The sequence below is a fragment of the Coffea arabica genome, chromosome 4c (assembly GCF_036785885.1).
Source record: "Coffea arabica cultivar ET-39 chromosome 4c, Coffea Arabica ET-39 HiFi, whole genome shotgun sequence".
Lineage (NCBI taxonomy): Eukaryota > Viridiplantae > Streptophyta > Magnoliopsida > Gentianales > Rubiaceae > Coffea > Coffea arabica.
The window spans coordinates 44,081,007-44,153,095 of NC_092316.1; the positions used below are offsets into that span (position 1 = coordinate 44,081,007).

Sequence of the window (72,089 nt, forward strand, 5' to 3'; positions counted from 1 at the left end):
CTTACTATTGAGTTTTGGATGAGACTTGCCCCCCTTCTTGTTCTCTTGCTTCTCATTTTGTCGAGACAGTTAAGCACGAGAAACTTAGGCCTTGTTTGGATTGCATTTTTCTAGATTTTGTGTAGCAAAATGGTTATAGCGATTTGATATATGTGAGGTAAAAAGATGATTGAGAAATGTGTTCATGGAAAATGCAGGAAAAATTGCTGTCCAAACAAGGTCTTAAATAGGAGGATCATCAGTTGCATTAGCTGGGATGCTCAATTCCATATCATGAGTTCGAGTGGCTAACTTTTCAAAAGTGCTTAGAGGAATGCCTTGTAAAATGTAGTTTAAATTCCAATGCATTCCTTGGATGCACATTTCTATTGTAGAAGTTTCAGAAAGTCTGTTTTTACAGTTGAGACTCAGACTTCTCCACCTATCAATAGAGTTGACGACATGCTCATTCTTCCATTGGCGGGTATGAGTCAATTCTAACACACTAACAATTCTCTAAGTGCTATAGAAGCAACTGAGAAACTCCTACTTGAATTGCTCGCAACTATCAATCGATTCAGGTTCAAATTAGTGTACCAATCAAAGACATTATCTTTTAATGATCGGACAGATTTTTTGACTAAGAGGTCACCATATGCTCCAATATTATTGTAAGTTTCGATGAAATGGGCTACATGTTGTTTTGAATTGCCTTTTTCATTGAATTGTTAAAACTTAGGTGGCTGATATCTAGCAAGTATTACAAGATTGTCAATCCTTGTAGTATAAGGTTTGGAATAAGTGAACCTAGACCTCTAGCTATTCTCTTTCTTGACTTTGATCACATTTTCAACAAACTCCTTTAGTTATTCCATCGGATTTGTTCCCTCAGCGGTGACGTATATTTCTATCATTTTTTTTTTTTTTGCCTTTGGATGACCAAATCTCATGTTCTTGTTGTTCCTTGGAGTTCATGTAGTTTTCTTTAGGAGTGCAATCTTTTTGGTTGAGAAGTCGAGCGATAAGCATATTTTGGTCATTGATGTGTTTCATCATTGTTTCCAATTTCTTGGAAAGATGCCGATCCAATACTTGATAAATCATATTCATGTTTAGAAAGTTTGGATCCAGATCTAAATTCAAACATGGCAAGGATATTCTCGATTGAGGCAGGTAGTGTGGGAGAAGAGTCATCAGTGATATTGAGCAAAGATGGGAGTTGACGTAGATGGAACCTCCACACTTAGGTGGAAACTCTTGTCATGCTTCTTGTCATAGGTCCAACAGCTCGAGTGTTTGTAGCAACATGTGCAGCCTCATTAGCCTTCGAACGACCAACCGTGGATTTGTTGTTCTTCGGAACCATTCATTGATATAAGCAATTGAAGAACATGAATTTTTAAGAAAACATACGAGTTACAATTTCTGAAATTTTCTCCAATTTGTAGAGAGTTTCCTTCGATTCTTCTAATTAAACATTAATCCAAGAGTTTCAAAACTTTTTATTGGATCTATCATTGATTCTTTCAAATCTTGATATAAAAAATTTGAAGAACTTGATGAACTCGAACGCTTAAAAATTCAAGTTTTGATATGAGTAAGACTTGAAGAACATGAAGATGCAGAGCCTTCACAACCTTGGAGGTTTAAGAAAATATGAGAGTATGAAATATGTGATGTGTGAGTTTTGGTGGAGAGGCCCCCTTATTTATAACAGTTGAATAGGGTAGAAACTAAAAACATGTATGCCGCTTTGCTTGTCTTGCAAGACATGCAGTCATATCAAAACTGTACCACTTTAAATATTATCTCTTCATTTAATATTTATTAATCAAGAGATAATATCAATAAATATTCCCTTGATTGGTCAGATTTTAGGAATATATGATGTGGCACCATTTAATTGGACGAATCATCATAGTATATAAGACATATACATGGATTAAATAACTCTAAATATTATCTCTAATAAAGAAATAATTATTTAAATATTTATCCATAATTTTGTCAAATCATGAAAACATATGACATGGTATAATTTGATTTGTAGAGATACCTCAGTATTTTTAATTACTTGGAACACCTCAATTTGACATATGGAGAGACATGGTTGGATGCCGAATAATCAAATTTTCAAGTGTGCATGACATGTGACAATATCCAATTGGATAAAAATAAGTCATAGAAATAATTTATAAACCACTGGTAATTTTTACAATTAATTAAAATTTCAATGTCTACATATACTTTTAGGCTTTAGCCACATGCCGGACTTTACAGAAGCCCTAGATGTGTGTCAAGAACCGTTGATCTCCATAGTAGATGAATGTTAGTCTTCTAGTTTAAGTAAAGCTGGTCGGAATGATTTTTCTGTGCGGTTTCCAAAAGCATGAGTTCAGCAGTTTCTTTCAATTGCCATTATTGTGTAAAAAGTTGAATGCATGGTGATATTCCAAGTCAACAATGTTTATATGCACAAATGATCTTTTCTGTGCAATTAAGTCACCTAATTGCCACAGTTGGCACATGCATACATCTTCCAAGTACAACTCAGCAGCCGTTCACAACAAAGCTTTTGAGTAATTAATAAACCAAATAGTAATGCTTTTGAGACTTTATCATGGATTAAGGTTTCTACAATTGTTCAATGTAGACATTAAAACTATAAATGTCAACACTAAAGTAATGAATCTAGACGCTACTGTCACTACCAGAATTGTTGGACAAAAATTTCAAGAAGTGAGAAAATTTATTGTGTTTTTGCATGTTGATGCGTTAGTATTTACATTTATTGTTTTGTTATCTATACTTGTTATGTTAATATTTACATTACACTCTGCAATTATCATTGACAGTTGTAACGGTCTTTCATCCCTTTATCATATGCCTTTGCTGACTGCACACGTCTTACTTTTTTTTAACGGTCGAAATAATTGGAAACCCCCAACAAAATTAGATTAACACTCGAAGGTAATCGACGTCAATGTGCGAAGCACCATCTTGACCGCACACATCTTACTAAAAAGCAGAAAAAGGTACCACCTAACAATTTCCAACAATGATGGAAAGTTTTGACCATCTATTGCATAAAGAAAACGAAGTATTCAAAAAATTGAAGGTCTTTTGATTAATTTCCTCTCCTTTTAGACCACAATTAACCATTTTCTTGAAAAGGAAAACTTCTTTTTTAATCCTTTTTTTTAATCATTTGGCAAAATTTGATGAGAGCTCCTTGGTTGTTGTTTCCATAGACCATGGTATGCTGGACTCTTTTTGTTCATAGTTTGATTGGCAGTTGACACGCGCAGTAGTTTATTGTGCAAATTAACGTTGAAATTCAATCTACTGATCCTTAGGGTCAAGAACAACTTAGTCAAAATCTAGACAAATGTCCCGCAAAAAACTAAAAGGAAAAATACAATTCTGGTCCCCAATGTTGGGTGTAAACCAAACTAACCCATCAAGTTTTTGAAATATGAAAAAAGACTAGACAGAAAAAGTTTGAGAATTCTAAGCAATTGAAATTCCAGTTAAGTTTTCTCATTTGTTAGTTGAACGCTCTCCAGAATACATAGTATACTTTTTAAAAAAAAAAACTTATTCTCTGTTCACACCCAATGTATATCTAATTCTCACTTTACACCTTAAACTTTAATTTTTAGATATAATATATTCTAAACTCTCAAATCCATCCCACTTGATCGAGCACGATAGTTAACACCATCAACTTTTACGACAAGAAACATTAACAATTTAGAATGATCATGATGACATAATGAAAAATTAGGGGTCAATCAGAACCAAATAAAAGTTCAAAGTGGTAAATGGCAATTGACCCTTTCCTGTTTCCTAGTTCATAAGGAGTAGTTTGACACTCTAGCAAAAACATTAATCTTTTAATTTCACGTTTTAACCATTTTCTTAATCCTTTAAGGACTTTCTTTAACTAGGAACTGATTTTTTTTCTTCTGGGAATATCATTCAAAAAGTCCTTCACATTTTGCAAAATAACTTTTTTCATCCCTCACTTTTAAAAATATAATTTTACATCCCTTACAAATTCACATTGATCAAATTTTGTCCCTACCTAAATTTTCGACTAATTTTTGGTCGGAATCCACCATATGCCTTGCACGTGATCATTTTTAAAAACAAAATTGTCGAATCAAATTTTACATAATTCGATTCATAGTCCCTTATATTTCACAAAATGAATTTTTTCATCCCTCACATTTCACAAAATGAATTTTTTCGTCCCTCATTAACCATGTATGCGAATAATTTTTTTTAAATTCATGTATATATCTATTTGATTTCATTTGAACAATATGAATAGTATGTAATATATAATCACCTGATATATTACATGCTATTCGTACTGTTTAGGTGCAATCAAATAGATATATACATGGATTTAAAAAATTTATTAGTTTTTCACTCATTCATTTCCTTTTACTCGAAAATTGAAAACAAAGAAGAAATTTAATCTTAAACATTATCGAGTGTTTATATCGAATTAAATTTGGACAAAACAAAATAAACAAAGTAAACAAAGAAAAAGAATGATAAAAAGAAATAAGTGATTGATACTTTCAAATTTTAAAATAATCACTAGACAACTAATTTACCTATTGGTCTTAAAGTGGCGAATAGAAATTTTAGATTTAAACTATAATTTATTAGCACAACTATAGAATTCGAATTAGAACCCATTAATTAGATGGCCTTATTATACAACTCAATAAATAAATTATTACCAAAAGAGAAAGGTCACAAATATTGAATAAGTTCACATGGTGAAATCATATAGATATATATATGGATTTAAAATAAAATTGTTAGTTTTAAACCCTTGTATATATCTATTGAATAGCATATGTATAACTATGATTAGCCATTTTAGGTGAAATCAAATAAAAATATATTACATGCTATTCGTACTGTTCAGATGAAATCAAATAAATATTTACATGAGTTTAAAGAAAAAAAAACTATTCATACATATGATCAATGAGGATGAAAAAATCCATTTTGAAAAATGTAAGAGATGAAAAAATTCATTTTGTGAAATGTGAGGGACTATGAATCGAATTATGTAAAATTTGATTTGACAAATTTGCCCTTAAAAAATGATCGCATGCAAGGTACGTGGTAGATTCCGACAAAAAACTAGTCGAAAATCTAAGTAGGGACTAAATTTGATCAATACGAATTTGTAAGAGATAAAATTACACTTTTAAAAATGAGGGATGAAAAAAGTTACCTTGTAAAATGTGAGGGACGTTTTGAATGATTTTCCCTTTTCTTCTCACATTGTATTTCTGCACATTCAGCTATAGAAACTAATGCATCCGTAGATAAAATAATGTCATCGTAATTAACTATTATGTTCTCCTTTTGTTTTGTGGGAAAATATTTCTGATGTGCGACAAATCTAATCGCACTAAATATGTAGCGTCTTTTGTTGCTTCACATGAAAATTGAAGAAATTCATGTCATTTTTTGCCTGATCTGACTATTCTTTCATATTTAGTTATCTAATTATCCTTTTCTTTGTACGCTCCGACTCTGTTTGTCCAGATCATGGAAAAAATAATGACCATTCCTAAGGGTTTGGAAACTATTCATGCAAGAAAATGTTTATTATGCATTAGAAACGTGATATCCTATAAAGCCCTAGATTTTTAGGAGTTCAAAATTTAATATGTAAAAACTATTTCACACAGAAACTTGGAACCAAGAGCCCCTCCCCTCCACTCCCCCCCCCCCCCCCCCCCCCGGCTCCAAAATCCAAAGACAAATTCCATATCTAGCTTCTATGTTTATGTTCAACAAATACACTTCATTTCCCTTTAATCCATTGTAAATAGTAAGAATATTCCATTCCAAAATCTTAATACATTTACAAACGTCCATAAACCCATGACTCACATGTAAAATAAATTTAATATGTGAAACAAATATGAAAAGAGATATTTTAGATCCCCCACACCAGCCCCCTAATTACAAAACGAACAAAGACAAAATTCCATATTATCATCTGTATTTATGCTCAATACATACCCCTTAATTATTTCCTCTTAATACATTGTAAGTTGTAGATCCTGAGAATATTCCATAACAAAATATCTTAGTGCATTTATTAAACTTCCATAAACCTTAGACTCACATGTAATATAAATCTTAATATAAAGGGACTCCCTTCAACGGTATATGCAAGCAAACTTTGATTAACAAATTCTAAATTGTCAATATAATTTTCTCATTACTCAAGCCAGCTATCCCTTTCTTTTCTCTCCTACATTGCATCAAGAAGTGCTTTTCACGCTGCTTCACCACCTTCTGGTGCGTTTTTTCGCTCTTTTTAAGACCATTTCATCAGGTACTCGCACGTTAATCACCCTAACATACATACATTTGTTGCCTTCAGAAACAAGTGTTATATAGTTTAAAACTATGAGCTGTTTTTCACATGAAAAGAAAACTGTGCATGTATTGAATTGTATTATGTACTAATGCATTTGTCATCATTAATCCTTGTCTTCCATCTTACTCAAACGCCTTTTGAACCAACCAGTCACGTTGTTTCTGAAATCCTAAGCTAGCTTTCTTTCTTTTTTAGTTTTTGACCGTAAATGGCATTAGATTTTTGGCTAATGTGTGGTTAGTGCACTTAATTTCACATGAGAAGTGCCCCTCTCACTGTGCTCTTTTGATGTGATTGCTTCTTCATCACATGTTTCATACTCAGCAAAAACAGTCACTTTTGTGACTTGTTAACTTATTTCACGACATGGGATTTAATCAAAAATCAATCTGGTCCAACGGGTTCCTTATGTTTTTCCTTTTTATCTGACTTTAAAAAAAAATATTGGTTGTTAAAAATGTCTGTAACGATGGATTATTTGATTTTGTTCCCCCATTTTAAGTCAACTATACTGTGGTGGAGTATATATTTTGCAACAAAGTGATTAAAAGAATTTTGTTTTCTTTTCCTTTTCTTTATTTTATCTATTTTCTTTCAGGTGCTGCAGTTGGATTTGGATACTGGTTTTACAAATAGGACTATTTAATTGGTTTTTAACAGTTTGGGGGGAAAAAGTTGATATTTTCCCTTGTTTGTTACTGAAAGGTAATGTTTGGAAACGTGTTAAAAAGTTCCAATTCAGCTTTTAAATCTGACTTTTATCACTTTGCTTTATTTGTGAGAGTCCCTCGTGCTAACACATCCAAGGTTGATTATACTTCCAGTATATAAAGAGGTCTTGGCCATTTTGGCCATCATACTAACTGTGGTCTCCCTCTAGCTTTCGAGATTATTGACACCATTATTGACACTCAATTCGTTAGATAATCTCTTCAGGTAATTAATTTGTGTTGAAACCTATTTTATGCAGTAGAACAATATGAATTAGCATAATTTTTGAAGTCCATCTTTGTAGCCAAACTTGTGATTTCTCTTCTCCGACATGGAAATACTTGTATTTAGCTGCGCCTTTTCATGGTTTTTTTTTTTTTTTTTTGTTTTGTAATCCTTCAAATTATTTTAGTTTCTGAATTGTTTATCCTGCATAATTTGTTATACATATGCTTTGATTTGTGTGTGTTAATGCCCTTTTTTACTGCAAGCTAATGCCAAATTATATTTATCATAGTTGATACACGATTGATGGATTAGACATCAAATCTGCAACTTGCACCAGGTGTAAAAAGAAGAGGTCAGCTAATATTTGAGTGGAAAAATGTTGAGTTCGTAACATTCTTAAGAAACTTCAGTTTGTTGTTTGCAGTTGCATTTGTCTCAGAGAATTAGTCACTCTTGCTGCCATAAGCCTCTGCTTTTATTGACTTCCAATTACTGGTTTTATGTACTTTTTCCTCTTTTTCTTTCTTGTTGATTTCTTTAGTCCAAATCTACAACCAACCAACTGTATAAGATGTTTATAGTATTTAAGAATTTTCTATGTCGAATCAAGACACTAAAACATTGAGGGAAGATGATAAGTTGCAATGGGAGCATAAAAAGATTCTCTTTGCACTGTGATTCTTTTAGGCTTCAGCAAGGCTGCAACTTTATTCGGATTTAATGTGTTCTCAATTATATGCAAATGAAGAGATTGTCTCTCCTGGATAGTTTAGCTGGAGCTTTTATTTGTCTATACATGTGTCAAAGGAAAAGTTTTAGATTCTGCTTTTTCCTACTGTATATCTTCATTCAGGTACTAGAAAGCCTAACCTCGGACAAAACTATTAATCCTGGTTCTATGTAACAGGAACAATGGTGAAGATTTGTTGTATTGGAGCTGGATATGTTGGAGGTCCTACAATGGCAGTCATTGCCCTCAAGTGCCCCTCAATTGAAGTAGCTGTTGTTGATATCTCAGTTTCCCGGATCACAGCCTGGAACAGTGATCAGTTACCCATATATGAGCCTGGCCTTGAAGAAGTAGTAAAGCAGTGCCGAGGGAAGAATCTCTTTTTCAGTAATGATGTTGAAAAGCATGTATCAGAAGCAGATATAGTCTTCGTTTCAGTTAACACCCCAACCAAAACTCGAGGCCTTGGTGCTGGCAAAGCTGCAGATCTTACATATTGGGAAAGTGCAGCTCGCATGATAGCTGATGTATCAAAATCTGACAAGATTGTTGTTGAGAAGTCTACAGTTCCAGTGAAAACAGCCGAGGCAATTGAGAAAATATTAACTCACAACAGCAAGGGTATCAATTATCAGATTCTCTCCAACCCAGAATTCCTTGCTGAGGGTACTGCAATTCAGGATCTTTTTAATCCTGACCGTGTTCTTATTGGAGGACGAGAAACACCTCAGGGGCAGAAGGCAATTCAAGCACTTAAAGATGTCTATGCTCAGTGGGTGCCTGAAGAAAGAATCCTTTGCACCAATCTCTGGTCAGCAGAGCTCTCAAAGCTTGCTGCCAATGCTTTCTTGGCCCAAAGGATCTCATCTGTCAATGCGATGTCAGCCCTCTGTGAAGCAACTGGAGCAGATGTTTCACAAGTGTCCCATGCTATTGGAAAGGACACCAGAATTGGGCCTAAATTTTTAAATGCCAGTGTTGGTTTTGGTGGTTCTTGCTTTCAGAAGGATATCCTGAACTTAGTTTACATTTGTGAATGCAATGGCCTCTCAGAAGTTGCTAGCTATTGGAAACAAGTGATCAAGGTAAATGACTACCAAAAAAACCGCTTTGTTACTAGGGCTGTGTCCTCCATGTTTAATACTGTTGCAGGCAAGAAGATAGCCATTCTTGGATTTGCCTTCAAGAAAGATACAGGTGATACAAGGGAGACTCCAGCTATTGATGTGTGCAAAGGGCTGCTTACAGACAAAGCTCACTTGAGCATATACGATCCGCAGGTCAATGAAGAGCAGATCCAGAGGGATCTGTCACTGAACAAGTTTGACTGGGATCACCCAGTTCACCTCCAACCACTCAGCCCTACCACGGTAAAGCAAGTCAGTGTTGCTTGGGATGCTTATGAGGCAATAAAGGATGCTCACGGTCTCTGCATTCTGACTGAGTGGGATGAATTCAAAACTCTTGATTACAAAAAGATCTATGACAACATGCAGAAGCCTGCATTTGTTTTTGATGGTAGGAATGTTGTGAATGTGGAGAAGCTGAGAGAGATTGGATTTATTGTCTACTCCATTGGCAAACCATTAGATCCATGGCTCAAGGATCTGCCTGCCGTGGCATAAGGAAGTGTTTCTCATTATAGATCAAGGGCTAGAATTTTGAAAATTATGAGAGGGACCAATTCTTTAAATTCTTTTTTCCTTTTGTGTCTAGTATCTTTCTTGCCAATTACTTTGGCCTCACATTGTTCTGTTGTTTAACTTCGTATTTTTGTGAGCTTATGACAGTTTTATATGATAATAAAAGATGGATTTTCTCTAAAGTCTAAGTAGTACATCAGATTCATGTATATTTTTCCTTGGACATTGGTAGCTTTCACTATTAACATATTCAGATAAGATGCATGAACCAGGAACAGGATTTCATTTTGTTTGTCATCCTTTTTCCTTTCTAACCCTTTTTATCTTGTTATTCTTCCTCAAATACTTCCTATTCCAACCCTTTCAGGGACCTAATGTGCTGCACATTTTAGACCTTATGTGCACCAGTTTTTTCACCACAACAGCTATACTTACCTATTTTCAGCTGTAGAATACACTCCTTTCCTTGATTGCTACACTTAAAGGCATAGATCTTGCTTTCCTGCCTAATGACTCTTTCTATTCCTTCGGTCTGGGTCGCCAGGAAATCAAGAGAATATCTTCCAAGAGACTTTAGGGCCGACTAAATCGAAATATTTCTCCAATCAGGGAAGGCATAGCAACTCAAAGGCTGGAGTAGGAACTAGCAAGCAATCAGCACACAGGGCTCAGCAGATGGTGGAAAAATGGTAGAATCATGGCGTAAAAGTTGGGGAGTTGGGTACTTTATTTGGGATAATTGCAGAAACCTCCCCTGAGATTTCTGACATTTGCACTGACCTCCCCTCTAGGTTTAGAAATTGCATTCACCTCCCCTAAACAGTAACAATTTGTTGCAGAAACCTCCCTGACAGCTTTTGTAGATGTGAGATAAGAAATTTCTTCCAATTGTGCCCTCTTCTTGCTTGACAATTATTATTTGCTTGACAATTGCTTAACTAATTATCTAATTAGTTAATAGTTAAACTAATTAACTATTAACTAATTATCTGATTAATTATTAACTAATTATCTAATTAATTAATTAACTAATTTCTATTTATCTAATTAGCTGCTTAACTAATTAACTAAAGCTGTTGTCTGTCCGAAACTAACAAACTATTTGCATGTTAAACTAATTAACTAATTAACTGCTTAACTAATCAACTAATTAACTAACTAACTAATTAACAGACTATTTGCATGTTAAACAATATGTAGTACGCATTACCTATTTAAAGTATCGGCTCTTTATGGGTATTTTACTTTCAAACATTTAATTTATGATAAAAACATCAATGTTTGTAAGTAAAATTCAAAAAGTGTTATAGTAATATTCTTAAAAAAGGGAGGGGCATAGGGCCATAAATTAAATGTTTGAAAGTAAGAACATTGATATTTTTCGTAACACTTTTTGAATTTTACTTACAAACATTGATATTTTCATCATAAATTAAATGTTTGAAAGTAAAATACCTATAAAGAGCCGATACTTTAAATAGGTAATGCGCACTGCATATAGTTTAACATGCAAATAGTTTGTTAATTAGTTAGTTAATTAGTTAAGTAGTTAATTAGTTTAACATGCAAATAGTTTGTTAGTTTCGGACAGACAATAGCTTTAGTTAATTAGTTAATTAGATAAATAAAAATTAGTTAATTAGATAATTAATTAATTAGATAATTAGTTAGTTAATTAGTTTAACATGCAAATAGTTTGTTAGTTTCGGATAGACAATAGCTTTAGTAATTAGTTAATTAGATAAACAGAAATTAGTTAATTAGTTAATTAATTAATTAGCTAATTAGTTAGTTAAGTAGTTAAGTAGTTAATTAGTTTAACATGCAAATAGTTCGTTAGTTTCAGACAGACAACAGCTTTAGTTAATTAGTTAATTAGTTTAATATGCAAATAGTTTGTTAGTTTCGGATAGACAACAACTTTAGTTAATTAGTTAATTAGATAATTAGATAATTAGTTAATTAGATAAACAAAAAGTAGTTAATTAATTAATTGGATAATTAGTTAGTTAATTAGTTAATTAGTTTAACATGCAAATAGTTTGTTAGTTTAGGATAGACAACAACTTTAGTTAATTAGTTAATTAGATAAACAAAAATTAGTTAATTAGTTAATTAATTAATTAGATAATTAGGTAGTTAATTAGTTAAGCAGCTAATTAGTTAATTAGTTTAACATGCAAATAGTTTATTAGTTTCGGACAGACAACAGCTTTAGTTAATTAGATAAATAGAGATTAGTTAATTAGATAAACAAAAAATAGTTAATTAATTAATTAATTAATTAGATAATTAGTTAATTAGTTAATAGTTAATTAGATAATTAGTTAATAGTTAATTAGTTTAATTATGCAGAAATAGTTTGATTAGTTAATAACTATTAACAATTAGATAATTAGTTAATTAGTTAATAGTTAATTAGATAATTAGTTATTAATTAATTAGATTATTAGTTATTTAGTTAATTAGTTAAACTATGCAGAAATAGTTAATTTAGTGTAATTTTTATTAACAAATGTTTTGTTGGGTTTGATGAAAGTACTCATCACATTTATTTGGTAAAATTAAATCATGTCAGGGATACTTTAGTAAATTGATCCACTTTTGCCTATTAAATTGCCTCCAACTTTTGATAGGGGAGGTCAGTGCTATTTCAATATTGATAGGGGGGTCAATGCTATTACTATAAAAGTCAGGGGAGGTTTCTGCAATTATCCCTACTTTATTTTGAAGAAAGTTTTGTCAAAGGTTGGAAAATTAGAGAAAGTAATCATTGCACAAATCCAATTTGCATCACAGAAATGTGTTGAGGTGACTTCTACATATTAGCAAAAACTTTGAAACTGCTCCAAGATTGATTAAGTTTTTCTGTTTGGTGAGAACTAGTTTGATTAGAGATTAACAGACATCATCAATGAAGTTTATCAACACTTTTAAGTTTCAACATGCAAAATCACATTTTGTTCATGATCAATTGGTAAATGGCAGATGACATTGCCTAGCAATTAATGTAATTAATCAACAACTGGTCAAAGATTAAATTCACTTTCCAAAAAGTTTACTTGTTATTTTGAAAAAAAGAAGAAAACAAGTGCTTTGACATTTTCACCGGCCAATAAGATACTGATTGTATTTGAATACTAGTTGCTTTTGGTTTTAATGGTTGTAATTGCTTATGGTCTGTTACAAGGTCAATTGGATAGGAAACAAGTAGGGGCGGCAATTTCTAGTCCAGTATTAAATTATCTTTTTTATTGAAAATTCTAATTCTTGAAAGTTTGGACTTCATTTTATAATTTGAAATCTTTATTGTGCATCTAATGTATGAAAACTCATCAATAACAAGATTTAAGGGATAAGATATGTGATTAACGAGTTAAGATTCTTTCAATTTATTTAAGTTAATGAGTGAATCTTGTAAAATAATAGTACAAGTCATCTTATAAACTGTGTAGAATGTTTAATGGATTATAAACTGATTCATATTACAAACTGTGTAGAGTGTTTAATGGATTACATTTGTCGAATTTAATCAACTGGTTAATGAACAAGTCATCATATGATATGACATGGGGTTAATTACAAAAACTCTCCCTAAGGCAAATCTATTTTTGCACTTTACCCTCTAACATTTATTTTTTTTCATTTTACCTCTTAAATCATTAGTTAATTTTAACATTGTGTAATGGTAATGTCGAAAAGATATTTGTATCCTTAATAGTTAAATGCAATAATTCCCCTAGTTTATCTTGCACTTGATCCTCTAATATCACTTTTTTTTCAATTTTTCTGTTTGCCACTAAAATCATTAGTCAACTCCAATATTTCAAAACACCAAGGATAAATAATGTCTAAAAAATCAATATCTCTAACATAGTAATGAAAAAAATAGTATTTTTATAAATATGGTCCTAATTAAATTTCATCCCATAATTATACATTTTTTAGATTGAGAGAAATATCTTGCTATTTTCATGTAATAATGGAAAAAATAACAAAATTTGTTATTGAAAAATTAATATGTGAAATTATTATTGAAAGTCTAAAAATGCTAGAATATTGTCAATTTCTCTTTATGAATGTGCATATGATTGCAGTTTTCTTTTAATAGCCAGATATTTTCTTTATATAGGAGTATAAATTTTTCTAGTAACACTTAAAAAAGAGAGAAACATGGTTGATTTTGGTTTCAAAGTTTTTGGTTTATACACTCACCGTTTGATTCATGACGTGTGCAAACATTAAATTTCAGTTTTTGCATAATTGTCATTCACCCAACGCTGATAGTATATACACTGTCAATGCAGGAAAAATTTATTCTTTTTTAATATAATCATGCTATTAAAAATTGTTTGGATTGCTAAATTTTTCTAAAATATTTTTTTTGTTGCATCATAAACACATTTCTCAATCATTTTTTTTATTTTTTTCAGCCACCTTTTTATTTTACAAACATCAAATTGCAAAAATGTATTACAATATTATTTTAAAAGAATTTCCAAAGAATCTTCAACCCAAACAAACCAATCTATAGACCTTTAATAATATTTTTATAGTTTATTTTTTTCACCAATAATTTTTGTGTTTCCCCTTTGTCATGTAAAATGAGCAAGATATTTTCGTCTATCTAAAACCTTGTAATTATATAGATAAAACTTAACAAGACCTAAATCTATAAATATACAATAATTTTCATTTTTAAGTTAACAAAACTGATATTTTTAAATATTATTTGTCTTGAGTGGTTTTAGAGATAAACAAACAAATAAAGAGAAAAATAATATTAGGGAGTAAAGTACAAACTTGTTATATCTTAAAAAGATCTAACCTCTCTATAAATGTCTTTTAAACATTTCTGTTACAAAAGATTAAAATTGACTAACGGTTTAGGGAAGAAAACAAGAAAAAAATAACATTAAAAAATAAAGTGCAAAAAGAAATTTTAATGATTAACCTTATGACATGACAGCCTGACAAATTAGATCCGAGTTGAGATTTTTTAACACGATAATGGCAGGCCCAGACCTATTGGCCCAGACCTATTGGCACCAGTGTTATCAAGTCAATCATTAACCCCTTGTCACCCTGTGTACAAAATCATGACATGCCAAAAAGCCAAAAAAATAGGGTAAAAATGCGAGATACAAATGTGCAATGTTTGTCCTCCCTCGCAGCAAGTGGTTCAAGTGTCCCACATAGATCAGTGTTTGCTTTAACATCCACTTCGAGCTGTCACATCATTCTCATATGTAATTGAGGGAGCCACATTCCGAATATATAAAAATGATTTCAAAGAAAACCAGAAGCAAAATTTTAAAATTTGGTCCTCTATGTGGAACAAGCAAGAATCGCGACTCTACTAAAATCCGATATACAAGGGTTCTTTTGCTGAAGGAACATACAAAACTGAGAATGACAAAAAAGAAGCCATCTTGCATTTAAAAACAAGGATGTTGCTGCGGTATGTTTAGATGTCAAAACAGAGGTGTGGAAAGTTAAGGGAAAAGACATTCAAGCATTTTGGGCCACAAACGCTAGGGGAAGTGTGTTGGCCGGGCACGTGGAAAGGGCTTTTGTGACGTGCAACCGGAAGATGTATTGGGCATTGAAGGGGACTCCAACCGCGCATGTGAAATGTGGAGGGGGCGAAATTAAGCAACCGGGAAAGTGAGGGTTTATACGCGAAAGTATGGCAGGGAAAAAAAGGCGCGAAGCTTACTGGATAAGCTAAACAGTGTAGGCGTATTAGAAAGGAAGAAGCGCCAAAACTGGAGCAGGAGGAATAGCAGAAGATAGGGATTTGTTATGGAGCCGGCGGCAGAAATAGATGCTTCGGATATGCAGTGGGACGGTGAAGGAGAAAGCGAAAATGTAGTATCGCTAATGCATGAGAGTGGAACACCTTCAAATTTTAAAAGTTGCAGCAGTGAAAGGAAGGCCATTCGTCGGACGGCGGAAACAATGGTAGTATCGCTGATGCATGAGAGTGGAACACCTTTGAATTATAAAAGTTGCAGCAGTGAAAGGAAGGCCATTCGTCGGACGGCGGAAACAATGGTAAGCCACTCAACTCATTCCGTGAAGAATATGGTGGATTGGATCTCGGATGAGCAGCGGCAGGCTGTCAGAGAGTTTGGATTCGGGTCAATTTTGAATGTGAAGGGAGTAGAGGTTGACGAAGAAATGGTGAAGTGGCTGGTGGATAACTTTGATGTAGATCGGAGGACACTAAACGTTCATGGGTACTGTCTACAGGTGACAGCCGAGGATGTGGAATGTGTACTTGGTTTGAGCAGCCGTGGGAAAGATACTGAAAGCGAAAAGCGAAGGCAAGAGATGGATACAGAGTTGGAAAGAGAATTGAATATCAGAATAAATAGCGGTGAAATTGTAGTGGAGGAATTGAGGCACAGTATATGTAGTTTGCATAACGAAGGCTTAGAATTCAAAGTGAAGTTCGTACTGTTTGTTGTTGGTAGGTTGTTAGCACCAAGTTTGGACGACATAGTGAGCCGGGCTCTGGTGGCTGTAGTGGCTACAGAGAAGAATATGGAAAATTTGAACTGGTCGAAATTCATACTTGACAATTTGGTGAAGAGCTTTTGTGATAGAGACGGCAACGGAATAGCGGGATGCGCACTTTTCTTGATGGTATAAGAAAGACGCACCATTTTGTATTAGAGATAGGAATTGCTGGAATAATGAAATTAAACTTTGATAGAAAAGACCCGTAAATGATGGTAGGCGTTTTTGTCCGTGCAGATTTACTATTTGGAACGATTCTATATCGAGGGTGAGGACGAGTTTCGCAAGTTCCAGCCGAGAGGGCCGAGGCTAAGATTTTGGGGAAGGTACGAGATTAATGAAAGCATGCGAATATTGAGGAGGAATCACATATTTGAGGGGGAACAGGTAATGTAAAATCCTTTCGTGTGAATTGTTGTTGAAATTGCAATCAGCATTTTGTGACATTACTAGTAGTACAAAACTAAAGGCTTGTAGTGACAGGACAATGTGCAGTTTTACAATAACATAAGCTGTAGAGAAGACATTGATAGAAGACTGATTGAAATTGAATGTGGCAATAAAGATGTGAAGGATAGTATTGGTAGAATGGAAGCAATGATTGAATGTCGTTTTGAAAGGCTGAAGAGCATGTATGAAAGTGGAAGGGTGTGCAAAACAAACCGGGCACTTGGTGTGGAGGGTGAGTAGAAGGACGATTGGCGCGGTAATATTAAAAGAGGGAGTGAGTTACATAAATTTAGTCCTATAACGCCAGATGTTAAGTCCAAAAGCAGGAGTAAACATGATAGAGTCACTACGAATAGTACTGTAATGGGTGAAAAGAGTGCATCGAAAATTACAAAGTGAAGGAGTAGAAAGAGACTAAGGATGGACAATACGGAGAAGCCTGTGGGGGAAGACAAACAAAATAGAAAGCAAGGTAAAAGAATAAAGGTATGCATCGGTTTGTGCCAAGGTATTTCTAGCATTAGAAAAGTAAAGTATAAATTGTAGTTTTATGTACAGATGGATAGCAGTGTGATGAACAAGTGTCAAACGAAAATGGTTGCTTTATTTGCAAATGTGAGTATTCCAACGTTCCAGAATTACTAAAGTATGGAAAATTATAGACAATGAAAAATGACATATTGTTGTGGTAGCAGGAAACGAGGTTGGCATCTATCGGCGAAAAATTGAGTGAGGGACGAGCAAAAATACTGAAGTTCTTGTTTGACACTCAGCTGTCGTAAGGGTATGTACTGGATCATGGATTTGTTAAATCAACAGTTCTATTTTGTTGTATCCTTTATTTGCAATTGCAATGGGAAAGGGGACAGAAAAGTATTTGCAATTATAAGGTTGACTAAATATGTAGTATGATTATCCCCATAGGGGAGAGGGCATAGGAACAAAAATCTTGGAAGCAGTTAAAATTGATTTACAAGTGAGCATAAAACTTGCAATTTGTGTGCTGTCAATCATGCCAACTTATATAAAAAGCAAGGGTAGGTAACATGCTTGCATATAGAATAAAAGTTGAGTATTCCAAAAGTTTGAGAATGAAACTACAATGATAACTCAATGACCCTTATGGTGAGTACATAACCGCCTTAGGCTAACTCAATGACCGTAAGGACCGATTGAGTCATTGAAACCGTGATTGCTGGTTGTATTAGTCAGGAAGAGCGAACCTACTTTGGCCGTTTTAACTCGAGTCATTGAAAATGATGATATCAAGTTTGTAGATTATGAAACCGTAATACACATAGGAAAAAGATTAATGTACCATGTTGTAATGACAGGGAAGTACTGGTATCAATTAAGGGGCAGACAGCAAGTCGGGATGCAATGGGGTCCTTGCTTCCTGAAAAACCCATGGCATGTAATGTGAGTAAATCGAGGGATTGAAATTGGGTGGTGTTGTGTGGATTGTTTCATGGAGGACGAAGTGATGTGACTTGAGTTTGGTGCAGATAATCAATTGCTATTGTGCTATGAAAACAGCAAGGCAGCAAAGGCGTGCTGTAGATCAGTCAATGCGATGGTGATTCATGCCAACTTGGTTTCAGGTACAAGTGTTCGGCCAAAGTTGGGGGGTGTGAGTATGCACATTCATATTAAAATGTCATATTTTACTGTCGTGTTGTAACAAGAGATTTTAGAGTTCAACAAATCAGCAGACGAGCTGTACTGTACATATCTACAGGAATGTAAAGTATGAGGTAATATAAAAAAGTGTGAAAAGGTACGAGAAGCTGCCCTGTTATGTAGCATAATGGAATAGATACAGATTCCCATGATGATGACTAACTAACCGCTGCTATGCTTCAGATATTCGTGCCAATGTGGCACGATGAGCATTAGTATATGTGTGTGGTGGACATGGGAAGCGAAAAAGTATTAATTTATGATTCAATGAGAGGAGACGAGCAAACAGATATGAATAGGCGCAGCTCCGTGGAGACAATGGTAAACTAAGTTGGTTTGTCAAACATTTCATGAACACGACCATCACCTTTACAATTGGTGGCAGTAAACTTAAAATTGCATATGTTTTTCTTGTATGGCCCTCAGATTGAAAGGTTGGAAGCAGCGCTGACTTATGGTTTGGAGGGGCAGTATTCGTCATGCCTTTGGCTGTACAAAATAAAAGCTGCAGCCACATGTCCACAGCAACGGAATGCGCAAGCTGCATGTGCATAGGTTTGGAAGTTTTTTCCATAGTTCAGCAACGGTTGTCTAAATATGTGGTTATGGTTTGTAATGCAGATGGGATTGTGAGTTATTCATGCTGAAGTACATGGATATGTTATCAAGTGAAATTGGAAGATGAAAATGGAATCAGGTAAGGAAAAAGGAATGGCGTCGTGTGCTATAACAGTAAGTGTGTTTGCTTGCATTGGTTGCGAACGATGGAGATAGTAACAAATTTATCGGTGCAGTACAATTCGGAGCAGGAGCGGCGCAAAGTAGCACTGTCTTTGGTTCTGGATGATGCTAACGTTGTCCGTCATCAAATTATGCGGAAAGCAAACACGCACAGGAGGTTGGAGATGAATAAAGTTGAGGTTCGATGAAGGTGGCAAGATAGAGAGACAAAGTAGTGGCATTTTGTGGAAAGGGCCATGTAATAGGGGCTGTCATAGTCGGATGGACGTCGTCGTAGCCTAAAATGTAGAAGATGGAGACAGAGAGTCCAAAAGCTGCCATAGTAAGGCAAGCGGTTTGTGTGTATCTATGAGTTTCATTAGAGGAAGGGAAACCAAAGTTCAACCGAGCAAACTCGCCGGCGGTGGTGTGAGGAGACCTTGCCATGGGGGATAACGAGTACCACAATCTTCATGTGGTCGAGAGTTAAGAGAAGATTTGTGGTTGGTTATGACTAGCGTACAGTGATCCATGGTATGCAGTCATTAGAAATAAATGAAAAAGATTGAAATATTTGATTTGTGGTAATTAATAATTATCGCGTTTAAATTTATGTATCGTGAGAGTTTATGAATTAGGTGTCTTGATGTATCCGAAACAATTTGTGTTAACACGGAGTTTAAACCTGCAATAGGTTAGTTTCTTGCTTTGCATTCTATGCTAACGGGTAAATGGCACTCAAGTATAATATCGATCCGATTTTATCGAACAAATAAAGTGGCCATACATAGCTGGTGTTTTATTGCAAACCGTGTTCAATTAAATTTTATCCGATAAGTGAATTAGTAAGTATGGGATATTGGTACTCTGTTGTCATAGTGGAGGAAATCGATAAAGAGCCGGTGTTTTATTGGAAAAGGGGTTTTAGTAGAGAACTGATTTATTTTAATTTTATTCGATTAATAAATTGTTTTATGGAAAAGGGTACTATGTTCTTATATTGGAGAAAAGCCATAAACAGCTGGGGTTTTATTGGAAAATGAGTTATTATGTATTTTATCCGATAAATAAATCTATTAATGGAAAAATAGGTGCTTTGTTCTTATAATGGAGGAAGGTCATAAAGATCTGGTCTTTTATGGGAAAGTGATACATTACGGAAGTGACCACGATTTGGTTTATGAAATTATCCCAAAAAATTTAGAATTAGTTTATTTATTTATATAAATAATTATAATACATTGTATAATTGTACTAATATTTTTTATAATTATAGAGAATATTATATATTAATAAGTATAATTTTTAGTATACATTAGTATATTTGTAATAACAAATATAAGTACAATTATATAATATATTATTACTACATACACATATATATTATAAATATATGCACATATAATATACATTTATAAATATATATGTGGAATCTGAATGAGGTGAAGATTAACATTTGAGTAAAATTGGGCAAAGAGTTCAAGATGCAAGAAAAAAATAGCAACTTATTATTTGGAAACGCAACTTATTATTATTCACCTTGTAGGAATGTATATGCAATTGTTTTACAAATTTGTCTTGCTCAAATATTCTATTTATTGGAACAAGAAAACTAAACTTTGGACTTTGATTTAAAAATTGAAAGGGCAAATATGTAAAGTTGCATTCTCATAAAATTCTTTCTTTCCACATCTCTCGAACTCTCATATAAGGGAAAGATGTTTGTTTTCTTTTCTTTCGTTGAACTCCCAAACGAAATATGCAACTTTTCCTTTCTTTTCTAAGTTCTCTTCTTTTATCTTCTCTTCCTTCGTAAACTCCCAAAGCAACCTAACGCCGATATCTAAATTTTTGTTTAAGCGAAAGGGGTATTTAACCGTACATTCAGAAACCTAGTGCTCGCGCGTGACGGGGCAAAACAAGTTAAGAACCCTGTCGATTGTAGATACTGGTGGTCGGGACGAAGCTATCAAATATTGCATTTGTGTGAATTTAACAAAATTCTGCTGTTCTACGCAAACCAGACAGTGAAAAGCTATGGAAGTGGGTGTAATGAACAATAATTTAATGTTAACAATCATTTGAACACCAAACGAAGAGCACCACCACAGTTGTCTTGCTCTGCTACAAATTGCTTGCATACCCTGCACGTGTCTCTATACCCATGGCATATTTACAAGAATATAATAGCAGTATTTGCTACAGGAATCATAAAATCCAGGCAATTACATTTTCTGCATGAAACCGTTCAACAATAAACGCATCGCTTGCACTGTCTACACAAACACGACTCTGGGCAAACCACGAACTTCCCATGAAGTTTCTCCAGTTTCAATATTCCAATAATAGACAAAACCATTTTCTTCATGCAAGACAACCTTCCAGCCCGAAGTCACATCCCCAACAAGGGGTATGTCCAAGCTGCTGGGTATGTTACCTGTTTCGTCAAACCATTTGCATGATGGGAAACATCTGTGCCTGCGTCATATGCATCCCTTCAATAACGTATTCCAATTTGTCCAACGAATGCATCAATACATACCCACAAATATATTGTAAGTTCTCCAAGCCTGTCAGCAGCATAGACATCCCCATTCAAAAGTGAGGCAATTTTAAGCTCCTAGTCCAGCAGCTAATTTTTCCTATCGAATGACATATTCAAGCAGGGGTTAGCTAAAGGAATACATTACTCATACAGACTTCGTGTTGGTTAACAGATTCCATTGCTGGACTTTATTTTGGTACAGACGCAAAGCAAGGAGCCTAGCTCAATTAATGTCATCAGCGACGGCCCTTTGCAAACAAAAACAGAAGTAAGGGAAGAAAGTAATACCAACATATATGAATTAGACAGGCCCAGTGTCTCACTAAAGCACAAAAGTTTTGCTTGTGTGTCCCATCAGAAGAGAGGTTGTCTCCTTCCAATGGTTTGGAGAAGCTTCCGTACAGTGAACGGCCTATAAACTGATCTTCCTCATGCTTTCAAATTTTCCTTTTTTTCTTGGTCTGTGCATATGATCAGACGCAATTTTAGCTATCATAACGAGGTGTTGAACTTTTGTCAACATAGTCCTGAACATGAATGCATCTAAATACCTCTGGAGGATATATGTTTGGGGCTTCCCGTTTGCGCGTCACTTACTTTGCAGTGTTCTGCAGTCCAAGCTTGCTGATAACATTAACATAAAAGTTCCAATCCACACTGCCTTCTATTACGGGTGATTGTCCAAAACGGTTTCGCTTAATGAAATCTTGTACATTAGCAACACTGGCCAATTTCTTCAGGTGTCGTACAAAATCTCCTTCAGGATCTGCAAATAAGTTTTGTGTCAGGCCAATCTTTCACCATGTGCTTACCATAGCAAAAGCCACATTTCAAAGCCCTGCAGACTGCGTCTTACCCAAATAATTGTCTTCTACAGTGTAACATGTATAAGAGGTGGGAAGATGGCATTGTACGGCTGAAGAACGAGTAATATGGAAACAGTTAGCCTTGATCATGTTGTTTGTGCATACCGGAACATATACAACATAACGATCAGTGGGTATGGTGCACTTACAGAATTAAGGAAGGATTTATACGAAAAATCATCGACTAATATCGTGTTAGAGCTGTTGTACGACTTATATTCTCCCCACACACGTTTCAGGTCCTTAAACATCATCGTTTTGTCTGGATTTTCCCTAAGGCTGGTTTGTGTCATAGTGCACCGCGACTGATCCTGCACAATATTGATTGTTCCCGACTTTCATTTATTAGAAGTTTTACACACGGACTGACTACACACAATCGAAGTAATTTGTGAATGACATCTCACCCAAACAAATAACAGTCTCTGCTCCAAACGTTCATTCATTTTTTTGGATAGACTGTCCAACACTGGTTGAATGTTGTGGCTGCAGAAAACACAACTGTCTTGAATTCAGGGAATAACAGAAAAACTTGTGGACGTTCTAGTTAATGAAGTAATTCAAATATAGGTTGGTGGATACCGTAGCTTTGATGACCAAACAGCCACCTCAAAATATGACAGACAGACCTGCAAAAATTCAAAGCAATATGGTCTGAAGTTAAAGTCCCGATTTCTGGTCATCCTTGTAAATGCACTGCCCAGAAGCACTCCATTCAAATCAAGAATAAGAAACTTCTTTTTTGAATCATTAGCGGACGCAAGTTCTGGCGGGCTTTTTTTCACCCTTGTACCTTCGGCTAGGGAAAAATTGAAGGCATACAGCATTTCAGCACATGGATTTTGCATGTGAGATCCAATTTGAATGTCATAATGCGAAATCAAACAAGAGGAATTGAAAAGTGTAAAGCAAAGTTCTGGGGTCGAGGATTTATTACAATGTTGTGAGCAGCAGCCCTGCAATAATGGAATAGCTGGAGTAGAAAAGCAATTTGTGAATGCGATGGTCACGAGAAGATGCATCGGAACAGAGGTACATACACTTTTTATGGTTTCCTTTATACAATGATTAATTTCGTACCAATAATTTGCTACAGTCCTAAAGAATTTAAAATTTAATATTGCCTTCATATGCAACGAACCAATTACAGTAAAGGCGAGACATAATGTACCGTTCCCTGTTTCCTGATGGCCCACATCCTTGATAGCATCATCTTGCAAATGTCCTCTGGTTACAGCCTCATGTGTCTGTTTATTTTGTATTAGAAAAGCAGCATAAGCGAACGGGTCCGCAAGTTTACCCAAAGCGATCTCCCAGGCAATAAATTTTCTAGCAATGACAACATCAAACTGTACATACATTCAGAAACAATGTCAGACACAATAGAGTGAGCTTGCCACAAGGGATTGTCCATTTGTGCACTTACAAATTGTGGCCGACACCCCTTTGCCCAACATTGCGCAAACTTCAAAGTGAAAACCCCGCAACTCGCCGCGTCTGTCTGTTTTAGTTTGTGTTTTACAAGAATAAATGTCCAGGGTTGATTTTCGTGGAAAATTTCCATCAAAATCCATTCCTAAAAAAGGAAATAAATACAGCAAGTATCGAATGTTAGAAATATGTTACCTTTTTCGGAAATGAAGCTAAGGTATGCTTTTGAAGTTTACTCACCACAGATTGCATCAAACCTTGGTAGAAGGTTTTGTAATTGTCCATAGAATCAACAATGTACACTTGTTTGTCCTTGACATGTGCAATCATGAGCAACCAATAATTTGAATAAATGATTGGGAAAAAAATCTGCAATCGCATACAACAATCAATGTTGAATGTGTTAAAAGTTAAGGCATGTTAGGCTGAACCCAATTCCACTAACATGCAGCTGCTACTCATATTGTATAAGAATGTTAAGGCGAGAATGATAGCTAATGTTTACCTTTTCAGGATTTATCATGGAGTCGTCATTGCTTTGATCAACGAATGTCTTTTTAGTTGCGGGAGATATGCATGGATAGTCTAACACGCATTTCAGCTACAAGGAAGTGATTGAGAAGCAAGTATTAGGTCCACATTTTGCAAGGCACAACAGCACATACAATAATTATCGTTACGTACCCAAAACATAAGATTGAAGAAAACAAATTGCTTATATTCTTTCTGGAGTAAGTGAAGGTACTGGGTCACAACCTTCACAGAATGGAACAAATTCAAACATTCAACATTGAGTGGACAATTTTTAGCGACATTAGTGAACAAGGTAGGCCTGTGCAATCGCATAAAAAACTTACTTTGTCACTGAGACATGTCTCCTGAAGCATCACTTGCTCCAGTTCTTCTCTTCTAATATCAAAGAGATGCTGCCTATCTAGTGTACTGACACAGCTGTGAACAATGATTGACATGATTACAATAATCAGATAAAAGCGAGATCAGTGTTAGCCATTGACAATACCGATACTTTAACATACATCTGCGGGACGAGTTCTCTGACATGAAAGCATACGGCTTCTTTCAATTCATTAGGTGCTATGCCAGAAGCTTGTGGTAGACACTGGACAATAAAGATATTAGCATATATAAAGGGGATTACAGGAGAGCGCAAGAGCATGTCTTACATCTCGTAGAAATGGCAATGTCTCAAATCCGCAGTCCTTCACTTCGATGGCACCAACCCTTTGTAAAATTTGTGTCACTTTATCCGCAACCTAGTCATACAAATATTGAGTTATTCTCCTGTGTTGCCATCGAGAAGAAGAAACAAAAAGGAGTAAAATAACATTGTCACATACACTTGCTCCTTTTCTGGTTTGTTCAAATAGTATGACAACATCTTGAAGGTGTGCCTTTTCCCCCACAACCGGCAGCACCTCGACCCCAGCACACTCCCCCCTTATCCATCTCATTTATTTCTTCAACTTTTCTATTCGAGTCCCCAGTCTGCCCAATGACAGCATCAGAGGTATAGGATTTCTTCCACATCCAACCACCATCTTCAACTTTGAATGACAGTTTTTTGAAGTACGATACTTCCATTTTTTGGGCGTAAAATCCTTTGTCAACATGGTCAGCCAAGAATGGCACATTAAAGCGCCTAAAGAGCCTGGTCAGCAACATACCAAAAAGGAGATGTGTTCTCTTATTCTCTTGCTCTTAATCTTCCTAATCCTGTTGAGCATTGTTGCAATGATCAAATTGCCTATGTTGACGGGTTGTTTGTGTAACATATGCCACAATATAACTCTTTCTAATGCACTAACGGAAGTGATACTTTCGGTTTTGGGTAAAATGTTATGAGTTATTATCAGATGTAACAGCCGTGGCAACACTTTTATATACGGCGCATAAAACTTAGTTTTTTTCCCCATGTCTATAACTCTGTCACTATTTTGCCTAATCTCTCCAAGAAATTCTAGGTCATTGTACCCATTCACAGCAACCTTATCTACATTCTTTGCGCTAATCCGTTTATAGTCAACAGTGTATCCACTGTCAACCAACCCAAACTCTGAACACAAAACCTCAGTAGACAATTCCATGTCTACATTCCTAACCACTGAATGCAGAACAGACTTCTGCTTATTTGCCCTACAGTTAGCATAGAATTCCCTAACCATCGCATCATAGCACTTGTCATTATTTGTCAGCAAATTTAACAAATTTTTGGCATTCAGATATTCCGTGATATCGATACACTCACCAGCGAGACCTTCTACGTCGACCCACATGCCTGCATACACTGGAAGATTCATACAGGCCTCCATGTTACTGCCTATGCTTGCTCCGGGATGCGATTCAATTATTGAGTACTTTGAGCAACAGAGGAAGCGAATGCGATAAATCTACTTTTTTTTGGACCTTGCCGCCTAAAACTGTTCGAAATGCTCCAAATTTCAGAAGGGGGGGAAAGTTTTAACCGAAACTGTTCAGTGTGTTTACACAACAACGGAGCTTTTGATGGGTTTAACAGGAGAAACGATGAGAAGTTCAAGAAAGACAAGTTTTTTGTGGGATAATTGATCAGGCGGGAACGGGCGTGGAAGGGAGGCAAACCCGATTTAGTCAAACGAAAATTAATCCAATTCGGTATTGGAGCGTGTATTCCGAAGCGGGTTATGGCAAGCCAAATTACTTTGGCAGCAGATTACAATCTATTCATAATAACAAATGTAATTATGCTTTTATATAATTTATTAATATTATATACACATATATTATAAGGGATACTTTCAGAAACCTCCCCTGAATTACCCTATGGAAAAATCAGAAAATGGATAATTTATGGACAATAGCCAAAAAGAGCTGGCGTTTTATTCAAGAACTTGTTTATTTTCATTTAATCTGATAAATAAATTTATTTACGAAAAAATGGTACTCTTTTCTTATAATAAAGGAGAGCCATAAAGAGCAGGTCTATTATTGTAAATCGAGTTTATTTGCTATTTTATCCGATAAATATATTTATTTATGGAAAAAAGGGTATTCTGTTGTTATAATGGAGGAATGCCATAAAGAGCTGGTATTTTACGACAAAGTGATACTTTACAGACTGGGACCACGATTTGGATTATCAAATTATCCAAAGAAAATTTAGAATGAATTTGTTTATTTAATTAAGTCATTATTATATATATATTTATGTTATGCATTGTATAATTATACTAATATATTATATGACTATAAAGTATATTATATATTAATTAATATTTTTATAAATGTATATTATAAATATTGTTATAATATATATTTACATATTACTATTTATATATATTTATAAATGTATTTTATATGTGCATATAATTATAATATATATGTGTATATAGTAATATAATATTATATAATTATAATGATTCCTATTACTTATACGTATACTAATATATTAGCATAATTATATAATGCATTATATGAATATGTATAATAATTAATTAATTAAATTGACAAAATCATTCTAAATTTTCTTTGGATAATTTCATAAATCAAATCATGGTCTATTCAATATAGTATCACATTCTCTTAAAAGACAATTTCTTTATGACTTTCCTCCATTATAAGAACAGAGTACCCTTTTTTCCATAAGTAAATTTTTTTGCAGTATCTAATCTATCACCGTTTCGTATGTAGTTAGTAAACTTCTCACTTCAGTACAGTATCCGTCACGTAGATCATTGCTGAGGAGTTCCCTCTTTACCTTCTAACTATCATCCTTTATTCTTACATTTCATACACGTTTCTCTACAACGGCGTTTTGTTGAGTTTGCATATGTATGTAGTTTTGTACTGAAGGTACTTCGAGCGTGTATATGTACATTGGTAAATATAGAGCGTAACGAGCCCTGCAGACCACCGCCCAATCTCGTCCGACGCCCCTGAAAAACCAATCGTATTGCAGTGTGCTAATCTTTTGTTAACGCACCGGATTTTTAGAAAATCGTATACTAACTTCATTAATGATTCGAGAAAAAGTCAGAACATACAAGGGCCAAGATAAGCTATTTAGCTTTTCATACCAGTAATATTAAGAGAGTAAGAAGTAGCGGTCAATTCAGTTTCCGAACATAATTAATTTGTACACGATGGTGAAAATTTTGTACAGTCATAGGAGTTGTCAACATTCAATCTTACACACTAACGATAAGGCAGGGCAGCACAAATTGTTCCAATTTCTTCATCGCAAGCGCAGTCTTCACATGTACTCTCCTCCACTTCATCTGCATCCATAGGCCATGAAGATGTTTTCCTCTCATGTGTCATGGCAAAACAAATGGACGTTGGGTTTAGAAACACAAGATTCTTGACCCATATCATCCTCAGCAGCGCTAGCAAATTGTCACTGCAAAGTTTCACTCTGCCTTTCAGAATTCTAGATTTCTTGAGCAGTCTCAGACCTTTGCACTTTAACTCGTCCCTACCAACAAAGATGTAAATTATTCCCAATGCATATGCAGCATCGGCATGGCCTGAATTAGCAGCTTCTTCCACGCATTCCAATGCTGAGTCCTCATGCTTGTCCGTAAAAAAATCAACCTAAGCAGTGCCAAGGTTGATATTACAGTCTTGCGTAAAACTGAGTAACGAAAAAGTTAAAAGTGCAGGCGGAACAGTGGCGGCGGGACAACAATTATTTACTGGGGCCCAAAGCTGCAGTAACCTGTTGTAGGCCAATCTTTTGGGGATGAAGTGTGCTGACCAAAATCACAATGAATTTCAAATGAAAGAGATGATGTGAGCTTAGTCTACAAATTTTATAACTCAAGTATGCTTATGGAATGTTAGTTCATTACTATTCCATTTAAAACATTACCGAATTTTCCCATAACTATTGCGTCTTACGTTCCAAAGCAACCCAACTTGTCGTAACGTTGACCAGGAGTTATACCGTACATGACTAAATTGTTCATTACCAACTTCAAATGAAAAGGTAGAATATTCAAGGAACTGAGTTTTATCGGCCCGATGCTTACCACTCCTTTTCGATACAAGGCTTCTGGATTTTTGCTTTCTCTACAGTTCTTCAAGAATCTCGACACTTTGTGGTTTTTTTGCCACAGAACGATTTCAAACTTGTCGAGTGACACCCGCTGGTAAATGTTGTTTGCGTCCGAAACTTCGTAAAACAACTTACAGCTGCAAAATAATAGAAATGATCCATTAAACTAAAACGAAAAGCACAGAATGAAACAAGAATACGCCTCTTCCTGTTTGTATCATCGATAGCAGAACGAACCACAGTTTTGCTCGAAAAAGATCAGTGGATGAAGAAGATGCGACACGTGCAAGCACCTCGGATAGCACCTCGGTCGGAAGGGAGAGGATGGAGGTTCCTGAACTCCCTTTTTGTTCGTTGGCCATGACCGGTTAACTCCTTTTACTGAGCACAGTTGAGTGAATCCCTGAAAGTCCCAAGAATGGAGTAAACTTCAAACAACAACTACTTCCTCATAAAATCCAATAATGATTGATCAGGTGTAATATCCCGAATTCAATTTCATCCGACTAATTGTAGCATTCATTCGAACAGAAATGGGAAAGTGGCGACTTCTCCTGCAAATGACGCAACATTCTGTCGTCAAAAAACTGTCATCCGAAACATTTTTACAAACCAACCAACGTATGTGTCAATACGGTCAATTCATCCGAACCGTAACAATACACCGATAGAAAGGGAACATGAACAGTCCTAAAATAAAAAGGGTACATCGTAAATTTACGAGCGTTTATTGCATAGCAGATGAGGTTCCGCAGTGATAAACAGGGAGGGTTAGTTCGTACCTGTGGTCGTCAACCAACTCGTAAAAGTCGGTAGCACAGATTTGGCATACAGGTCGGGCGGGGTAAATGGCAAGCAAAAGGTCGCGTCCGATGCATATACTCCTGCCAGACCGACTCCTCGTATGCTGCCACGAACGTCATAACCCGAACCCATTAATTGAGTAGAGGCATAAAGAGCTGGTGTTGACTACTATTTGCGGTAAATGGCATAAAGAGCTGGTGTTTTTCCTCTGTAAGGCTTTTCTCTGAGTATTATTTTTTGTTATAAAACTAATAAAATGAAATACTATAATTGAATTGAAAACATACTAGGTTTGCTTTTGGCCGCTATTAAACCTTTTTCCCTATAAAGAGCTGGTATGTTTCCAAAAAAAATCCGAACCTTAACGTACTACAGAACATGCCACTTTATTTTTAAGAGCTGGTATACTATGTGTTGTTTGTTCAATTTTTCCTAAACCGTCATATATTTATTTTATGTGAAATAAAAACCATACTAGTTCTGTCTTGGCCAGTATTTGGTGTTATAAAGAGCTAGTATGTTGCCCATAAAAAGTTGGTACAAAACATATTAGTTTTCCTTTGGCCGCTATTTAACCCATTTTTTCTATAAAGAACTGGTATGTTTCTCATAAAAAGAAGGTACAACGTTTGCCATATAGAGCTGGTATGTCATGCGCTATTTCGTTTTCTTTTTTTAACTTTCACATATTCAATTTATGTTAAATACATAAATTTAACTTTCAAAAATTGGCGCCAAATTACTTCTTCTATTGCCGCCAGCAGTAATAATTTTTTAATCACCTTCATTACATATTAAATTTCTGTTATTCTCGTTAAATGTAATTACCAACCAGCTTTTGAAATTGTCAATTAGTTTACGTGAGTAAAATTTAAAAGCTGATATACTAATATTCGTTTTGTATAGGTTTCCTCTATTATGAGTTTCTTCCATTTAATTAGTTCTCACTCTCTTCCATTTAATTAGTTTAATTACTTACTTATTTTATGTTGAATAGATAACCTACTAGTTGCGTTAAAATTTGTGAAAATCGGCATTTTTCCTGGCACATCTGGTGCTTACAATTTTTTTTGTTGTACTTATAACCCCTCAACTTTAGTAATCATTCTAATAATTTATTCTTCTTTCAATCTTCTACCAATACAAGGACCAAAGGGGCATCCATGGAATAAAAATACCTTCTCACACATGAAAATAATATTGTAATTAGATTTGGACTGCGTTGTTACCAAAAACGCAATAGAGTAAGGGAGGTCAATGAAATTTCTGTTAAATGTCAGGGGATGCCAGTGAAATTTAAATCAACCTCAGGGGAGGTTTGTGAGATTATTCATATTTATTGTATTCGTTTCGAAACATCAACTATACATGATGGGAGACTCCAAGTACTCAACCAAGTAATAACCTCATTCGACACCCAAATAAGCAAACAAATGTATTGACTACTGTTGGCCAAAACCTATTCCCTCCAACCCCCAAATTCTTGTTACAGCCGCTGTCCGTCGACACCGTGGGAGCGCCGTATCCTTGTGTTTGCCAGAGATAAAGTTAGGCGGTGTCGCGGAGGAGATTAACCTTTGCGAATGGCTTCTTCGTCTTCAGCCGGGTCGGTCAATAGCACGGTCTGGCCTACATTATATTGCAATTGTGGTCGAAGCTGTGCAGTTCGTGTTGTCTGGAAGTTTGAAGCAAACAGGGGCCGCCACTACTATCGCTGCGCTAACGCCCTGGTATGTTCTTCGGTAGAACTGTTTCTTCCATTAATTTCGGATTGTTAAGGTAGTTGTATTGCAGAGGTCCTGTCGAACGTTCATTGGCTGGTGTGATGAGTTTGCACGAGCAACAGGGTTTGAAGTTCCCGATCCCGCCCCGTCAAGTACCGCCCCCGTCACTAATACACCCGCGGTGGAGGTGTCTGCCATCATAGCTGAACTGAGAAGCATGCAAACGAACGTGACGATTCTTAACATTGCTGTGGTAGCTGTGGTGGCGGTAGTTCTTGTTCCGGTTCTGAAACCGTGAATTAATGTGTTGGCGTTGATTGCATTCCCTCCAAACCCCCTTCTCCCATACAGTACTGGACTATGGTGTCCGTAAGGATAGAATGGCCATTAAGGCTCGTTTACAGCCTCTTGTATTTGTGGTTGCCACTGATGTGGCATTGCCTTTTGTCCATCTGTTGTCAACCGGTGGTTGCCGCATGTGCCACTGAGTTCGCCCAACCGGCGGAGTGTTACTGTTTAAATGGTGATTTTGCATTATATAACATATTAGGTTTCCGTATTTGGTTTTTTTTTTTACATTGTGCATTATGTGGTTTTTCGGCATGCCCTGTTCCCTTTGTCCCCCGAAATGTGTGTGCGAATGAGGTACTAGGGATCGTTGATTGATCGATGAACGTCATTAGTCACTGGAATGGCAATCGCTGCGTTGTTAAATATGAACTTCAGCTTAGCCAAGCAACTGAACAAGCTGAAGCTTATGTACAACCAATTGGGATGTGGCACAACATTGTTAGGTTTATGACAGCGAAATTTGTGGAGTTGAATGACGAAACAAGTTCTTACTTATATATTTGGATTTAAGTACCTCCGCTTACATATCTGACAAACGGTGCATTCCTAATTTTCAGGCCTTGCATATTGTCATCCCCTAACCCCTACCCTTCATACGCTAACAATCAAAACCATGCATGGTACGCTCAACAACAGCAAGGGCCATGAACAAAAAACCACCCACCATCCAAATATGATCTTCAACAAAAAAAATTAAAAGCACACCGCCGTACCTGCGAACCTTCACTCGAAACGCTTCACAATAAGACCAAACATAGGGTTTAAGAAGGCAACCGTGGTAGCTACCCTGAGAAAGCTGCGGTATTTTTTGCGCCGCACAGCGAGGAGAAGGCTGTCAATAGCATCTCTGTCTTCAAACGTGATCTCTACAGCTGATGGATTCCAGTAAATGGTTGCGGTGTGAAGGTTGTCCGCAATGGCAACGTTGCGTGTCATACTAGCGGGGTATCCCTATTCAGCCAAAAACTTTGTTACAGACCAGTCTTCAAAGTTGGCGCCAAAGAGGATCCAGACGTCGGTATGGAGCAGTGATTTTAGACTGAGGAAATGTGCAACAAATTCCTCCTTGCCCGCAAACCATGCATTGTAGGTCATGATGTAAAATGCATTTAGGTTCTGCATAAGGGGGAGTGGACGGCGGCACCACTTGACCAGCGACCGGAATACTTTCTCGTTCACAATGGGGTTGCGAACGGGGATGCAAGACACCAGCATCGACTGCGGAAACTCCGCTCCGGGAAACCTGTCTAATCGAACCAGGGCTTCCTCAACTATCCACTTCACTCCAATGTGGTGAAGTGGTAAGACCTCATCTTGAAAGTAGCCGACCATGCCTCCGTTGTTGAGGACATGTATTTCAGGAAGTCGTCCAAGTGCCATGTGTCAGTCTGGAAAAGGATTTTGGTACGAGGAGGCTGGTCGGTTCAGGGGTTAGAAAATGCAGAACGAAGCTTTTCTTTCGTCTAGTTACGTCTTACAGGTGGTAAAGAACTGAAGCAGCATGCAATAGCGAAGGTTGTTGTGCAAAACCAATGCGGAAGTGAATGGGCATGCAAGGAAGAAGTTTAGTTGTGGGAAGCTCTTATAGGATGAGATATGGATGACGGACCTGAGTTTAAATGGAGGAGCTTGTAGTGCATCGACTGAGTGGTTAAGAGCAGTTTGACCTCTCTCAGGCATCCTTTTGCGGACCACGGTTAACCAACCTAAGTTAGGTTAATGCGATAATAAGTCACAGCTGGCACTGCATCTAAATTTTTATTTGGAAAAATTAGAAGAACCAAATCGCATGCATATTTCTGAATTGCACTACTCCGCTGTAGAAGACCAGCTGTGGACGGGTTCGGCAGGAATATGAGAAGTACCCATTTCCGTAGACAGACATGTTTTTCCGAATACAATGATTTTTTCCAATAAAATACCAGCCTTTTATGTGTTTCCGGCATTACAACAACAGGGTACCCACCGAACCCATTTTAGTTGTGGGTCGAATAACAATGCAACCATTTTCGAAGAAATGACCAGCTGTTTACGGCATTCCTCCATTACAACCAATTATATACCCATTGTTCCATACACAACTTAATTTAAGGGATAAAACACAGATAATAGGTTTTCTGAATAAAACACCACATATTTTCAATAAATCCTCCGTTATAAGATGACGTTACTCATACACCACCAAATTATGTATTTGAGTTATAAAGTAAACCTTATCCACTTCAACATACGCTTTTATTGGGTTTGCTCTATTGTAATCGAAGTACCCATTTTTAGGTATCAATGCACATAAACAAAGACCGTTCCTAACCTAGGTTGAATGGGGCATAAAAAAGAGATTTTTAGCTCGGTTGGCGGGGTTATTCCCCAAGATGACAAGACTGGCGCCAGACTGACGGCAGTCTTGCTTATAGCACAAGATTTACAGCCTCGTGTACGGATGGACAGATATGTGAACGGTCATACGTCGATGGTGGCCCACCTTTCACTGTGAATTCCAATGTGAATTCCAATGTGAGAATTGGATGGTGTAAAGTAAAGCTACTAGATTTCTTTCTTGTCCTTGGAGAATAAGCATTGGTTGGAGGTATCAAAAAGATTATAAGGAATGTGTAGATGAAATTTTACAATTGGTGATGTCCTTACTTGTTTTCTTCTAATATTTTTTTTTTAGGAATTTTACAAAAATTTATTTTGAGCAATACAAACGAATCAAGTTCAACCTTTCGGACTAAAACAAACCAATGTATTTCAAATTTCAAAAATTAGATACTTATCATATAAGGATAATTTTAGAAACCATTAGCCAATTTTAGCGAATGACTTATTATTCTTGAATCCTTGGAAAATTATATGGCACTTTTTACTTTGACACCCACTGAATTAAAAACGGGGTGGATTGGGTTTTTGTCTAAATATTTTTCCATTATTTAGTTTTTTTTATATAATTTTTGGATTTTCCCTTTAGAAATAATAGTAATAGTTTAATGGTATGTGGACCTTGATTTTCCTTCATATTTTTAAACTATTCTAGAGCATATTATTTGTCTTTTAAAGTATTTATTTGAATTCTAGGCCCGGGATTGTATTGAAAATGAAAATAATATTTTTACATCTTTTTATATTGTGCTACAGAATAATAAATAAAAAATATATACATACGTATATATGTATACATATACAGAAAATTTAAAATAAGTGATGCCTAATCTATTTAAGATTTTTAGTTTTGATTATTAAACTTTTTCTTTAGATAAAATGCCCATTCAATTAATACAAACCTATATTTCTATTGCCTTTTTTTTTTTTGCAACGGCAGTGGGGGTGGGGCTTAAAAGATGGGGAGGGAGTAAGGGGATTAAAACTCAGGACCTCTAATTTCTGAAATTTCAACCTATATTTTTCATCGTTTGACTTATGAAAAACATATATTTTTGGTCATTAACTGATACAAATGTGGACTTTGTGGTCCAAAGTATAAGTTCATTTTGGCAAAAAGAAAACATTTGTCACCAAAATATGACATTTTAACTAACATATTAATCATTCTATTATTTACTCAAACTAAAATTGGTCACTTTATAGCTTGTATCCATGATAGGTAGTTTATTTTCATGGTTTTAATTTTAGCAAATGATAGCTTGGAAATAAAAAAAGTGCAAAATTAGAGTTTAGAATCTTTAACTTAAACTGGTTCTATATGACTTACTCTTATCCTTTTTTATTGCCCATAATGATAGAATGTAATTAGAGTTTGAGATGATTGTTAGGCAACTTCAAATGGACATGTCATTACTGTTTGGCTAAAGAAGTTAATAATATTTTGTTGATTTGACTAGGTAAAACAATTGCAGTTTTCAAAGGAATGCATTTGGTGGTGGAAGTTAGTATTGAGGCTTTTAGCTTAGAGTGTCACTATACAAAATATTACTAGAAAATTCTATTTTCATTAACAAGACATATTTGCAATCAAACAAATTATTGAATTTGAATTTGCATATGTAGATTTACAAATATGGCAATTCATGTTTTTATTTAAACTTGCTATACATATTCTATAACTATTTGGTTAGATAATGTTTTCATCTATTTGTAATGCTATTAGACATGATTTAAATGGATATATTAACTCACTATTTCTCTCAAAAAAGAAAGAAAAATATGCAAGTTTGTATTTTTTTTTATTGATGTTGAAGCTAGTCACAGGTTTTTGTGTCTTTCTATATTTTTTCTAATTATTAAAATTTCTGAAACATTATGACTACTGTTTATTTAATTACAACTAAAACTATGCTGCTCTTAAACCGATAATGCACTCATAATGGATTTGCTTTGTTTTCTTTTTTGGTATCATTACGTACACATAATGTTGGTTAAAAATTCTTTTTCCAAATCACAATAAATTGGGGTTAACTTTATATATGAAAGTTCTTTTCACAGCAAATTTTAATTGTTTTTATATTTAATATTTTTCCTATATTTCTATTCATTGTGCACTAAAACTGCCGGTGCTATGTATTTAACTAATGTTCTAGAGGGCTCTGGCTGTGCGTTGCACAGCCCGTGTCAACATAGTGTCATTGCAGTTCTGGCAACCTGTATTCGTTTATCGTCCGAACCATCCATTATGGTGCTTTTCAATTTTAGCTGTTAATGTCTTGGGGTTGCGGTTTGTGTTTTTAAATTCAAATTTTTTCATGGCAATCTAATCCAATTTCCCCCTTGCTATAATGAAACGTTCGGAGACATTTCATTGCTTACGACGCGTAGGTTGGCCACAAGGCCCACAATACTGTTTCCTTAGTCGTCCAAGTAAAACTGAGAAGGGTATATATGTCAAGGCCAATGAAAACATGCACAGCACACGCGCCAACCGTCATTGTAACACATATTTCCCAATTTGCAGCTCTAATTAGCAGGTACAAGCCCATTGCACGCCCAACCTGGCCACAGCCGTCCAAAATGTCTAACTATTCAAATTTTTCGCGAAGAAAGACGCCTACGCACCTACAAGGCCACAACACTTAACGGCAAAGCTGTTCATAATCGCGGGTGGGACGACAGGGATTTTGTGATAGGCTGCGCCATCACAATATTCGTCCAAAATCCAACTCCAAAAAAGCCGTGCGATGGACAGGCTCCATCGCTACCGGCCATCGCCTGATGAAGAACACTCGCAAGAACTGCTGGTTGATCGGAAAACCCACATATCACACATTTTCCTTGCACAGGGGGTACATGTTGCAGAATCAATGTCAACAATTACTTGTGCTTATTTAGCCCTAAGCCCTCATTTGGTTTATACTTATATATAACTGGCTAAATTGGTTCTACATTAATGCACAGGAAATCTATTCAATTTATCCTAGAGGGTCGTCAGTCGAACTTATGGAGTGGTGGAAGAGGCTGCCTCGTAAGGTGGCTGCGAAAGTTGTTAGTGTTGGGCTTGGAGATTTTCTAAGCCACTTGCCCGTGGCCGATAGACATAGGAAGTTGCCTGTCGCACTTGCGGAGCGATGGTGGGACTCAACAAACTCCTTCCACTTGCCTTTCGGAGAGATGACACTGACACCCTTGGACTTCACCTGTATAACCGGTGTTGCAGTGGGCGGGTTGCCCATTCCGTGGGATTACAATGTTAGGGAAAATACCAATTACATCAACGAGCAATTAGGTTGGGTGCCAGCTTTTGCTTCTGCCGATGCCATCAGAGTTACCGATATATTGTCATTCTACAAAGACAAGGCGATTGACGAGAACGACGACGTCCAGCTGGCACATCTAACTAGAGTTTTCTTTCTCTACATGCTTGGCTGCACTTTACTTAGCAACACGGCCAAAACAATTCACCTGTGCTGTCTGCCTGCACTGGAGGACGTAGATCGTATAGGGGATTATAACTGGGGAGGGGCGGGGATGGCAACTTTGTACAGATTTATGTCCGCCGTCTCCCGACAACGGACGAAAAGTCTTGGCGGCTACAGCTTCGTTTGGGAGGTAAGTCCAGAATTGCCTTCACTCTGTGTCAATTCGACATTACAATGTTCCGTTAAATAAACTTTTCAGGCAGTTAGTGTTCATCTCGAACGCTAGATATAATTTGTATAACCACGTGTAGGTGTGGGCTTATGAAATTCTTCAGTTAAGTCCGTATAAACTGAAACAGGACAAGAGGGACGTATTGCCCAGAATGTGGCGATGGCGCTCGTGTAATAGAGCCAGCTGACAATCACCGTCTACGGTCGAACATTTTCGCCGCGCAATTGACACCATTAACCCGGAAAACGTTAGTTCCCGTACTTAGGACATCCTATAGTTTCTACCGCCTAAGTGTTAACAGTTGTTATGAATTTCTTCCGACTGTTGAACAAACCAATGTTACATCGCTTGTTAATTGTGTCATAGGTCAACTGGCTGCCCTTCCCTGCAATGGCATTGCCGAGTCGGTATCTCAAATCCAAGGAACTAACTGCAACGAGATTGCTTTTGGATAGCCCCATGGGACGATTTTACTACCTGGGCGAGAGGGTTATTAGGCAGGTGTATGTGCAAAGCAACCTCCCCATCGGCCATCAGATATGTGCAGCACTGATACAATTTCAGGAAACACGCTACATGATGTGCTTGATGGACTGCCCATTGCAAGCCTATACCCAGATCCCCTTCCATATGCTACGTATGACGAGTTTGTGCGTAGTAGGCTAATGAAACCAATGACTTCCTCCACGTTGCCATCCAGTGGGAAGGAGTGCGTAATTCATATATGTGACCAGTTGCCACTAAGTGAGGCTACAACACCGTCACTGAAACATCCAATTAATTACCCTTCCCGGTCTGTGTTGTGCATACAAACTGATGGATCACTGCAGCAAGAGGGCATTCATAGAGTTGGTGGCAATGTAATAGGGTTGCCTCTTCCATGTGCTGTTGGTGATGTGGTATGGCATTCTTCGCCCTGTACTTCACTCGGCATTTAATTTTAGCAATTTGTGTAAAATTAATACAGCTATCTGTGTTATTTCCGCTTAGGTGCCTAGACACTGGTACGAGGACCTGCTTGTTCAGTGCATGGGCCTCAGAAAGAAAGTCTTAGAAAAAAGTGCAGAAATATTTCGTTTGACATCCAATGTGTCGGACAACTCACAAGTGGTGGACCAAAGGCTACATCAAATACAGGTAATTTTGGAAAGTGCATTGAAGCTCCAAAAGGGGGCAGGGAAACGCTGCTTTCGCGGTGGAATTGGTGGCTGGAAATCCTGTGTTTCTAAGTGTCCGAAAACAAGTGCCAGGACGGAGACATTTACGGATGACCTTGGTAGAGGCAAAACTCACGAATGTCAGGGAATTCATAATGCCAAAAACTGAGCACCCATGGCCCATAACCGCAAACAAGGTTGTGTAGCCGGAGGAATGAGCATGCAAACTAGTTGGGAGTCCCCACCAACAAAGCCGAGCTGTGAGCAATCGCCACGTCTGTTGTGTACTTCTGATACAATTTTAAACTTGAACACCCAACACGGAAAATGTTAACAGTTGACAGATAATTGGTAACGTTGAACTTGTTTCTCTAAATTTGTACCGTTTAACTGCTTTGATAGAAAATTTGTCACCGTCAATTTCTCACAACTAATTTATAGTCATGTTCTTATTTTTCGTCTGTCCCAGATTGTTCTTCACCTGCAATTACAGTTTGCAGTGAAATTAAATATTTACAACAAAACAATTTAAATGCAAGTTGTTGTTACTATAAATCTATCATAGTTAATGCATTACATTTTTCGAACTTATTTATGTGACGCCCCGAAAGAATGAGTACGCGGACCCGAAATTTTTTTTTTTTAAGTTTCTAGGGTTTGTTTTATTGATCGCCCGCCTTTTCGACATTCTCTTTATTAGAAAATTCTCCAGATAATTTTTATGAGGAAATATAGTTTTTAAGATGATTTTTCTAGTATCGGTTAGTTTTTGAGAAATTAAGAGCGTATATGGACGTGGGACCCGCTAGTGCGGTAAATGCATTATATTTTTGACAACTTGTTGGAATTTTGTATTAAGTGATATTATTTTACAAGGTGCTAAGAGATAATTAGAGGTTACTTAGATGGTTTAATCTTGGAGAGACAAAAGGATAAGATTAAAATCCTAGAGGACCATTTGTCACCTAACTATTGGATCTTGACTTTGACTTGGACTTGTCTTAACCTTTACTAAACCAAATTTTGACCCAATTTCTTCCATTTTTATTGTCTTGGCCGAAATTTTTGGTGAGGAAAGAACAAGAGAGAGTTTCTTCAACTTCAACTTCAATTCTTGCTCAAATCTTGAGTTCCAACCGATTAAATTGCAAATCACTCCATAAAACTTGCTAGCTAAGGAAGATTGAAGCTCTTGGTGGAGTTATTTGGAAGGTTAAGGTGCCTAGTTGTTCTCTCTCTTCTATTGTTAAGGTGAGTGGTGATTGAACTTCCTCCTACACTTAATGAAGCTTAAGTTATGCCTAGTGGGAGCTAAAGTGCTGAAATTTGTGGTTTATTTCTTGGTTTGAGATGAATTGGTGAAGTTTTTGATTTATTGATGATTTTTCTGGTTTAATTTGATCATGATGTTGTGGCTGTCCATGATGGTTGGAAATGATGTTTAATAACTCTAGTAGGTGTAAATGATTGGTAATTGCAACCAATTTTGGGTTTGGAAGGAATTTGAGAAAGTTAGGGTTTTATATCCCCAATTCTGTACGGTTTTGTATCTCATGGTTAGAGGCCGAATTGGCCTTGGCTTAAAACATGAAAGTTGTAGGTATTGATGTTTTAAAGGTGCCTGTAAAATTTCAGGTCAATTGGAGTAGTGTGGAGTGAGAAAAGTCGGAAATACTGAGACTGGTCTGGGAAGGGGTGCTGCGAACAGGGTTGCCTTTTCACTCAATTTGACCGTGACCTTTCACCCTGATTCTCACCGAATTCGATTTTGGCCAAAACATGAAAGTTGTAGCCAAGGCTATAAAATAGTTGCCTGTAAATTTTCAGCTTGATCCGACCACTGTAGCATGTGAAATGACCGAAATACCCTTGACTGTTTTTGAAACCTGTTTCGCGCCCAGATTTTTGTTTTCGTGTAGTCTTCCATTTCGATCATGAAAATGCACGATTTGGCCTTTGAGGTCTTCTGATGAAATGTAGCTTGATGTATTAGCTACCATATGCCTTTGGAATTTCTGGATTTGGACTTGTAGAGCCTGAGTTATGATGTTTCCGCTAGAATGCGTTTTGGTGAATCTGTTTTACGTTTTTGATGTGGTATCTTGCCTTTTTGACCTGTTTGCACTCGAAACTGGGTTGAGTGACCTTCTGTAATATTGTAGCCCTGACTCTTAGCTTCGAAACGGTGGGTCTTTCACCTTCATCCGACAATCGTAGCGCCTTTGGTACCATTACCGCAAAATGACGTCAAAACTATTTTTCTGGTTTTGAGCTTAACTTTCATTTCCGGACTTTTCCCTAGCTTGACTTGTGCTATTACTACTTGGAGCTTGCTGAATGGCTATTGGATGAACTTATTTGTGTGACTTTGGGACTGGCTGAAGAAATAATGAAGCCATGATGGCTGGGAAAGTAAGCAAATTCAGGGGAAGTGCTGTCCGAACTTTGAAGGGATTTGTTTGCATTGAGTTTGTGATCTAAGACTTGGGTTTGAGCAAGGCAATGATACATGATGGATGATTTCTGAGCCATGGAGGTGAGTGACCCTAAATTATTTCCAAAGTACTTGTGAAACGTTTCTTGCATTATTTACTTTTGAACTGTTTCCAAAGTTACTTTTGAACTGTTTTCTTGCATATCATGCGTGCTTATATGAGAGTGTTCCTTGTTTGATATATTTCCTTGACTTATTGGCTTGTTATTATGGATTGATAACGTGTTAAGTGCTTTCAATGATTGTTAAAACGAGTTTTCTGGGCGAGTGTGTACTTGATCGCACTCAACCTAAATAAATATGAAATTTTCATGATTAATGAGTAAATGCTACTTGCGTATGAATGTAAGCCTTTTGGGCTGAACTGGCCATTGCCCCTTGTTACCGGTCGTCTTGAGCCAGAAGCGGACTCGATTAGGCGATTAGGAATTTGGGTGAACGTTTGGTATACTCGAGTATTACCTATGTAGGTTGGTGGAGCCTGGCCAAAAGCCAGGGACGGGGTGAATGAAATGAAATGAATGACCAAATGAGCGAGGAAATGTCAGGAGAATGAATGTATCCTTTCATGAATGTTACTATCGCTTTCCATTGTAAATGTTTCTTGAATTATTGATAATCCATATTTACTGTTTTGCAAATGATGTAGTTGTTTCCGGATTTATCATTTAAATTATGACATCATTGCTATATGACATCATTGAAATGAACTATTGTGAAACCGATTTGATTAATGATTTTCTGGTTACTCGCTGAGCTTTTAGCTCATCCCAAAAACTATTTTATTCCCCTCCACAGGGCTCGTGGCGAAGGAAGGACTTGTAGTACTTGTGCACGTGTATGGATGGCCTAAACTTTGTACAATTTTGGATTTGAAATTATTTTATGTATATTTGGGATTAGTTTCCGCTGCATTTGTGACATGTAATTATTGGAGACGGATGTGTATTTGTGGACCATTTGATGTATACTTGAGATTTATATTGTAATCTGTTTGAGGAATGTAGTGAACGACTGAGTCCCGGCGAGAGTTGGGCTGGCGACCCGCCGAATCCTGGGGTACGCCCTAGGGAGAGGTGGGGCCGTCACAATTTATATCATGACAGAAAAGCCTTTTGTATGAATGCAACTCCAACACAAGAATATGAGTTCAAGTTTCCACACAGTTGTACAGTAATTAGTGTGAGGGAGGCTGACGAAGCATTGCTACCTAAGTGGATTGTTCCAACAGGGTATACCAATTTTTGTTAAACTATGTCACCAAAAAAAACTGATGTATCAAAGTTGTTCGGATGGAGTGTCAGTAAACATGTGAAATTTTTTCTACAGTTCATAGCAATTTAGATTACGGACATGACGCGGACATTGCATAATTGTTATAATTAATAAGAAATTCATTAATCGTGTGCAAACAAGTTACGTAAAATAGTAAACCCCAATGGAAATGTACAAATGTTGTAAAAAAAATTAATCGTAACTGATAGTTATTGGCTAATTAAATATATTAGTACAAATGTATTCTTAAAGTTACTTGAACTAATTAATAATTTCTATTACTAAATATGTATAATTATTAGTATAATTCATAATATTAATTATATTGCATAAATTAATATACATATATAATACATATAACTAATAATACCATTGTTATTGGTGCACTGAAGAGACGCATAAGTATTGTGAGCAATGAAAATAGATGGGGAGAAACAAAAGTTATTGTTCCTACATCTGAATGGAACGATGGGCAAAAGAAAAGGCGTTGGGCCTTACGGTCATTGGTTAGGATAGCAAGGAGACGAACAAACAGCCCATATCGTAAAAGCAGTTTATAGCAGCAGCGTAAGGCACCAGTTTACAAAACCTGGGCAACTGAAGCTGATTCCCAAGTAGCCAATTCGGAAAGCGTCTATCCCACGAAGAGATTTTGCGCAACATACGCTTCTACTTAATTTCCTCTTTACAAAAAAGGACCATAACAAGTTTGGTTCCTCTAATACACAATTTATCAACTACTTATTCTCCTATTAACCAAGTGCAGTAGCACTATTTGCTACAACAGTGCTTACGACGCAACCATGACAGTCATGCATCCTGTGATCCTTCTGTGCATGACCCCTTCGGTGGAACTACAGTGACTTACCCATCTAGACCTAGCAACCTTCAATACTCTTGCACCTCTACTCACCAAAACCTGCTTTATTTATTGCGTAACTGCAAACCAAAGCATCACAACAGTTGTGCATCATCTTTCTCCTGGACTTCTTTGTTGGTCACCTGTGTCCCTTCCACCGCTACGGCATGGTTGTGGTGCAAATGCTTGTCCTCTCCATTCGCCTGAGTCGCTCCACCCCGTACCAATTTCAAATGATTTTTCCAGCGAGTCATCCAAACAATTTTCCATATGATCATCATGAACTGCTGTATTGTGCGAATTCTTTTTGTATGGGCATGTTCGTTGGTTGTGCCTGCCTGCAATCTTCAACCCATATATCACATGTCAAATTATTTGTGACTGCAAGTAACCACGTCAACTAAGCACAATGCTAACATTACACCACTTCAACTTTCTTGCTTTGCCAATAACTTTGTATACTTTGTATGCACTTTCAATTATGTGTTTATTTGCTACTGTTGAAAAATACCCACTTCTTCATTATTACCTTCACTGTCCATTTCATGTATTTTATCAATTAACTACTGTATAACTACGTATGTATTTTCGATAGTACCTGCAATGACCACACTTTCTTTTCTTCTTTGTTTCCGCATGCTTGTGATCACCTTTAGACCGGGACACCCTGGGATCTAACAGCCCGAATGTTCTTCTACTTCTATTGTTCATCACTCTTGAATCCATTGCAAATCCGTCTCCCTCATATCCCCTTTCAATCCACTTCTCCTTTAGGTCCACAGAATGCTTGTCAAACATCTGCTGCAGGTCATTAAACGCATCATCCATGTAGGACGCATAGTAACACATAGTATTACAGCTGGACTTTAAAGTGCCATATCTAGCCATTTGTGTCAGCTATTCGTCTGCAACAAATGCTTTCATTTCATTATTAGTACTGTAAACTCCCTTTGTCTACCGCTTCGAAATGCATGCTTTTGGGATCCTGTTCATTCCTTCTACCACCATCACGCGAAACATGTGAGCACAAGGAATCCCCTTTGACTCGAATTTCATGCAAGAGCAGATTAGCTTCTCCATTGACCTATCATAAACCACCCTCCAACTAATTTCGTGTCCACCATATTTCGAGTAATAATATGTACGACTCCCTCCATCCTCGCTCCAGCCCTCAGAAATTAGAAGTCCCTGCCTGTTCAAATGCTTCCTCACCATGAAGAACACATTTCTTGTAAACATCTCCGCTGCGCTCCCCTCTAATTCGGGCAGGATTGTGATTAAGACTGGTTTTGTATTTTCGCTTGTGTGAACTGCTTTGCTCTCAGTATGTCGAAGTCATGCTATTGCCAAATCAAAACTTCTAACGAATTCATATAGTCGCATTTTTTCATTCAAGTACTCATTCAAAAAAGCATTCATTTTCTCACACCTTTGAGTGCTTCTCATACCTGCAAAACAATGACCGCATAAATAGGCCTCTACCCATAACCTTCTCCTACGGTACAATTTCTTCACCCACTCATTCTCTACCACCCCACATTCATTAACTAACCTAACCCACCGATCCTCAAACTCAAGAGTGCTAAACTTTCTCGCCATCAGGTCATACAACCTGTTATTAAACTCCTCGCAGCGAATATTACTCCGTGCATTTCTATGCAAGTGCCACGAACATAGCCTGTGACAAGCATCCGGGAGAAGATTCTTTATCGCTTTTCGCATTGCACTGTCCCCATCCGTCATCACTGCTACTGGCTTTCTACCTTTCATAGCCTCTACAAATGTACTTAGCACCCATTCATATGTTTCAATCCTCTCATCTAATAGCAGCGCACAGCCAAAAACAGTACTATTCAAATGGTTGTTTACCTCTGCAAGTACAACTAGTGGCTTGCGATATTTATTTGTTTTGTATGTTGTATCAAACACCAATACATCTCCAAATACACTAAAGTCCACACAAGATTTAGAATCTGCCCAAAACAACCTTGCCAATCTTCCTTCGTTATCTACATGATATTTATAAAAGAACATGTCATCGGCATCCTTTTTCGCTGCCAAGAACTCAAGTGCCCCTTCTGCATCGCCATTAAAAATATCTTTTCTACGTTCCTCGTCCATTCGGTTATACAGATCCTTAATGCAAAATCCCATGTTACTATACCCTCCGGCTTTGATAACAAAATGTTTCATTATCTGGTATATTCTGGCTCCAACCAACTTTAGACTTTTTGCCTGCGCATATTCTGCATCTCTCACTTTTCTATGCGACCTAATATGTTGCACACTTGCCTCTGATGCCAGCGGGTGATTGTGCTCCATAATGAAACGTGTCACCACATACTTTACCGATTCTATGTCATATTTCATGCGAAAGCAAGCCCCACACCCGGTCGTTGTGATTGCTTTTGCTTCTCTTTTCTGGTCTTCATAATTAAACCACTTTTCATTCCTATAACCTTCACATCAACATACCCATTTTCTAAATCTTGAAATGCCATCTGCATCTCGTTTGGCATTACTTTTACGAATCCCAAATCCGCTTAGTTTCGCATACAAATTATAGAATTCCCCAGCTTCTTCTTCCGTGTCAAATGTTAATTTCATTACATCATCCACGCCTATTGCGCCCACCAATTTATCTGCCTCCTCATCTTCGTGTCCTCCTATTGAACCACCGCTTTCTTCACTGCATGTGTCTCAGTCACACTCAGGTTCTTGATTAAGGTCAAATGACATTAACCTGCCGCAACCATCCATCCCCATTTTTCCGTTCTCTGTTTCCTGTACCATGTCATGAGTTTTAAGCACCCCATCCTGCCCCATAGTTACAACCCCTGTGTAGTTGTTCAATGCTTTTTCTAACCATGGTCGCTTAACATTTTTTTTTCAGCCTCCCCATATGCTTTCGTTTGTAACATAAATACTGATCGTCTACTAATGGAACAAAACATATATACACGATCATTTCAGTTAACAAACCATACTTTACCTCACAACTCTCACAAAATGCAGACCATAAACATTACTCTAACATTCATATACACAGTTTTTATAAGTGTGGCTGATGCAATTATATCAACCTTTAGCACAAAATACCACTATCGACATGCATTTTCATTAACACCCACAAACTCAACCTCTACTGTGTGCTTCTTTAATTCTTTTCACATAACCATGCACAATGCAGTATGGGGGCCATTATTGATGTCCACACGACCATCCAATCACTCTGTTTTAAGACTTTAGTCCTGTTACAACGTCTTCTTCACGTCTTCACTCATTTCTGCTTAATTTCCTTTACACTATTTAATACAAATTAGAGGACCAACATTTCCTACGTACGCACACAAAGCTCGGTGCACAAATAAACTGTGATAATTTCCCGGTTTCGTTTCATCTTTGTTCGAAAACGCAGGGTCTTACACCCCGTATTTCGTATTCCTTATTCCTCCATCATTGCCTCTTACAAGAACTGTAGAAATCACCCTAGTAGACGTACAGGTGTTTTACTCGTTTGAAAACTCCATTTTTCAAAGTTATGGACAAAAGTACTCACCTTTGATTTCTCTGCTTCTGTTCCACGCCGCTGCATTCTGTCACCACAGTTTCGGAAGGGCCTTCCTCATATATATCTACCGTCACCGCCTGCGCCTGAATTTACGCCAGTAGACACCACTTCTGTCTATTCCGCCTTGACTTCTTCTTTACCAAATTTTTGTCTTCGATTCCGACCTCACCACCTGTCTTCAAACACACGCATCACTGCGGGCCCCAACATGGCTGTGTGTTTAGTACCTAATACGCTTCCTCTTCGGTGGCCCCAGCATGACTTTGTTTAGTACTGCTTTTTCTTTTTCTTCGATGTTTTATACAACAGAACCGACACCGGCTGTTAATTTTTATGCTTTCCGATAAATAATTTTGTATTCTAGGAAATTGGGTTCTCCTGAACGTCTGATGGACGAAAGCCGTAAAGAACTGGTCGTTTATAAGACAACTGTTTTAACTAAATTTTATCCCATAACCCAACCTTTGTATTTAAGGCACGTTGGGTACTCTATCACTGTAATGGTTGAAAGGCACAAAGAACTGGTCTTTTACTCACCAACGAGTTTAATTTCTTTTTATCTAATAAATCAGTCTGTCTTTATGCCACCTTCGGTATTATATTGTTGTAATGGAAGAAAGCCAAGGGGAGCTGAAACTTTTAAACTGAGACACTCATTTGAATATAAGAATGGTCCTCAAAATGGATTTAATCTTTAGTTGTAGTGCAGAAAAGCCATAAAGAGTTGGCTCTTTATTCAAAAATGCATTCGAATATGATATTGTGCGATCACTAACATTTATATTCAAGGAAAATTGGTACTCCATTATTATTATGGACCAAAGAGTTGAAAATTGGGGTTGTTTTAATAAAGTTAACAGGTTTATTTTTACTCCTTAGCCCATTATATTTATGTTAATTCCATTTCACCCCAACACATTTCCAACTTTTGCCGTACGCTACATTCACATTTCTAAACCGCGGTTATAGGTCACCACTAACTTTTTTAGAAACATTCCCTTCATCTCCGTACATGTCATGTTGCTACGTGCCGGCTTCTTTGCCATATAATTTACTTTCCACACCTGTCTCTGGAATATGTGAATACACTACAGAATTTACCTAAAAACAAATCTAAAATCTACAAAATTGTTATATACAAGAGCACAACAGCTTGTGATCGATTACAATTTACAACTCTTCTTAAAATTCTTTGCCTCAATACGGTCAGAAGTAAAGTTGAGATGAGCAATCATCTTCTCAACGCAGAAGTCATGTCAGTATAAATAAAGAATACGAATCCTACGATGTGCGGCCTTCCCCACGAGGCATTTTCTTTGATGTAGCTGCGATGGCAAGTTATCAGAATTAATCATCGCACACTATTGTGAGAGAGATGGCTTAAGAAGTTACCATGCAAAGTTCAAAGCACATTGACAGGGCAAAAAAAGTTGATCTTATGAAGCTTTCAGCTTGTAATCTACCCAAAATACTAGTATTTGGCCTAATCTGTAACCTTGACGAGCAATCAGCACATATAACGAAATAGATGCAGCAATCTTCATGTATGGTCACACACTTCTTGCAAGTTATTTATTTATTTTTTTGTAAGTACTCCTTGCAAGTTCATCCTTTAATGATTGTTGTAAAAAGAAACTAGTTTCTGTCCAATGCACATATGAGGCGACTGCTTAGGTTCATCATTGCAAATGAGATGAGCTTCACCAGCTACCAGGTAAAGGTCATACATTTCTTTCTAAAAAACAGTCACCACTAGCATTATCATGCATATAAGACACTGATATTCTGTTTTGTTTTGAAGTGTTTGGAGAAGGGTTCAAATATTGGCAATCAATCATCAGCCTAAACTACATGATCTCAACAATGGGGGCAAAATCCATATAGAACTAGAGCAGTTTGAAAACTAAGTGATATTTTGGCAGCACAACCACTTATGGACTCGTAGCATTCATCAGATTACACAGAATCAGAGAACAATATATAGCAGAAAAGACATTATGGTATAGCCCACACAATTATCTCTTATGTTGTTACAGATAGAAAGGTACTCATAACACACCCAATCAAACACAAAAACAAGACTGGATGGCAAATGCTTCCACGGTCACACACTCAGAGAGAGAGAGAGAGAGAGAGAGAGAGAGGAAGGGAGGAAGAGGCTTACGGTCTTCAACATCCTTCAACTGGTAATAGTGAGGAGCTATTTCTACCAGCCATTCTGGTTTTAGTTCGGTTGCCTGCAGCATATGAGTTAAAGCTCCATAATGCAAGAAATTTTAAGCTATATAATGCAAGACATCAAAAGATAAAATAGCACAGCATATTCACTGGCAAGAAAAGGCAAACTCAAATCAAAATCAAATCAAGATCTCTTACCTGCCGCATGTACTCTTTGGTTGTCAACACCAGTTCATGGTACACAACCCATCTTGGAAGCACCTAAAAAATCAAAGAAAAAATTATTTTCCAACTCATGATTTTTAACTGCCATGTCCTCACATTTGCCTCAACTCGAGATATGAGATCACATACAAAATACTAGGAGGTGTTGAAGCTCTTACTGGAGTTTTAACATCCTGATTTCGCTAATAAAGCATGCCTATGATTGACTTCCACTTCAAGCTCCCTATGGATTTCCATTTAGATTCTCAAAGATGTAAATCAGAGTATATGAACTCATTTCAAGTAGGTTTCTTCTGGTAAATATTTTCACTACTCTTGTTTATCTATGCAAATTAGCTCTTGTTGCTCCATGCTAATAAGATTGCCAGAAACCTTTCTTTGATTTCTAGGCCCCAGTCTCGGTAAATTAGCCATTTGTCCGTCCTATACAAGTAAAATAACTCAATAAAATCAATGTTATAATTACCAAAAATTCTATTTTGATGACCCTGCACCTGGATGTCACATGTTAAATGCCGCTCTTTCTGTGATGAGGATGAACTATATAGTACAACAAACCAAATTCTTATCATGTGAGAGAGAATTTGTTACTGAAACAGGCCTCATAAAAAATAGTATATTGCTATATGCACCTTTTTATCCTTGAACACCAAAGGCTCATGATCCTGTTTTGTTGAGAGCAGTAACTTTTTATTCCTACTTCCAACTTGCAATCTTTTGTTTCTAATCATATTGTCAGATTCGTCTATCCATAATGTTTGAAACTATTAAGAGTGCTAATGCTTATAACTTGGGTACAGTATTTACCATTCTTTTAAAACCTAAGCGCTATACATTAGCCTATTTCATGGATAAACATGGTAGAATCAGAAAACATTAGATACTTGGGGACAGAATAGAGTTTGATTTGATTTGATTATGGAAAAAACATTTTGGAACATTTGATTTCACATCCTTCCAACACTTTCATCATTTTACACTTGACTCTAAGTTTTTCCCCAATTCTAAATCAAGTAATGTATCCTATTTATTTATACTAATATAAGCCCTCCCCATTTCAACTGTTGTACCTGCTTTGCGCTTTCATAGTCATAGATAAGGGGAAGACATTAAAGTCATGTACACATTAAGAAGAACTAAAACTATTTCAATATACACCGATAGTTAGGTAAGTATGAAATTTTCTGTTTTCTCCAACCCATTAGGAACTGGCAAAGGCCTCAGGGTGTGTTATACAATTAGGATGAAGATAAGAAAAGACCTCATCTGAATAGTAAGTACTTCCAACTAGTTGAGAGTTGGCAAGGAGACTAATTTTGTTGTGGTCTTTCCTTTAAAGAGATACTTGGGATCCCTAGGTGTTTTTGACATTTTGTTTTTTGTCAAAATGTCATCATAGGTGTTTTTGACATTTATCAGATCAAATATCTTGCATCTCAACGTTTTCTCACATTTTCACGCAGTTTGATAAGATGTCAAATGCTTTAAACTTCCACAAGAGAATAAAACAAAGAGGAATAAGGACATCAAGTTTGAAAAAGTGGGAGAAACATCTTGCTATTATCCCAGTACAAATGACTACAATCGTCCACAAGGCTCCAAATACATGCTTAAAGGAACGTTTGATATCAATTGACACCAAAACTACCTGACCCCTAGCCTATATTATTTTAAAATTCTTTCTTCAAGTTGTGGCCAAAGCAATACAATTAGTAGTGATAATAATCCCTAGCTTGCTAGTGTAATTGTGTTGACAAACATGGAAAGAAAATTGATGGAGACAAAGGTACAGACAGGAACACCTACAGCTATCAGACGCCAACTTGAAATGATCAGAATAAGGTGTAGCATAGAAACAGTTTAATGACAGGATGGAATCAATTTTATTCAATTATGAGTTTGATACCTTAATAGTATGAAAAATAGTTTAGAAAATTAAAATTTCCATTCCAAAAGATTACAGATATACCTAATGTTCATAACTCAAGAGACATGATGAATATGATCAACAAAGAGTTGCAGAAATTTTAAATCATGCCAAAATATTGTACTGGCACATGGGTCAAATATATAATCCTCAAAGCTTCATTTAGAGAAAACGTCCAATTGTGAATATCAAAATCATTGAGCAGCTACCTGAGCTAAACCTGAACTCGGGTGAATATGAACAGTCTGCGGATGTTTGACAGTTCGATATGATCCATTCTTTTGCAACCTTGCAGAGTGGGGGAAAAAGCCTGATGTTATAGCCTTCTTTATAGTTTCCAAATCATTGACATTGGATGTCACTTCAATCTCAACCCTTTCCAATAGCCCCTCCAACTGATCTCTTATGTCTCTAGCACGCTTCATGCTTCTGACCTAATTGAAGGCAAACATATAAAGCAAAAAGTTTTCTAGTAAGAGGTGATGATACTGTTGAAAAAATGGTTTAAAGATTGCAATCTGATTTCAAGTACTATGTACAGACACATATTCATTGCTTAACTTTTTCTTTTTAAATAACTCTTTCAGATACAGACACACTCAGCATCAACATTCATTTTTCAACTTTTTCCAGATCTCTAGACAGTTTTGTCAGAATACTCATTTTGACATCCTACACTAATTACTTACAGATAGAATGAAGAATATTATCCAAGATATGTCACGTTGAAGACTTGGTAGTACAATGTGGATTTGTGGCATTGCCCACTAACCGAGAGCTAAACATTTCAGCATTTCACATTAAGACAGTGCAATGAAGTCTCACTTCTTACTTGGATATAATTCTCATAGCACCATTGAGTTGAAAAGTTGGTTTCCTTCCAAGAACTGTACACCTGAAAAAGAAGGGGACAGAAACTTGAGAACTTCACAAAGATGATTTAACACCAAAGTTCATTTGTCATTAATAAGTCAATAAATAACACTACTTCAGTATTTTAGGCATATTATCAGTACACCAGATTAGAAAGAAAAAAAGCATAATAGCAGCCAGGTGGTCTTTAAAGTTCATTACCTAACAGTCCTGCAACTCACTAAAACTAAAATCTGATATCTTTACCATGCACATGCATATTTGTCTGCACCAATCTATTTCTCCTTGGAGTAACCGTTTACTTTCTAGTTTTGTTTAAGGTGGAAGCTTTTATGAGGATTCAATATCGCAACAGATCTTCTGTCCCACTTTTTATTATATTGCTATTTCTCCTTCATAAAGATCATATTTTAGTTCTTTTTCGTTTCCTTAAGATCCAACAAATATTAATTGAGTAATACACAAAATTTAACCAACTCAAAAAATCAAAATACATAAAAAATGAGATTTTTTATGAATTTTCTGCTGTATTTTTTAATTTTCTATTATAAATTATTTTTTGAGACTCGTGTTTATGCATTTTGATTTTTTTGAGTTGGTTAAATTTTGTATATTACTCAGTTAATATTTGTTGGATCTTAAGGAAACGAAAAAGAACCAAAATATGATCTTTATGAAGGAGAAATAGCAATATAATAAAAAATGGGATAAACAGTGGCATGAGGAGTGGGACAGAAGATCCGTTGCGATCCAATAGAGGACACAAAGCTAAGTTTGACCACCGTTGCGATCCAATATACGATACAAAGCTAAGTTTGACCGCAGTTAACCACATCCAACGGATGGAACGTCATTGGGCAGCTACTAATTGAATAAGATCAACATAATCAAAGGCAACAAACCTTAAGCAGTGCAATATGATCTCCAACATTACCCATGTGAAAATTCAACCGTGCATTGTCGGCATGAACTTGTTTATCTTTTGGACGGTAAAAAATTGAATTCCCAATAGAAAGCATTGCTGCAATAGAAATTATCTCGTCCGAACATTTGTACTTGTCAGAAGCAACAATCATCTTTGACAGCATAGGATCAAGAGGGAACTCAGCCATTCTTCTTCCCACCTTTGTCAACTCACCAAGCTTATTCAGTGCACCTAATGCGTACAGCAATTCCAGGGCTTTCAATAAGGCCTCAGCCGGTGGTGGGTCCATAAAGTCAAAGTTTAACAAGTCATGAATGCCAAGGCTCTTGAGTGTAAGCACAACATTAGCCAGATTTGTCCTTTGTATCTCAGGAACAGTATTATCTTCCAAGTCATGCTGGTAATTATGTGCTGTATATAACCGGAAGCACTTCCCGGGACCAGTTCGTCCAGATCGACCTGCCCGTTGATTTGCTGACGCTTTAGAGACAGGAGTGACCAGTAATGACTCCATTCCTGTGCGAGGGTTATAAGACTTCATCTTACAAAATCCAGGATCAATAACGTATTTTATTCCATCAATTGTCAATGAAGTCTCGGCAATATTTGTTGCAAGAACAACTTTGCGTGCCCCTTCAGGTGTTGGCTCAAATATTTTGGCCTGCAGTTCTGTTGGTAGATTGGCGTATATTGGGCATATAATCAACTCCGCTATTTTTGTACCCAATCCTCTTGTTCTTTGTTTCAAAATCTCCTCGGCCGTTTCAATTTCCTCCTGCCCAGTTAAGAATACCAGTATATCACCATCACCAGGTGGTTGTGTAACATGAATCTGAAGGGCTGTGACAATTGCTGCATCCAAGTAATCAGCCTCCGGTGCCTTAGTATAATGTATCTCAACAGGAAATCGCCGTCCTGGAATTTTAAAAATTGGAGCAGAATCGAAGTAGTCACTGAATTTCTCAGCATCCAGAGTGGCACTTGAAATAAGCAACTTGAGATCAGGACGAAATCGAGCAATATCCTGCAATATGAGATTCAGAGAGTACACATCAGAAATCCAGCATGCCAGCAGCAAGTCAACTAAAAGAAAAATGCTACAATGTAGATGCAAAGATGCTAGAACAGGAATGAGCAACTTGTTTTAAAATGGGAAAAAACTTCACAAAAATAAAACACTGCTATGGTTATGAACTACTGAAATACCACCGAGCCCTGACCACCCCCTGGCCCCACCAAACAACACCCCCCACCCCCCAAAAAAAAAATCTCTGAACAAGAGATCAAAGGGAATCTCTTATCGTTTGGAACAAAAAAAAAAAAAAAAAAAGAGATCAAAGGGAAAATACTTGCCTTGACCAAGCCAAACAGAATATCAGTTGACAATGTTCTTTCATGGGCCTCATCCACCATCACCACACTAAGGAATTTTGCAAATTAATCAGTTGCCAAAAGACATCAAATTCTACATTGTTAATTCAAAAATAGGAAAAAGAAATCTGGTAATACTGATTAACACGGCATGAACCTGTAACTAGCAAGATCGGGTTCACCCAGGAATTCCCGCAACAACATTCCATCCGTCATGTACTTCAAAACTGTTGTCTCTGATGTACAGTCTTCAAAACGAATAGAGTAACCAACCTGTAGGCAGATGACGTTGAGGTTAACTTTGATGCATGAGGAAGCAATATACTTAGATTACCACCAAAGGTACATATACAGATCAACACGAAATGTGTGCAGCCTATTCCATAGCCTAGTATTGTTCTCAAAACACACAGCAATCGGACAAATACATGATGAAGAACAAACAAAGCAACAATATTTGCACCAAAATAAGGTTAGGTCGTTCCAGGGGAATACTTAGATTGGAAAATTAGTAGCCAAAAAGATAATCATACTATCACTGTATGTCTCAATGAATGCTAACAGCATAAACTCCTAGTCTAAGTAATTTCCAATTCTAGAGCAAGAGACCAAGTTTCCCTGCAACAAATTTGTGGTACCTCAAATTGTTGAACGACTTAATAACATGTAATCAACAAGCTACTCAATAACATGGCAATGCCAGAATAATGGTGCAATAAGTGGAGTACCTCGTGCCCAAGCTTGACTCCCATCTCCTGAGAAACTCGAGCAGCAACACTCATAGCAGCAACTCGACGTGGCTGGGTACATCCGATCTGGAAGAGAACATATCGAAATTTTCAAAAAATATATATTTATGTAATCCACAAACTTTGGTGACAAAATGTACCACGCACAATCCAGTGAAACAAAATTATGCAAGAAAGAATTAAGTTTCTGATGACAACAAAGAACAAGGTACAAAATATATGACATAATATGCTACAGGAAGAGATTGTACATCAAAAGCACAAGCAGCTAATACAACTGCAATCCAAATGCCAATTATGTTAAGCTACAGACTGAAGCAAACAAGCCACTCCCATAAGTAAAAGCTAAAAGGAAGCTTATACCATCTATCAAAGTCATTAGCAAAACAGTTTTGGCTCCACAATAACAGGAGATAAGAACCTTGGCTGGAAATAGTCAACAGCAAGAAAAGTTCTATCTGATCATGATAAAGAAACTTCAAAAGATACTTAACATGATGAACTCCAAAAATTGGCCTCAGATAACATGCATGGTTGGAAGAGGGGAAAATAGAAAAAGAAAAAAAAAAGAAAGAAAATTTCACAAAAAATATTAACCACATTTTTGGACTAGATTTGCGTTGTTTTATAAGGATGCTGAAAGATATTACCCTTTGTGAAGGACGCTAACCCATTGAAACTTTTACTCAGTTTAACTGATCTCCATTGCAGCAGATTTTTTCTGGATGGAAGAATTCAATACCTTAGCCTTTTTTAAACTATTCTAGAAACAAAAATTAACAATATTCAAGGTACCTAAGAAGTTAAAAACCTTTTAGTCACTTTAAGTCATCTCCACACCACTATCATCTACCGAGCATCATTCTTCACATTCAATGTTGTGCATGACAACAGATGGTGTGTGGAGCCCCCCAAAATTTATTCTACAAATGATATCATTAGCCCTCTTCAAAAATAAAAATTAAATCTCAACAAGACCGTATTTGTGTATCAATAAGCACAAAAGTCCTAAGTATGAGATCCATCTGATCAACGACGTATTGTAGCTGCATTGACCAAATAAAGTCAAACTGAAAAAAAATTAAAACAAACACTTGTCCCTAAGGCTTGTAAATGAAAAACAAAACATTTAAAAATGTGAAGGGCAACTAGAGCCGCTTTTAGGCCCACAAGCAGCAATTTCAGGATTTCACAAATGTGCAATACATTTATGCACTGGTAAATAAAGCTTGCTTACTTATGGACAATAAATCAAAAAGTGCAGTCCCATATATATATATATATTTTTTTTAAAAAGGAATAAAAAGACTCAGTCTAGAGTTAAAAGCAATTGCAACTTCCATTTGGTGTCCACATGTATGAAATTGAAGGAAAAAGAGGATATTCACCTTTCCGCGCTTGGTATAGCCTGCCTCATGAAGATATTGAGGTATCTGAGTAGTCTTTCCAGAACCAGTTTCTCCAACAATAACGAGAACCTTGATTTACAACCAATCAAAGTGGTGAAAATATATGGACAGCCATACCTAATAGGTTCAAGATTATTACAACCAAAATGCCAACAATCAATTAGGCAAACCTGATGATCGTTAATAGCTTGAAGCAATTCATCTCTGTATGGATACACAGGCAACGTTTTCCTATCATCCTGAAGAAGCAGAACCACATGAAGACAGTTAAGAGAAACAATTTTCAGCACAATCATAGCCATAAGAAAAAGTAGAGTAGACTAATGATACAATTTTTAAATCTCAATAGACCATGCAAAATCAGCAAATCTAATTCATTCTCCAGTACCAGGTCACAAAAAATAGTGGATGCAGTAAGTAAACAATCAGATGTTTATGCCTTTCTGACTTTAACTAAAAAGCCATACATCTAATAGATCAGGCCAATCTGCATAACATGATTAAATAAAGAAATGAACTTGTTATCCAAAGGGTCATTCTACAAGTCTCAACCTGAAGTTTGTCAAATGCTGATTTGGCAATAGATTTGTTGAGTTCCTCAATGGAAGACTCTTGATCAACCTGCAGAAAAACAGGAAATGACTTTCACGAAGAACTTCGGAAGATCTAGGTGAACATCTATAACAGTAGTAGATGCTCAATGAACTTACATTTTCACCATCCATTATTGTATCCTTTATGAACTCAATTTGGTCTTCAAAAACAAATCTATCAGAAAAAAACAAATATTATAAGGACCAACTTATCAACCATTATGAAAGCCATAGTTTTGTATATGGTTGAGTCCTAAAAAATGCAAAATTGAAACCAATTAATTCATTGCATGGGATGAGCATAAGAAGAAAATCAGAAGAGAAGCATCCGAACAAAGTAGCAAACAACTTACTGATACTCATCAGATTTTTGCTTTCGATTTTTTGACCCAAATTTTAGAGTTGCCTTTCCTGCATCAACATGATCCTCAGTTCAGTAAATCTACCCCTTCAGTAACAATTGTAATATAGCAAGTGGAGAAGCCACTGGCAAAAGTTACCTATCTGATGTTCCTCCCATGCTTCTTGTTCAGCAAATGGATTCATTTTTTCTGCAGCATTTGGATCCCTGAAGAAAAAAGTTTTAGATATACCCTTTTCAAGTCTTTATACCATAAGTAAAGCAAGGGAATGTTACATGTACTAACCTGTAACGCTGCAGAGCAACAGAAAACCTCTTCTCTTGATTTACGCCACCTTCTTGGTCGTAGGCTTCAGGCATCCTATACTGTAGACACAGTAAAATGTATAAATGGAGCTCTGTTCTGATTCAAGAAGATTAAAATTAAAATTAAATAAAAATAAAATGTGAGAAAAGTGCAGAAACAAAGGTCGACAGAGAACCACTAAACCATTTTACATTTCCTTTTCTATTTTTGATTCTCTTAGCTTTTTTAACTTGGTTTCCAGACCCTAAAGAACCTTGTGTACAATGGCTGTGTGATTCCTTATGAAGTAATCAGGGCATCAAGCCCCATGGACATAAGCATACACAGAGAGAAAAACGGGGGGGGGGGATTTTAGATCCAAAACTTGAGATAAGAAAAACAAAATGTTGTCATGCAGTTGATAGTTATATAATTCCTCTCAAACCTTGACGAGAAAAGTGATTATTAAGTAAAAAGCCCAAATTGAAACAGAATCAGATATACACTAAAAAAGGAAAGAGTTGGATACCCCAAACCCATAACAAATGGATATATGCAAACCAGTGAACTAATGCTTTCTGAAAAGAATGGGTATGGTGAATACCTCATTAACGTCGTCAGCATCCTGAGTCCGCTTCTTGACAAGCTCATATATTTCTTTCTTGTATCTGCCAAAATATAATGCTTACAAGAGATACATTTGGCTAGAGAACAATATTACAATGGGTGTGCATGTCTGTATTATGCATAAACAAATTATGTATAAGATGGCAAATGATGGAGCAATCATAAATCTGTCCATCAAATCTCAAGAATAAAGTGGACAGGGCTGAACCAAAGTATGGAGTGTTGAAATCATGTTTCACATAGACATATTCACCGACACAAACACGACCATACTTATGTAGCCATATGTACAAACTCGTATGCAGACACCAGCAGACACGCACAACATATGTTCTTTCCCATGTTACCAAGTTATGTAATTTCAATTTAAAATAAAATCAGAATTAAGCATTTAAGAAGTCAAGATTAGATCAAGCGGCCAGAGAAAGCACTGCTTTTAGATACTATGTTGACACGTAGCACAGTCAGGTAAGAGCAGTAGAAACTGTGGTTAATAAAAGAGCCCAAGAACTATGACCAGAAGAAAATGTGAACATGATAATATTACTACACAACCAGCAAATCTCTTTAGGCTAATTTATTCAAAGACATAAAGAATCTGGTATGACAAAGTTCTATTCAAAAAATCTTTGAGGCGGTCCTTAATCTGAAATCTTCTTGGTCAATTCTTCAGGGACAACTTCAACAGGATCATAAAGAGTAAAGTGATCAGTTTGAGAGGGAAAAACTCAAATAAAATAACGCCTAGGGATAATCAGATCCTGTCGAGGGGACAAGATTGAGAATCTACTTTAATAGAAGAGACAAAGAAAAGAATGTAACCATCAGTTGTTTCTTTTAATGTCAAACATGATTAACGTAAATCACAAAATAATAGAAATATGTAAATGAAAAATGTGCAAGAGAGAGAGAGAGAGAGAGAGAGAGAGAGAGAGAGAGAGAGAGCAAATACAATGCTTTTTACGGATGCCAATGTAAGCTTAAGTGCAAGTTTTAATTACCTTAGATCACGGTATTCTGCTTCAGTAAGCTTCACACCATCAAATAAGTATTGCTCATCTTCAATATCATCTCTGAAAAAGTCAAACAACAAGGGTTAGAAGATGAACACCTAACCATACAAGATATGTCAATTGATAAAGTTTAGCACTTGTCAGGTAGCAATCCACATTGTAATGCATAAGACTGAAGAAGTTACTGTGGTTATACCTGAGTTCCTCAAGCTTCTTTTGCTCTCTTTTCTTCAAATATTCTTGCCTTGAAACTTTTCTGAAAAGGGATAAGAAGCCAGATAAGTTTAAATATCAGCAGATGCCACGGAAGACATATCAAACAATAATATCTTACTCTTAACACATTAACAATGAAACATGCCCACGAGGAATTAGTATCTATTGAATGAAAACAAGGAGGAGGTAAATTTTAAGCATTAAAAGTCCATCAGTTTGTTTTCTAAATTGATTCTTCGTATATTCTTAGTGCAAAAGAGAGTAAAATTTTCATTACACAAGCAAGTACAAAACTGTGTCCATTGCATGCAAGGGCATTAAAATTTTGTGAGACCTTTCTACAAAAATCACATACATCTAGACCTATCTGAGTAAATAGGACACATCCTTTCGTTGTAGGCCGAACAGCATGGAGGAACATAACAGTAGTCAATGAATAGAAGCAACATAAAATTTGACTACATCTTTGTCGCTAAGCCATCAAGTTTGAATTTTCAGTTCAAAATTAGAAGAAAAGAAACAAAACTCATTTATCTACACATTTGGTGCAACACAGCAAACACTCTATCCATGGAAGCTGCAAAAGAAAGGGTTCAATTATGCTATTCAATCCAAGGAAACTGCAAAAGCAGTGATCTAATTATGCCATCTTGATGTTCTTAGTTGAGAAATGAAATCAAATTTCTTAAATTCATGTAACTTCACAATAAAAAAGCTTAAAATAAAGATCACAATACCTTCACTGCAATCATGACAGCAACAATAAGAACATAAATTGGCGGTGCTTGACTAAAAGCCAAACAATGAATAATACTCTGACTAACATGATAGGACAACAGATCCCAAAAATGATCACAAACCTCAGAGTTTCAATTTCATCATTTTCCAATGCTTGTGACCTCCGGATTGCCTCTTCTATTGTGGCCACATGTCATTACACACACACAAATGTAAGTACAGAATCACAAACATGTACTGCAACTAATGACAAGAAGTATATTGATGCAATATGTCAAGAAATTGGTCTACAAAAATTATGAAAACATATAAGTAGAGAAGACATGATAATAAAGAAAGAAAGTATCCCATATACAACACAAGAAATGTTACCTTCCTCCTTTTTTGTTAATTTTTGCTCAGTCAACTGTTGCATAATGAAACACATAAAGAGACTGTCTTAGTACATGAACACCAAAAAAATAAAAAAATAAAAATTTCCCCAAATAAGTAAGAAAAAGGAAAAACCACACATATACACACAATGGACCATAAGCCCTGCCATCAGACATTCTTATTTTACCTTTCTGGTCCCTGCTGCATCCCTTTCTCTAATGTTCCGCTCCAGTTCCTCCCTTTCTCTTTGATCACGCAATCTTTCTTCTTCTGACTGAAGCAGAACAGCAAATCATTTCAAAAACGCTTTTAAGTCACAAAAAATATGATGAGATAATCTGCCACATGGGCGAATTTTTTTTGGGTAAATCTACTTGAGCTAAGTTTGATTGCCAAAAGAAACTTTTCAAGGTTGTGCCGATTTACAATAAACAGCATCATAGAAATCCCCTGAAAAACATCAAGCCAGAAGAGCAACACAAAAAAGGTACATATTGATAATGTGAAATTTAAGCAGATAAATGACATGCAAACAATAGGAGTACCTCAGAACCGTCACTATCATCCTTGGAAGTCCGTCTTCTCACAGATCTTTCTTCTTTCCCATTTCCCACTTCCTGCAGCATCTCGTAAAGTCAAAACAAAATACATGTTAATGCAAGAAGTACTGATACAGCAGCTTACGCTAAGAAACAAAACCAAATTCTATCACTAAGAGTAGAAGCACTTTGCCTCATCATCACCCTCATCATCTTCCTGAGGCTCAGCCCTCTTCCTGAACTTTTTATTACGGTTATCTTCTTTCCGGGATTGGGTGGCCATAGAAGCAGACTTATTGTCAACTGAACCTCCAGCATCATCCTCCTCATCATCAGCTTCTATGAGCGTATAAGCCCTCTGCTTCCTGACCAACATTGCTGCCTCTCTCTCTCTCTGCTGATAAAGCTGGAACAGACAACAAATCAAGTACCATTGGTCCAGTAAGCATGAGTTCACATAACAATAGACCAGTTCACTTACTAAAGCTCAAATATGCACTCACATTTGGCCCAGAAGCCTTATGCTCCACTCGAGCAAAAACTTGTTGTGCAAATGCCTGAGTTTCTCTAGAAGATGATAACCCCAGTTCTACAAGCGTATTCACAACTTCTGCAGGCGATGAAGCCTTTTTAGCTGCAGCAATACGGGCATATACAACATGAATAAGCTTCACCATAAGTATATTTGTGTTTTTTTTTTTGTCACATACAATAGCCACCAACTTACTTATACTAATGACATATTGAACAACTGTAGGCTGTGAATATCCCAGAAGAGACATCAACTTATCCGAGACCCATGCCCTCAGGTCCCCCATTTGCTCTGCATTTCAGTAACACAAACAATATCCAGGTCATATGAAGTTCTAACACCAACTTTTCTACTCCATCACAAAAACTCAAATAAACAAGTATAGCCCCCTATTCTGGATCCAAAAAAATCACCATTCGACCACGGTTCAAAGAACCGGCCAAGTCCAAGTCGACCAGGCAGAGTCGTCACTAGAACTTCAGCTTCCGGTCGCAGACCGCCATATCCCAGAGACGGTACCCAGACTCGGAAAATTAGGGCTGAGTCATCCCATATTGACTCATCAGATATCCATGAACGGAGGCTTTCACCATGATTTTCAGAGACTTCGAGGATATAAACAAATAAAAAAAATCTTAACCATATCCAATTTATGAAAAATTACACGAAAGACAGTCATAATAAATCAATCTTCATACCAATCTTCAACCCAAAATTCTCTCCTTGGAGGCTCTTCACTAAACAGCAAGTGGGTGGCAAAGATTCAAAAGAAGGAGAAGAAAAAATAAAAGGGTGAAGACGAGGCCGCTTTCATATAATATGCACGGGTGGTAAAAAGATACTAAAAATGTATGTCTCTAATTTGCATATAGTAGATAAATTCAGTCAAGTAAACAATAGAAGTAACCATTTTGCAGTTCAAATTTATTGGATTGGTGCGTAATACCGGAGATTGTCGTATCTGACAGTGGCGAAGTCAGTGAGCGGTAGCGGTAGCGGTGGCGGTGGCAGTGGCGCTGGTTGCAGTGGCAAAGGGTTGAAGAGGATCACCAGAAGACAAAAAGGAGGAAGAAAGAAAAGGAACAAGAACAGGAAAGGAAACAAAAAAGTGATGGGGAGATTGGTAGGCAATTTGCAAGAAATCAAGGGGAAGGAAGTCAAGAATTAAAAAAAAAATGGGCGGTGGCGGGAGGTGGCTGTGAAACGGGCTGCAGTCTGGAGATAGAACAGAAATGGCTGGAAAAAGGATTTTTCATTTAAAGAGTAATTGCCATTATTATTATTTATTATTACCAAAGGTGTGGCAATAATCGACATAATCACAAGGAAAAAATTGGTAAATTAGATATGAAATACGTAACAAATTTAAAAATCAAAATCTAGTACTGATAATTATTTAGTGACAAGGCGATTCTAATTATGGGTCACGGAGATTAGGAGATACCACTGGTGCACAAATAAAATTAAATTTTATATTAATGTTATTTTCTATTTGACATAGTACCTTGTCCTTATTTGAATTAGTTTCATTTTTGGATCTCTACAACTAAAGCAGAATATTTGTGAAAAAATAAATAAATTAGAACAAAAACAAGAAATACACCCACAATAAAGGCGTATTCTCTTATTTATCCCTTTATCTTTTCTCTTTCCTACTTGTTTTAATCACAAATCACATAGCAATAACTAGCTCAAAAGGATTAATGCACACTTTTCCATTCTCTCACTCGACTTCTATTTTTTTTCATATATGTTCTTAACATTAATTTTTCCCAATTAACAATTTTCATATATGTTCTTAACATTAATTTTTCCCAATTAACAAATTTAAAATATGAAAAAAAAATCTCATTGCAGATACTTGAATCCGCAATAACAATTAATAATTTAATAATAATAATTCACCGACAAGCTCCAATTGATTCAGGTGGCAAATGAACTGAAAAAAAAAAAAACAAAAGAAAGGACGAGGCTTTTTCCCTAGATGTATCTCTAATGGTCACTATGTAGTGTGAGAAAGAAGAGAATACGTAGTTCATGAAAAATTATCAAGGGAAAAGAACCTCTTTGACTGCAGGTTGGTATTTATTATCACTATATTTGCATAGTGGGTCAGGCAGACATTGTAGCTACAGTGCTACATGCATAGTTGCAACCTGAGACATTAAGAGTCCGTTAGGTTTACGGATTAGATGAGATGGAATGACTCATTTTCAGATTATTAATTTTGGATTGAGTTATCCTCGGATAAATAGTCCAAGTTATCTAGTGTTTGGTTGGTTCTGCATTAAATAGGATACGTTGAGAAATAATTCTATCCTATGTTTGTTTGGAAATTGGATAAAATATGATTACTATTTTAATGACTAAAGCACCCCTTAATTTGTAAATTCTTTTTAATAAAATAATTTAATATTTTTATAATATATTAATAAAAAAATTTAATAAAAAAATTAATATTTATATGTAGTTTGAAATTTAGAATTATAAAGTAAATTAAGAGTTTTGATATATAAAACTTCGCATTCACTCAGACTCAACCCATTTGGAACCTTAAAAATAGATTTTGACCAAGTTTTGGAACCTAAATTTGAAATTCAATTAAATAATAGGGTAAGTTGTGGCTAAATTAGGGTGAAATTGATAAAATCTAACTTATTTAAGAGCTTTAAATGAGCCAAACTCAAGCTAATACAGTTTTTTTTTCTTTGGACTGGGTTTGAATATGTTGAAGTTCTCATTCACAAAGCATAATTGATAAGATTGTGTATTTTTTATAGAATTTGATTTATAAAATAATTTTAGTAAGGGTAATTTAGTCCAAGGGCAATATAATCCTTCTATTATGATGTTAGCATGGCAAATTAGTCAAAAATTTTAAATTAATTAATAGGGATAAGTGGAAATTTTTAAAATAATGAATAGAGGCTAATTGGTCAAAAAATTTTAATATAATTAGTAGAGGCTAATTAGTCATTTATTATCATATTATTATGTGAGAATATGGTTATATAATAATCAGTATGAATTTGAATCATTCACAAGGGCAAATTAGTCCAAATATTGTTATGTTGGTAGTAGGAACAAATTAGTCAAAAAAACTTTAAAATTAATTAGTAAGGGCAAATTAGTCCATTCATGTTATATTATCGTGTGGGAGTAGGGTTATATAATTATAAGAGTATAAATTTATATTTTTTGTAAGAATAAATTAGTCTCAAATTTTATTATCCTATCTGTTAGTCATTCCGAGATGACTAATACCACCTCCCATGGGATTATTTTATCCCATGAATAGGAGAATAATTCGGTTAGGTAGCATGTGTGTTATCCCCATGTATAAAATACAATCAAACATGGGATGACACAAGATAATTAATTCAATCTTGTGTCATCCCATGAACCAAACAGACCCTAAAGGTCTCAGGTGAGGTGTCTTTGTCCTTCCATTCCAGCATTTGGCATCACATTTTAAGGTGCATTTCCACGTTAGCCTTTGACACTTAGGATACACGTGTCAATTCACTCCCTGAGTAACTACCACCTGTCATTTTTATACTTACCCCTTTCAATCAGCCCCTAAGTTGAAGTGTGATCTAAAACCTGAGATCTCAATCTGCAGCTTACACAGTTTCAATTTTATAAGGTTTGTGTGATTTGAAGATGATAGATTTCTTGGAGGCTGCTAGCATTTATGGCCTACCATGTTAGCCTCTATTTTGAAGGCGCTTTTTGTTTTCTTTGAGGGTTTTCACCTTTTCAATTATCTCCGATACATCTAGATGATCCATATGCTCCTAAGATTTTCTTCTCCACACTCTGTTCTTCATATTAGTGGAGACAAAATTGCTATAAAAATTTTTTCTTCCAATAGCTTTGATAGGGTATAAAATGTAGTGCATTTATGTGAAACTCAGCAATCGTTACAAATGCAGTCGTTACTCACCTAGAAAACTCAGCAATCAGAGTCTTGTACTAATTGCAATATGTATGGGCATTCCACTGCGGGCGGCTATAATAGAGAACCCTCAACTATGGTGGAAGATATGAATTTTGCTAGAGCCTATGAAGGTCAAAAGATGCAGCAAAGGAATGATCCCTTCTCAAACACTTATAATTCAGGGTGGCATAATCACCCTAATTTATCATGGATGGAGCAACCTATGGGCCACTGAGATTTCAAGGCTAGCAGCAAAAATCACAGTATCCTCCTCAAACAATTCAAGAGAAGAGGCTTAATATGGAAAAGATGATTTTCAATATATGTAAAAGATGAATCAAATGATCCAATCCCAATAGGTATCCATTCAAAGTCTCGAGAAATAGGTTAGCCAACTAGCAAGGGCAATGGTTGAGAGGGGGTAAGGTAAACTGCCAAACACTATTGAAATGAATCCCAAAAAAGCTACAATGGCCGTTACACTTCGAAAAAAAATAGGGAAAGTGCTGGATGAACCGGTGCAAAGATCCAAAAATAAAGCAAAGAAACAAAAGGAGATATTAAATGAGGAAGGACAAGGAAAAAAATAGAGAAAATGGATCTAACTCAGGTGTGATGCTAGAAATGATAATACCCCAATAAAATTGCTTGAAGTTAAAGTATAAAGTTCATGGCTATGCTTACGAAGTAACAAGTCAATATGCCTTTTTTTGAAATTTTGGCAAATATCCATGCTTATGCAAAGTTCTTAAAAGAGATAGTGTCTAATGAAAAAAAAAGTTAAAAGACTTTGCAAAGGTGTCTCTTACTGAGGAATGCAATACAGTGTAGTGTTTCAAATTTGTCTTCTAATTAAGATGAAGATCCAGCGAGTTTTATTGTACCCTGTCAATTTGAATATATTCTTGTTGAGAAGTATTTATGTGACTTTGGATCTAGTGTTAATTTGATGCCCTTATCATTTTTCAGGAAATTGAAGCTTGCCAATTTAGTGCCAACTCAAGTGATTCCGCAATTAGTTGATCATTCAGTACGTTATCCAATGGGTATTGTAGAAGATCTATTGGTTAAAGTTGGTAAGTTTTATTTTCTTGTTGATTTTATTATTCTTGATATAGAAAAAGATATTTCTATGTCTAGTATCCTAGGTAGAAGGTTCTTAGCTACGGGAGGAGCTAATATAAATTTACTTGAAGAAAAATTAAGGCTTGATAAAGAGAAAGAAGAATTTAATGTTTTTGAACCCTTAAAGTACCCTTCGTATGAGGAATCTTGTTCCTATATTGCTGCTCCTGACGAGCTGTATTGTAAAAAATATGTTTTAGAGTAGGATATAGGTTGTATGCCTTTACATGATTGTCGCTAATATTCTTCTTCGGCAATCCAGAAGTGTAATGTTGATGTGAACAGTTATGAAGTATTGTGGGCACATAAATTAGAAAATGTGAAATCATCTAAGCCATTTCATCATCTATGATTCCATCTAGAATTGTCCGATTGAAAACATAAAATTTAGAACTTATCGGGAGGCAACCTAACTTTTTTTAATTTCATTTAATATTTTTCTTATTTTTGGGATTAATGGCGGTATTTATTTCCTTAGGATTTTATTGCTTTCAGGTTTGGGATATTCGATGGTGTATTTAACTGCTATTTATAGTGTTCTTTTGTTTCTTTTAGATTGGTAGGATAGGTTCCTGAACTTGGCTATTGGATGATAATTAGCAACTTTCATCCCACTCTGCTTGGTCAGTGGAATTAATTTATTATCAGGGGAGTCTCACTTTCAATTCTTTTTTTGTTATTATTTCTTTATTTTATCTCCAACATTGAGAACAATAGTGTCTTAAGTGTGGAGGACAGGTGAAAGAGTTAAGTGAAATTTTTTGTTAAAATTTTTAAATTTTTGTTCTTGTGGTTGATTTTCTTGATGTCCAATGGCTTATATTTAAAGTATTATTATTGTTAAAATTTATTTGTGTGAATGTGTTAAGTGTTAAATGATGTTGTTTTAGAGTGCTTCTTTGGTGAATTTTTGATATTTTGAAACTTTTTCAATTTTTGGCTAATTTTTCTAGATATTGTAAATATTTTTCTAATATTTTTCTTGTGAATTTGGCCTAATTATTAATCTTAGTTCTCCATATTATTGGGATATGAAACAAACTTTTGTGTTCTTATTTGTGCTTATATGCTTATTGTTTAATTGAACTATACTTTGTTGGTTGTCGTTGTTTAGTAACCGGAGGTTTTCACCTAAAAGTGTTGACTTTCGCATCAAAAAGTGACGATAGTTATGAGTATGTAATTCTTTAGTGGTGAAAAGTTGAATAACTGGGTTCTTTCATTTAGGAGATGTTGAAGTTCGCATCAAAAGACTTAAATGGCTAAGAAGTAAGTACATTCCTTTTATTAAAATGAGAAGAAAGCTTAAGTATGGGGGAATTAGTGAAAAGAAAGAGAAAAATAATGGAAAAAAAGAAACAAAGATGTGGATTATAATAATAGGTTGTGGATTTCTAGGATTATATGTTTGAGATTTGGATTAAGGGTTGGTCTATTTTCCTAGGAAATGCTTGTTAAGTATTTTATTTACCTAAGTTGGTTAGTCGGAGTTGAAAGGGTCTATGCTATTAAAAGTTAATCAAAGAAATATCCCTTTGGTTTTCATTATTGACACTTGTTTATTATGGTTGCTTTAATAATAATAGTCTTAAATATAATTATTGTTTTTAGTTAATAGGTTTATTCTTGTGCTCGAGGACAAGTACGGACTAAGTGTGGGGGAGTTTGATAAGGTATAAAATGTAGTGCATTTATGTACATAAGTCGCTAGTTAACTATATTGTTTGAATTTTGTTTTGAATGGAAGCTATTTAATTTTACTGTTATAGTGTTCTAATAGGTGAAAAGCTCAATTGGAGAGAAATCAATCAAAAACGTGGCGCGAAAAAACAATAGAAGAACAAAACATAAACAGTAAGAGGGCTGGTAGGATTGACATATTTCAGCGTTTTTGAGATAACTTGATCTACCAAAATCGAATTGAAATGATTCTCAATTTATTTTGAAACTAAGAGAATGTTCTACAATTCTTATGAGACATTAAAGTCTGGTTCTTACTTCATAGCCAAAAAGTCCAAGTTATTGAAGTATAGTTGTGCTCAATGGTGGCAATGGGGCGGGCCTTCCCCACCTCGCCGTCTCATTGTCAATTAACTTCCCCCGTCCCTCGACCCTTGCCTCCTAACCCCAACCCCGTCCCTGCCCCATTTCTCCCATGAGGGAAGAAATCAATTGATCATAAATGTTTACTTACAATAATACAATTGTAAACAACGTTCAATAAGATTAAAAGGCTGTCAAGATGGAAATGAAGTACAACAAGTCAAGTTATATTCCCGTATTCAACAAACTCAGTCAAGTTGATTTCTCATATTCAACAAACTAAAAACACTTAACAATAAGTCCAGCTTTTTTTTCATTAACATAACTCAACAACTTCAGAACATTTACTTTTCATCAATCTCGAGATGTGATAACTCACTTGATAAAGCAACCCTGATATTTGATGCTAAAATAAAAGAAGAAACTTGTCACCAGGCTATAGTGTATAACAAACAATTGGAGAAAATCAATTTAGATGAATCAAATTTCCTTAATACCTATTTAGTAACACAATCAACATCATCTTCTTCATCAAACAATGTATTACATGATATCCCTTTCGAAGTAGAGCAAGTAGTTGCACCAAAATAATAAAAAAAATAGCCACAGATTTACTAAATAAACAAATGCAAAAAAAAATTGTATAAATTTAAAAGTAGAAGTTAAATCTTTTGTATACCATTTATTTCATGATAGAGCCAAGTACGAGTACGCATCAATGCTTCCAAGGTATTGGGGTGAAGTTTACATCGATGAGGACTAATTATTCCTCCACAAGTACTAAATGTAGATTCAGATGCCACACTTGAGACGGGTACAACTAGAATATCCTTAGCCATTTTTTTGTAAAGTGGGGTATTTAACCCCATGTGTTTTCCACTAACCAAGTATGTCAAAAGTCGAAACTCTTGGTAACACATTTTCCTCAAGATAAAACTTATCAAATGTGTTACCAACTTATCAAAATCAGAAAAAGGATCCGTTTCAACTTCATTCTTATCATGACTCCCACTAACATGCTCACTATGTGAAGCCATGCACTGACTATCAACTCTATTTCTGCCCAAACTAGATCGATATTGATAATCATGCAACAAAGAATAACAATTTTGACAAATTGTTTCAATTTTCATGAATAATTCATCACCATAAATGATAGGAAAATAATACTCAATCAACTTCATTTTGTATCTAGGATCCAAAACTGCAGTAATGCCAAGTATCACATTACAATCTTCCCAATATTTTTGGTATTTTGCCACATCTTTTCTGCTATTTAATTAAACAATTTAGAGTTTTCATCCATTGAACCAATGATACCTTAATGTTACAAACTTTTGCCGAAAATTTATTTGATGTAGAATATCAAGTGCCAGAGAACATTTCAGTGACTTGATAGAATAATTTTAATTTCTCACAAATGGCATTACAAACTACCCAATCATTATCATTGGCAAACTGGTGTAGTGTTTCTCATGCAGTTTAACCCGTGGAAATACGGCTTTGTAAATTGCAGCTATTTGTAACTTAGAAAAGTCGAATTTCAACAGAATTTACAATCCAAACACAACTTTTGAGTAGAAGAAATGGACAATTGGCAAGCCGTTTCTTCAAAATTTTCAATTCTAGCAACAGAAGCAATCTAATACACTACACTATCACGGATTCTTTCAGTAGCACCCGATATCATTTCTAAACCATTTTTGATAATCAAATTTAAGATATGGGCAGCACAACGCATTTGAAGCACTAGACCATCTATCAACAAATCATTCACATTCAACTTTTCCAACAAACAATTAATCATACCATCATTGGTGAAACAGTTATCTAAGGTAATCATAGATATCTTATGATCAATATTCCAATCCATCAATGAACTAAGAAACATATCACTTAACACTTCTTTAGTATGTGGAGTAGGAACATAGAAAAACCTAAATACAAGAAAAAAATAAGTCGTTCATGTATAACAAACAATTAACATAATTCAAGTTTTTAACTTTTGAAAACATACTTCAAAATTTGACTTTGTAAGATCTAAGAATCATCAAAATAATGTGCAGTGACAGCCATGAAGCCTCTCTTTGTATTGCTAGAAGTCCACATATTGGTTGTAATTACTATCTTACTTCCAAGTTTCTCCAAACTATTACAATTTTTCAATCTTTGCAATTCATAGATCTTCAAATATCTTCTTTAATTGTATTTCTTGAAACAAGTTTAAAACATGGCTGCAAACTCTTAACAAATTTTCAAAAGCCTATATGATCCACAATAGATAGTAAATACTCATGCAATATAATTGCAAATGCAAGCTTATGGCGTGACTGATGTTGATTGAACACATAATTGTGCAGTTCTTGTTTGCCATCATTTTTTTACTACTACTTCAAAGTAACATTTGCCTAATATCTTGTATAGGCTTTTTAGCACACCTTTTGTAATGATCATGCAAAGTACTCGTTTCATGAGTGATATCTATCTTGTATTTTTTTTTTACAATACTTACACACACCATAAAAAATGCCTTCTTCACCTTTCTCTCTATCAAAATGTGCCCAAATTTTTTATATTAATTTTCCTTTTCCTCCTTCAATTTCATATTCATTTTCTTCTACTGCATCTGCCAAGTCAATTGATTCAACATTCATTGATTGTGAAGTTGGTGAATTATCCCCTTGTTCAGATGTAATTACATATTCAGACTGATTCATTGTCATAAGAATTCTACGAAGGCAAGAAAGCAAATGGCACAATAAATAGACTGCTCACAATGATG

General features: G+C 35.9%; 5 protein-coding genes across 6 annotated transcripts; 2 read left to right on the forward strand and 3 right to left on the reverse strand.

The window, feature by feature from the left end:
* Positions 1 to 7,007: 7,007 nt before the first annotated feature.
* LOC113739461 (UDP-glucose 6-dehydrogenase 1) lies at positions 7,008 to 9,878 on the forward strand. Of its 2 annotated transcripts, none has more exons than XM_072046241.1 (2): positions 7,008 to 7,111; positions 8,253 to 9,878. In XM_072046241.1, the coding sequence occupies exon 2, from the start codon at positions 8,258 to 8,260 to the stop codon at positions 9,698 to 9,700; it is 1,443 nt and encodes a 480-aa protein (XP_071902342.1). In that variant the 5' UTR covers positions 7,008 to 7,111; positions 8,253 to 8,257; the 3' UTR covers positions 9,701 to 9,878. The 2 variants fall into 2 exon arrangements, with proteins under 2 accessions (XP_071902342.1, XP_027122481.1); XM_027266680.2 differs by lacking the exon at positions 7,008 to 7,111 and adding an exon at positions 7,206 to 7,342.
* An 18,248-nt stretch (positions 9,879 to 28,126) lies between these two features.
* Positions 28,127 to 29,350, reverse strand: LOC113739199 (putative F-box protein At1g67623). The gene is made up of 3 exons (XM_027266436.1): positions 29,226 to 29,350; positions 28,963 to 29,125; positions 28,127 to 28,525 (listed from the first exon to the last, which is right to left on the reverse strand). The coding sequence occupies exons 1-3, from the start codon at positions 29,348 to 29,350 to the stop codon at positions 28,127 to 28,129; spliced, it is 687 nt and encodes a 228-aa protein (XP_027122237.1).
* A 7,646-nt stretch (positions 29,351 to 36,996) lies between these two features.
* Positions 36,997 to 38,093, forward strand: LOC113739198 (protein MAIN-LIKE 2-like). The gene is made up of 3 exons (XM_027266434.2): positions 36,997 to 37,101; positions 37,214 to 37,864; positions 37,986 to 38,093. Exons 1-3 carry the CDS (start codon positions 36,997 to 36,999, stop codon positions 38,091 to 38,093), a joined length of 864 nt encoding a protein of 287 aa, XP_027122235.2.
* A 7,021-nt stretch (positions 38,094 to 45,114) lies between these two features.
* Positions 45,115 to 46,517, reverse strand: LOC113739197 (protein FAR1-RELATED SEQUENCE 5-like). Its single transcript, XM_072044966.1, has 4 exons — positions 46,435 to 46,517; positions 46,214 to 46,380; positions 45,244 to 46,150; positions 45,115 to 45,139 (listed from the first exon to the last, which is right to left on the reverse strand). The coding sequence occupies exons 1-4, from the start codon at positions 46,515 to 46,517 to the stop codon at positions 45,115 to 45,117; spliced, it is 1,182 nt and encodes a 393-aa protein (XP_071901067.1).
* A 1,708-nt stretch (positions 46,518 to 48,225) lies between these two features.
* LOC113740201 (pre-mRNA-splicing factor ATP-dependent RNA helicase DEAH1) lies at positions 48,226 to 63,426 on the reverse strand. The gene is made up of 27 exons (XM_027267734.2): positions 63,146 to 63,426; positions 62,395 to 62,490; positions 62,171 to 62,301; positions 61,861 to 62,073; positions 61,674 to 61,745; positions 61,316 to 61,402; positions 61,126 to 61,159; positions 60,876 to 60,930; positions 59,996 to 60,055; positions 59,788 to 59,859; positions 58,764 to 58,827; positions 58,160 to 58,239; positions 58,013 to 58,080; positions 57,866 to 57,923; positions 57,630 to 57,687; positions 57,472 to 57,540; positions 57,090 to 57,158; positions 56,899 to 56,988; positions 55,490 to 55,576; positions 54,919 to 55,034; positions 54,744 to 54,810; positions 53,368 to 54,414; positions 52,425 to 52,487; positions 51,802 to 52,026; positions 49,639 to 49,701; positions 49,427 to 49,499; positions 48,226 to 48,587 (listed from the first exon to the last, which is right to left on the reverse strand). Exons 2-27 carry the CDS (start codon positions 62,483 to 62,485, stop codon positions 48,544 to 48,546), a joined length of 3,156 nt encoding a protein of 1,051 aa, XP_027123535.1. The 5' UTR covers positions 62,486 to 62,490; positions 63,146 to 63,426; the 3' UTR covers positions 48,226 to 48,543.
* Positions 63,427 to 72,089: the final 8,663 nt, after the last annotated feature.

Coding starts and splice junctions, on each gene's coding strand:
- LOC113740201 (XM_027267734.2), bottom strand. CDS start 62,485: ATGGGGGACCTGAGGGCATGGGTCTCGGATAAGTTGATGTCTCTTCTG. Junction 60,056..60,875: donor GATGAAATTGAAACTCTGAG/GTTTGTGATCAT, acceptor ATCCCTTTTCAG/AAAAGTTTCAAGGCAAGAAT. Junction 59,860..59,995: donor AAGAAGCTTGAGGAACTCAG/GTATAACCACAG, acceptor TGACTTTTTCAG/AGATGATATTGAAGATGAGC.
- LOC113739199 (XM_027266436.1), bottom strand. CDS start 29,350: ATGGCCAACGAACAAAAAGGGAGTTCAGGAACCTCCATCCTCTCCCTT. Junction 29,126..29,225: donor CTTTTTCGAGCAAAACTGTG/GTTCGTTCTGCT, acceptor ATTATTTTGCAG/CTGTAAGTTGTTTTACGAAG. Junction 28,526..28,962: donor CCTTGTATCGAAAAGGAGTG/GTAAGCATCGGG, acceptor GGCACTGCTTAG/GTTGATTTTTTTACGGACAA.
- LOC113739461 (XM_072046241.1), top strand. CDS start 8,258: ATGGTGAAGATTTGTTGTATTGGAGCTGGATATGTTGGAGGTCCTACA.
- LOC113739198 (XM_027266434.2), top strand. CDS start 36,997: ATGGACAGGCTCCATCGCTACCGGCCATCGCCTGATGAAGAACACTCG. Junction 37,102..37,213: donor ACATTTTCCTTGCACAGGGG/GTACATGTTGCA, acceptor ATTAATGCACAG/GAAATCTATTCAATTTATCC. Junction 37,865..37,985: donor GCTACAGCTTCGTTTGGGAG/GTAAGTCCAGAA, acceptor AACCACGTGTAG/GTGTGGGCTTATGAAATTCT.
- LOC113739197 (XM_072044966.1), bottom strand. CDS start 46,517: ATGGGGCAGGATGGGGTGCTTAAAACTCATGACATGGTACAGGAAACA. Junction 46,381..46,434: donor GGGATGGATGGTTGCGGCAG/GTTAATGTCATT, acceptor AGACACATGCAG/TGAAGAAAGCGGTGGTTCAA. Junction 46,151..46,213: donor CGGATTTGGGATTCGTAAAA/GTAATGCCAAAC, acceptor GTTGATGTGAAG/GTTATAGGAATGAAAAGTGG.